Consider the following 72089-nt stretch of genomic DNA (forward strand, 5'->3'; position numbering starts at 1 on the left):
ATGACATTTGAAACTACATCAAAATAATGAATTTAAATTCAGATATATTTCAGAGAACCATTAGAATTTTTAATTTCATAACATATCATGTCAACTCAGCAGCTATCTGAGTTATTTTACATAGAGTCCATTACCACACTAGTTGAAATTTTGCAGATATGATCACATTCTGAGTTGAATACATTTCAGCTTTTAGCTATTCGGCCTGTTTAATCCAGGTGATATTTACTACCTTATAGAAGGGAAGAGCTCTCAGGTTCTCATATAATTGCTGCTCAAAAATTTCTTTAATGTAATTACATTTTGCTATTGACAGATAAAAACAGTTGTTTGGTATTTGGAAAATATATTTTTCCCCATTTAACACAAACTGATGCCTTTTTAGCTTTGCAAAATAAACCTAGCAGTAATTACTATATTCCAATTAAAAAGGGTAACTGCCAACTACAGAATGCTAGCTCATAAAAAAGTTTTCTGATGCAGTAGCATATTGCAAGTTAAGCTGGGCTCAATATATTTTATTACAGAAATGTTAATTCTAGTAGGAAGTTAAATATGATTCTAGCTAATTTGTAGTTTTACACCTTACAGTTCTTAACAACTATTATATTTTTACATAAGCAAATGTTAATCAGAATTCCATATTGAGATATTTAATTTTAAAATACGGGCTAAAATAAGGCAGAAATAGTGCTATTACAGGTACCAGGATGGCTGCCTGCACTCTTCATAGTGGTGTGATATATTTGTTGTGGTCAAAGAATCCACTGGGGTTTGTATCTGGTGGTTTATTTGGTTTAAAGGTCCATATTTCATCTGCTTCTAGGACAGCTAAGTGGTACTTACGTGACTTTCAGGTGTGTAAGTCATTAAGCATGACCCTATTGCATCCTTTTTAGCAACCACAAACACACTAACGCACCTAGATTCCTGATTTGTGTTCATTTTGACCTATGAATACTCAAAGGCATTCCAGAATAAATGCACTTAACTTCTGTTGTGAATCAGTTTCATTGCAATTCAGTTTCATCTAAGAAGGCTCAGAAACTTAGCACAAGTTCTGAAATGTTTAGTTGTGGACAAAAATCAGCACAGTAGGGGTGGCATTATTTTTTCCTGAGATTAACTAAGCAGTAGTTTTGTATGGAGTTTGTTTATGGTACTCATGTGCACATAGCAATTCTGTTTCCCAAGAGTGTGGATGTATATGCAGACAGATGAACTGTGCATGTTCAATAAGCATGAGCCATATATAGGGATGAATCAAGGGGGTGTGGTAACAATGTCCCCTTTTGAGTGTGTAGCTCAGTGAGTTCTCACACCCAGGCCAGGAGAGGTCACCAAGAGGGGCTGGGGGGACCGGAGGACAGAAAGAGAAACTGCCTGCTGCCCTGGCCATCCCTGGAACCCTGCACAGCTGCTCCCTACTGCTAAAACCCTTGGACCACTAGGGAAAACCTGCGGGGTCCCTGGGCAGGAATCAGGCACCCACCTACCACTACCATCCTCATCCAAGCCTAGCATCCCATGCAGTTGTTCCCCAGAGCTGGAAGCAGGTGCAGAAAGTGTGTGTGTGGGGAGGGGGGGGGACTCATCTGCCATCACTGTTGTCTCCAGTTGAACTGGGAGCGGGCGAAGTTCCAGAGCCACTCTTGCCCTGCTCCAGCCTGGGGCTGTGGGAAGTAGCCACATGGGGTATTGTATTTAGGAAGAAGAATAATAGCAGTAGGAAATCCCAGTTTTCCTGCACTTGCTCCCTCCCTGCTCCCCCCAGTGCCTGACAACTCCAGCTGCACAGAATGGCTGTGTGGTACATTGGATTCACTCGGGGATGGCAGCAGCAGCTGGCAGGCAGATTCCCCTCTTCCTGTGTTTGCTCCCTGCTTACCTCTTGCCTTAGGTGTCCTTGCATACCTGGGGGCTCCAACCATCTTTCACCCCCATCCACCTCCATATAGTCAAGATGCAGTATGAGTTGCATTTGCAGCACTTCTCCCTTTTAAGATCCTGGATCAGCCTATGGTAACACAGGTATGTGGCCATTTGTGCTCATCTCTTGTGGCCAGGTACTGTTATCTAAGATCTAGAAATATAGGCAGCCCCAAAAATCATCACTGCATCATCTACACCTTCCCATTTTTAGCCTAGTAGCTGAGAGGTTAGGGAACTTGCCTGGGAAACTAGAGATAAGCATTAAGACATCCATCCTTCAGAGGATTTGAATCTGTATCTCTCTGGCTTCTTAGTACAGCAGGCTAACCACCACTGCACAGGCTACTCAGTAGACAATGTTTTCTTTAAAACTGGCCCCTGAAGAGAAGGAGCAATGTGGTGTCAGGAGGAACAGCACAAACTGAAGGGTGTGTGGCTTAGTGAGATAGCTATTAGCCTGAAAGGATGGGCAGGGTTTTAACTTGGAGCTTTGCTTTAGCGAGGCAGAAACATCTCCACTTCCCTCCACCCTATATTTCCAATGACTCTTAAATGCAAGGGATGGTAGCCAAACTTCAAAAGGAGTGCCAGAGAGGAGCCTGGGTAATGCCACATCTGTAGTTAGAATGCTGTGCCAAAAATGCCACTCAGACTGTCATATAGATGACCAAAGGGAAGAAAATTCCCACCCCAACTGTTTGGCATGGTGATGGGGTTAACCTTTTGCTCAGTAGTCTCATGATTATGGCACTTAGCTAAGAAGTAGAAAATATGGATTGTAAGGAAAGCCTAGAATCTTGAAAAGTGCCCTAATCTCTATGCCATGTAATGGGCAAAAAAGAAAGCATCCTACACCTTTCCTATTGAAGCTTTCCCACTAGTCACGTAAGAGGAAAAGATGTTTTGGATTAACAGGAGACCAACCAAGAAATAGCTTGTCCCTGTGGTCCAATGAATTGCATAGTGTGCTGGGACAGGAGGAGCCTCTGGCTCTGTTTCCAGGTTGCTAATTCACTAACTAATGTATAAACAGTATTGAGGTCAGAGTCTGTCTCCCAAGATAGTGTCCATTCTTTTTTCATAGTGTTAAAGGAAAATCATATCCACTATATTGGTTTTGGTAATGTCTAATTATAGATTTGTACTCTATTTTATATGCCCATGATTTTTCCTTAGGATTTATTACACCTTACACTGTAAGCTGCACAAATGATTAGTCTACTGCACAGTAAAGCATCTCATGTAGACACTCCCACTGAGTGCTTAAAATCACTTTAAGGTAGTCATGCGCAGACAGTTCAGTGGTTAAGAGCTCCAAGGGTTATCCAAAATTACCAGTGAGAAGATCTTCCATGGATACCTCAAAGTCCAGGAATGTCAGGAAGGAAACCACGGCATGTCTTCTGTTTCAGATATCTGCTAGAAATAGTTTTAGCAGACAGAAACCATGAGTAGAAAAACCCTCACAATATAATTATTGTATGTAAATGTAAGTTTGTTGTGGACTGAGAACAACCTCAGGCCAAATGCAGATATTTTGACTGCAGACACACACAGCATTGAAGTTGAAACCAAAAATGCTTGCTTAAGTCTCTTAATTAAAGACCTCCTGTGTATCTAAAATTTCATTTTAATATATTCAAACTTCATTTGAAAGCTCAACAAGTGGGTAAAAATGGATAGTCCCTTTCTTAGCAAAGCATAATTTAATTAAAAAATACCCATCTTCTTGGTATTCAAATATTTATAAAATTCCCAACTGTAAATAATGAAAAAAATTAGTAACAGTTATTTTTCAGGTTTAAAAAGCCCTCTCCACTGGCAAATGAATCCAAAACAATAAGCACAGAATCAGGTCCTCTGCTACAGTCAGTGTGCCACTTGAGTGAGAGTAATGGGGGAGGAAATTTTGATCAAAAGCATCTAGACAAACTTCTAGGGTTCCAAAAGTTTTTCTGGACTAAATACTTCAAAAATATAGATTTTAAATATCACTAACATAACTCATATTACAGGTAGGCACAAACAGAATTTGTGTCCCTTTCTCTAAATGCATATGAATATATGACGGCTGATCCTTCCTTTCATGGGAAAACTCCTTAGCTCTCTGAAAGTATTGAAAGACGAACTACATCATGTTCAGCCTCTTCATTTTTAAATCATTTTACTGTTTTGTACAGATTTATATTTGAAGTTATCTGTCTATCTGCCTACCTGTCTATCTGTTTTACTATTGCTTAGAAATTATCTTTCAATATAAAAACTATAATCTGTGTTTTAATTCATCTGTGCAAAGTTTCTCTAGCTATTCAGTGGGATCAACTTCACTGTCCTAAAATGTTCAGCACTCCCATTGTGGGTGTAAAATTTTGAGTTCAGTGGGAGCTTACAATTTTTCCTTCAATCTTTAATTTATAGGCTTTTTTGAGGATTATTTATGATTTTCAGTCTAATGTTCTTGCTAAATAATATACATATACACATTATGGATCAGATTCTATTCCAGCTAATACAACCTAAGTGGATTTTGACTTTTCTGGGATTCAAAAGGTAGGAATAGAATCTTATTCCGGAGTTTAAGTCCACTAAGTATACAGCATTCTAAGTAGACACTCAATATGTAGAACATGATCTAGTATACATACTCCTATACTGGGGCAGATTCTAGTCCATCCTGCTCCAGACCCTGAAAACAACTAACACAAGGGTGGGTGGATCCTCCCCCTCTTCCTTGCTGCTTTTCAGTGACTCAGTATTAAGGGTAAGATGATTGTCTGTTAAAGAAATAGATGCGTTAATAGATTTTCAGGGACTTCAAGAGGATGGAATAGACTTGTGGTAGGTGTTTTCTTTGGTATGTTTAAAGTTTCATAGTTTCATAGTTTCATAGTAGCTAGAGTCGGAAGGGACCTAGGTAGATCATCTAGTCCGACCCCCTGCCTTAGCAGGAAAGAGCACCGGGGTCAGATGACCCCGGCAAGGTGCTCATCTAACTTCCTTTTAAAAATCCCCAGGCTCGGAGCCTGCACCACTTCCCCTGGAAGCTGGTTCCAGGCCCTAGCCACCCTGACTGTGAAGTAGCGCCTCCTAATATCTAATCTAAACTTACCCTCCGCCAGTTTGTGACCGTTATTCCTGGTCACTCCTGGCAGCGCACGGGGGAACAGGGACTCCCCCAATACCTGCTGATCCCCCCTGACCAGTTTGTAGCAGGCCACAAGGTCCCCCCTTAGCCTTCTCTTGTGGAGGCTAAACAGGTTCAGGTCCCGTAGCCTATCCTCATAAGGCCTGCCCTGCTGACCCCTGATCATACGAGTGGCCCTCCTCTGAACTCTTTCCATATTGTCCACGTCCCTCTTGAAGTGTGGCGCCCAGAACTGGACGCAGTACTCCAGCTGCGGCCTGACCAGTGCCGCATAGAGGGGGAGGATCACCTCCCTGGACCTGCTCGAGATGCATCTGTGGATGCATGATAGGGTACGATTGGCCTTCTTGACTGCCTCCCCACACTGCCGGCCCATGTTCATCGTGGAGTCAATGACGACTCCAAGATCCTTTTCCGTCTCCGTGCTGGCAAGAGGAGAGTTCCCCAACCTGTAAGTGTGGTGCCGGTTCTTCCTCCCCATGTGCAACACCTTGCACTTATCAGTGTTAAACCCCATCCTATTCTCATCCGCCCACCGTTGCAACCTGTCAAGGTCAGCTTGTAGCCTATTGCACCCTTCTAGTGCACCCACATCCCCCCACATCTTAGTGTCATCAGCAAACTTGAACAGGGTGCTTTCTACCCCCTCATCCAAGTCACTGATGAAGATGTTGAACAGTGCAGGCCCGAGGACCGAGCCCTGCGGAACCCCACTGCCCACATCCTTCCAGGTCGAGAAGAACCCATCCACTACCACCCTCTGGGTGCGGCCCTCCAACCAGTTGGCGACCCATTTGACCGTGTGGGCATCGACACCACAGTCTCTCAGCTTTTTGATGAGGACAGGGTGAGAGACAGTGTCGAAAGCCTTCCGGAAGTCCAAAAAGACTACATCCACAGCAACCCCTGCGTCTAATGATTTGGTGACCTGATCGTAAAAGGCCACCAGGTTGGTCTGACAAGACCTGCCACTGATAAACCCATGTTGGTTGCCCCTGAGCATGCATTCCCCCGCAAGGCCCTCCTGGATGTGTGCCAGGATAATTTTTTCAAAGAGCTTACCCGGGATTGAGGTCAGACTAACTGGCCTGTAATTTCCCGGGTCCTCTTTTTTTCCCTTTTTGAAGATAGGGACCACATTGGCCCTCTTCCAGTCCTCCGGCACCTCGCCAGAGCACCACGAGTGCTCATAGAGCCGTGCCAGGGGTCCCGCAATGACCTCAGCCAGTTCCTGTAGAACCCTAGGGTGAAGATCGTCCGGACCAGCGGACTTGAACACGTCCAGCTTCTCCAGAAGTACCCTAACTAACTCCTCGCTAACCCTTGGCCCAGGCGTGTCTCTCTCGGGGCCCGAGGGGGGCCCAGCAGGGAGGTGGCTGAACTGGTCCCTACTTAGGAAGACAGAGGCAAAGAAATCGTTAAATATGTTAGCTTTGTCATCTGGCGTGATGACTAAGTTGCCCATCGTGTCCTGCAGGGGCCCCACATTACCCGGGACCCTCTTTTTACCCCCTATGTATTTGAAGAAGGACTTCTTATTGTCCTTAATCCGGGAAGCTAGTCCTATCTCCAACTCTGCCTTGGCCCTCCTGACTGCCCCCCTACATCCTCGGGCGACTATAACATAGTCCTTCTTGGCGATGACCCCATCTCTCCATTGGGTATATGCCTCCCTTTTAGCAAGGAGACATTCCCGGATGCTCTTAGTGAGCCATGGGGGTTTATGTGCCCTCCTGCTCCCTTTGACCCTTGTTGGGATTACCTCCCTTTGGGCATGGAGGATCGTCTCCTTAAGGAGCAACCACTCACCTTCGACATCTGATTCCCTTCCCCTCTGGGTCCTCAGCGCTTCCCCAACTATCCTCCTTAGCTTGTTGAAGTTACAATTTTCTTAACCCCTAAGTGACATTTTTCAGACTAACACATAGGTTGCAATATTATTTTTCCTGCAGCATGGATGCATAAATATGTCCATGTGGAATGAATATGTATAATAGGCTTCACACTACCTAGGTGGGTACATGGCAGGGTATGCACATACCTGAGCCTAAGTCCTGGTAAAAAAGCACTGCTGGGGAGGATAGCAACACTTCTGTGGGTTAAGCATAGTAACTGAGCAGCTTAGGCACTCACCCAGGATACAAGGCACCAGAGTCTAGGCCCCCTTCACCCAGGGCATATGTGTAAAATGCCTTTCTGTGGAATGGTAGTTAGGGCAACATACTGGGAAATCAGACAACTGTGGATTCAAATTCCTTCTGGGCAAAGGGAACCTGGAAACTAGATCTCTGGATTCCTGAGCAAGTGTCCTCATGATTTAGTTTTTGGGGCTAAAATATAGGAAATTGTCCTGCTCTGTTATGGTAGCTAAAACATGTGAGGAGTCTTCTTCATTTCCACCAGAATTTAATAACTGCCAGTCATATTTTTTCTGGCCACCTTTACTTTTCAATTTTCATGGAAGTACAATGGGTGTCACAATGGGTATGTACCTGGCCATTACTACTAGGTAAGTACCTGGCCAACATATAACTTACTCAGTCGATGTGCATGTGCTTTTACATGCACACTGCAGAGGTAATAGAATTGCAATCTGGGCATAAGTGCCAAAGATGCCACAGATATGGCTATAAAGTCATTTGGGAACATAAATGGAAGCAATTTTGCCCATACTGTATACCTACATGCACATGCCATCTATATGCATGCACACACTCATACACATATGCTCTCTCTCTATACATATCTATATCTATATCTATATCTATATCTATATACATACACACTATATGAGATAAGAAAGTGAGTATTATATATATATATACATATATCTGCACTGTATGTATATGTGGGCATATGCATATATATGGTGTGCATGCACAACAGTATGTACGTTAATCAGTGAAGTCATTAGAATCAAAAGTATTGATAAAAATACATGTTTTGCTGGAAGCTGAAGTTGGAGAGGCTTAGTTGTCCAAATAACAGGCTTGTACAATTAACAACTCTCAAACCATATGGGTCAATTGCACTGACTTGAATGGAATAATTGCCTGTAATTTGGTAGCAGGATTGAAGTCTTAAATTCCAGAAAAGGTATGAAAATTCTTCCTTTCACCTTTTTGACCTCACTGATGGATGACATATGAAGCCTATGGTGCTTTTTTAAACACTAACATTATTAAATGAAAGTTGCTTTTCTCCTCATAATAACAGTAATAATAAATAATAATTCTTCAAGAAGAATAAATGAAAGAAGTCACAGGGCAGATTGTGACAACAAGTTATAATTGCCCTCTTCAGTTCTTTCAGGGACAACATATCAATGCAAAGAGCTTGAATATGGGCTGAATCTCAAACTGATAATTTCATCCTACAGAAGCCAGAAGCATAAGTGACCAGTTTTGTGCCCTGAGAGGTGACAGCACATAGGACAAGGCAGTTAGCAGAGGTTTGCTGTTGTGGGGAGCAGAAGGTGGGTGGTATATAATCACCTTTTTTGCTGCTGATGTGTCTGTCAAGTGGCCATTTCAACGCTGATTTTTGGACGCCAAAAAAAAAAGAAGAGGTGACAAGATCCCCTCTGCAGCAGCAAACCTTCAGCCACTGCTCCTATACCATATGACTCCACTGCTGCTCTGATTCCCTGCTGCTGAAGACAGAGCTGGAGCTGTTTCAGGGAAGGTGTGTGAGTGGGGTGGAGAGGGGGAACAGAAGAGTGTGGCTCATCTCCAGCTGCATTTGAACACCTCCTTGATAGGCAGCATGGAGGGCTTGTAACTCACTTGTTCACTTATTATGCTCCTGACAGGAGCTAATTCATATACCTATAAGAATGGCTAAGCTTGTTTTCAGCTTAAGACCACTTCTTTCTATACAAAAAAAAAATCTTTATTCTTCTTACATTGTCTCCTTTTTCAATCTGTCCCTCTATCACAACTTTTGCGCTGCTTTTTGATACAGGTTTATATCATGTTACTCATATCAATCATAAAGGAAAGAAATGGAAAAGATTAAGTCGCTTTTAAGAATGATAAATTTGCAGACAGAAGTATCAATTTTTGCCCAATCTGGCCACAAAAAGTAGTCTATAGCCATGACCAAACACAAATGCATGACTTCAGACAGCTTCAGAAATGGACAATCAGGTGAAAATCTGACACCTCACTGCATGAGGTATCAGATAAAGATGCTTCAAAATGTAGTGTCTTCTTTAACTTGTGTCTGTGGACCACCCAGCCTGTTGTTGTTTTCAGAATGGGAGGGGGAAAGGGAGTGGTGGGAGTTCAGTCTGAAGTTTTTTCACCCACCCCACCCTTCAGCTCCAGCTGGGAAGCCCCAAGAAGGAACAAGTTTAGTCTGGGGGGTTTTCAGACCCCCCTGGATGATGGGGCTGTTGTATTGGAGTCTCTACTTCAAGGTGGGGGAGCTCCAATTCACTCATGCCACCCCTCAGCACCAGCTGGGGAGTCCCAAGAACAAGCTCCCCAACTGTCTTTCCTCCCTCCCATTCTGAAAACAGCAAGCACTGGCAGAGAGCCCTGGCCATTGCTATGGGAAACTGGCTGCAGGCTCCCAGTCGCAGCTAGTCCCCCTTGCCACTGGAACCACCAGTGAACTTCTGTTTGGTCTGGGGTAACATAACTCAAAATGCTTTGCAAAAATTGTTCTTGGTTTCTGCTGGCAGCTGCACTTCTGTCTGCACCCTAATGCTCATGACTTATCTTCAATTACAGTGTATACCTTTAATTGCATTATCTTTTTCCATTACCTTACAAATTATGCATCGGATATATATGAGTTCACATTAACGCAAAACCATTATGCTTTATGGATTTTTTATCTGAGACACAGCGATATGTAAGTAATAAATTAGGGTGCCTATACAAAAGTGTTGAGGCTGCTGTCTTGCACTAGAATTCCAGAACATCGGGGAAGACTCTATTAATCAAACCTGCTGGAATGTGGCAATTATCATGCTGCAGCAGCCTCCTGCATCTCATGTATCAATGCTCCTGCACTTAAAAATGGTGGCGGAGACACTTGAACTAAAGTTCAGTGAACAAGCTTTAGTTCAAGCACCCCACGCTCCCCCCCCCCCCATTTTTAAGCATGGGAACATTGATACAAGAGACACAGTGGTGTTTTAATTAGAGTGGGTATTGGAATCACTTTAATTAAAGTACCACGCCTCATACCTCTGAAGCATGTGTAAAAGTGCCCTTAGGGTAGGGACTAACTTTAGCTGCAAATACTTATAAACTATGGCATGAAATTGTATCCAAAATTCACAGCTCCAGTCCACCTTTAATGAAGACATATATATCAGCCAAAATAAATATGTGATATATCATAATTCTCCTATAACTTTTTATTATTAAATAGCATACGCTTATTATCATTTTCATATGTGGGTGACTGGACTCTGTATTTAATATAAGCATATGGATCACTAATGTGTGTATGAGGTAATAGTTCAAAAGATTCCCTTAGCCAACTGTAACAGCTGTTTTTCTGCGTGCACCATGTATACATTTACATGTACAGGTCCCTTCCAGCTGCTAACATCTATGAATCTATGAATCAGTGTTAATAAAGAGAGTGTGGATGAGCCATTTAGAAAAGCTAGGATGAGGATGTAGTAAAAGACAAAATCAATTGTTATATCCTGTCTTTAATTTAGAATTATTTAGCACATCAGTGAAGCTAACCCGAAATTAAATCAAAAGAATTCAAGCAGTGGCAGTTAAATTGTATATTTATATCATTCGATTAACTCAATGAAAAGTTAATTTTCTTAATTTTCTTTTTTCATTTTTCTGCAAATATAAAAAAGAAATATATTTATTTTTCTAAAGGATTCTGGGAGCTTAGTTCTTGATTTTATGCTAAGTATTCAAGCAATGTTTTGTGTTCTGAAGGATTTGATGATGAATAACATGAATGCCACATGCCCCCGGTGGTGGTGGTGGGGACATGGCGAGCTCCATCAGGTGGTGGTGGTGCAGTCAGCAGCAGGAGCATGGCAGCAGTAAGCGTGGAGCTGCCACAGGCACTGTCACTGGTGGGAGGCAGGGGTTGGGGAGAACACTGACCACCCACAGATGTCACCAGCAGTGATGGCGGTGGCCAGCGGTGATAAAAGCAGCCAGCTGTGGTGGCGGCAGGTGGGTTGGCAAGTGGCAGTGTTGGCAGTGCCCACAGGCACCACTAGTAATGTTGGGAGCGCCTTTTCATAGGGGGTGCACTACCATGCTCAGGGGGTGCACGTGCACCCATTACCAGTGATGAATAACAAATCTCAAAAAAACATTAGTTCAGGGAAAATGTGAGAAAAAAACATATTGTGTTAACAGCACAATAGACAACAGCAGTTGGGTTTGGGGTGTTTTTTTATTCCCCATCTGGAATATGTCATCTTTATGCAATTATCCAAATTAATAAATCCTTTTTATAATGCCATATAAGTTACATCCAACATGAATGGGCTTTTATAATCAGAACTTCTAAGTTTCCCCCATTAAATCCATGAATTTTCAAAATGGATTTTTTGATAATAATAATCATTAGATGTTCATTTAAATATGTATTGTACATACAGTTATTTAATTGAATGCATAAATGATTTCGTCACAGCTTATACACTCAGATCTGTTGTAAAGTTGCCTGTACCATTGTATGAGCCTGCTGACAATCTGGCCATGGTAGTGTATCCTAACAATCTGATGTTTCAAATGCTAAGTGTCATTACAATTATATTGTTTGTTCATGTACCCCTTTTTGAGCCCTGAGGTAAAAATCTGTCAAGCCCCTCATTTGGGAAAGTGAGCATTCCTGTAGTACTGCTGTCCCCTTAGAAAGAGAGCAACCTTGGGAAGGTCAGGAATACATAAAATTTAGCTGAGCTGTGACTCTATTAACTGCCTAAACTTCAGTGGTGGTGTCTTTAGCCATAAGAGAGAGTTTTTCTTCTCTGAAAGTGGTGTTTCAGCAATAGCTCCCCAAGTATCCAGCCTTCCAATTTCTGCTGAAACTTTTTGGCACAAATTGCACATGACATGGCATATATTTTGTGGATCAATGTACAATGCTGTGAGGCTGATGACTTTAACATTTCACTTTGTGACTCCAATTGAGTGAGTAATAAGAATGACAGTGTCTGAAAGTGAAAATAAGTGAGACTGGATATTTCTGTGCATTTTTTGTGGTCAGCTAGCAGTGAACGACACTATTTTCCCCAGGTTTTCAGTTGGGTGCTGTGACGGGTGGGTTCCCATTGACTCTAGGCAAAACAATACTCATTGTGGCTGTTCTCCTCTTAGATGCTTCTCTTACCTTTTCACTGTTGCTTCCTTCAGAATAACTCTTCCCCTTATTCTTTTCCCACATTTGTTTTTTCTCACTCACACTTTTTTAGTTCCCTCTCTTTCAAAACCTGTCCCTTCCCCTATTTTTCTTCCCCCCCAAATCCCTCCGCCTTCAGATGTTCCAATTCTGTTTCTGATATGGACGTTCTTCCTTTTTGAGCATTTTAAGCAAAGGTGATTCATGAATTTCATACATATTGGTCAGGGGTGGTTTTGTTCAGGAACAGTATTAGTATTATATTTGTATTTCTTTGTAATGCTTAGGAGAAACTCTCACTAGTCAAGGGTGCAGACAGCTTTCGTTATGAAGCCCTTTTTATCACTTGTCTCTGGGCATGAAAAATTCATTTGACCAGGAAATTGTCATGTTTTGTTTAAGAGCACCAATATCAAAATGAATTATGCCACTCACAGTATGTGTGAATGGCTTTCAGTATGCTTCACACTGTCATGGTGCCCATTACATTTTGGAAAACTCCAAATTCATTGTGCAAACTTAAATTCTCTTCCCTGTCTGCATTTAATCATGTGCTGCAGCCTAGTTTGTATTAATTCCTCAGCATTTTATTGTTCCAAACAATGTATGTCTCCAGGTGATTACTTTGTAGAGGATTGTAGGATTGTACTTAATATACCTTTTAACAATTTTGGTTGTTGCCTGGCTAAGTGAAGATTCCATCCTAAAACAGTCCAATTTCATGCTTTTAAGATTATTTTCCATTTCAGGTTATGACTGAAAGCTGCATAGGAGAGGTGCACATGTTAACAATGGAGCTGAAAAAAGAAATGTTCCTGTCACGTGGTGCAACATAAAGGAAAGCATGAATTGTTCTTATCCTGTATTTTCAGGCACAGGGCTTTTTGTCCTTTTTAAGGATTCCCAAGGTAGAGAAAGAAAGACTATCTTTCTTCTAATGCAGTTTTCAGTTGAAAAAATGTTTGAAAGTTTATGCTACTTGACATGTAAGATAACTACCTAAACAGAGTCCCTGAGGACTGACAGGAAGCTTTTTAATAGCTTCACCATTCAGTAAAGCTGACTACTACAGAAGGAACGATGGTCAAAATGGAAATAATTTGTATGCTTGGTTTCACAACATGCTACGACAGCAATGGGAGACAAGGTGCTTTATCTAACAGTCACTAGATACGGGTCTCTGCATCTAGTGCTAAAGCATTCTTATTGGACAACTACAAATCTGGAACTTGTTTTCCCTGCTACTCTGACAAACCCTGGATTTGTTGCCTAGCAGAGCCTGGGACCCCACTTTTTCCAGGTACTTGCTGTAGAACAGGTAACTGGATAGATAGCTTGCACAACTTTTTAGCAATATCTCATGTAGTAATAATAATGCTATTGTGTGTTATCTATTATTTGGTGTGTTTGAACAGTACACAGAATTATTTAAGTTTGCAGTATTTTGAGCTATTGGGCCCTAAATATATCATTGGACCTCTGAGCTGGAATGTCTTTTTTAGTACTAATCCAGTTCTTAGTATATCATTTTAAAGACCCTCAAATTAGTGTAATTTTCTATTCTAGACTGTAATAGTAATACCTGACATATCATTATCACCATAAATCTTCAAAGCATTTTACAAAAATAATTCCTCCAGAATATTGTGATGAGAGTGTTAGCATTATATTCATTTCACATATAGTTACTTTTTAAAGCATTTTTCTGCTTCTACCTTATACAGCAAACTGTAGAGATGATTTTCTATAGATAATACTACGGTGACTTCTCTTTCATTGTCTCCAAGCCCTAATGCCAATGAATAGCAGCTCAATCTTTCACCCTAGAGAAAACAGGTTAAATTCCCTGAAGCATATTAATAATGATTCAAGCTATATATGCTTGGCACATCGGTTGTATTACATATGTTGTAAATTTTGTCTAGAAGACAGGACATTTTAAAATCATCGGTAATATAATACATAGCAAATGAATCATTCATCTTTCTTGGAGGTCTAAAATATTGGTGAAGCATTGATATGTCATTCTGAAATGCAGTCATTTTCAAAGGAACAAGAAGATATTTTAATTTTATTTTAGTGGCCAATGTCTGATAGACTGAAAGTGCATTGTATGCTATTATGCTTTCTTGAAAATTGACCTGCCACTTTATTTGGCATAGCAACTTTGTCTAGTTCATTAACACATTTGGGGAGTGGGTGGGAACATTCTTACAGCAGATCTCTTCATTTCTTCCACCTTTTGTTCAGATATTTACTACCATTTTGAACTGTCTTTTGTATAACTTGGTTTCACTAATATTGCCTAGTGATGGTTTGAAATCAATGTTACTGAGAAAAATGGATTTGTTGAAGTCAAGAGAGTCTGTTCTTAGAATACCAAATTGCTTCCTAACTAGAGTCTGTGGAAGCCTGACTCAAGTCCTGCTCCTGAAGAGGAGCAGGAGTACAGACTTTTTACCCTAGTGAATGCACCAACAACCAGAATGTTTGCTGTTTTGTTTTGCTGACAATGTTTATAGAAAATTGCTTTCAAATTAGAACTCACTTAGCCCAAGAAAAATTAAACTGCTCATATCTGCCACTGTCAGAAACAAAAAAAATCAGACATTTGGGGTTTCAAGCTGAGCATCTGAACTTAATGGAAACTTCTGACTTTTCTCTCCCCACAGAATGGTGAATATACCACTAGCTAACCCCACAGTAATGCTGCAAACTTTAATTAATTTCAGTTTGGTAAATATTCAGATACTTTCATGACAGGTGCTATCCAAAAGCCCTTGGGGAAAATTTAGTGGAGAGCAAGGTCTCCTGTAGTTAAGGCTGAGAATTAGTTTGTATCTCGAGACTGTTTCTTTCTAAGTGCCTTAGAATTGCTGTCTTTCTTTCTTTGTCTTGAAATTCACCATGTCTCATTGGGGCACTAAACAATTCAAGTAGTACACAGTTGTGACTTTATAAGGAATAGGTTTTCTTAAGAAAGCATTTTATAACATGTAAGTTGTTCTACGTTTTTCCCCACATCATGTGCTCAAATCCTGAGTGGACATGCTGGGGACATGGGAACAGAGGAACTCTCATAGGCACTAGGCCTGTGGAAGTTGGCAGCTATTCGATCCAGCTTCGGATCAGGCTGCTTCGGATGCCAGCAATCTGATCTAGAGCTCCAAATCGGCTTCCCGCTCCAATCTGGCCAAAGCAGCTCTGAAGCTTTGGAGCCACCTCGGACATCCAGCCATAGGGTATAATGGGGAATCAATGAAATATCTATAACTTTGTTTTTTATCTGATTTGGGTGAAACTTGTAGGAGTGGTATCCTCTGCTGGGAGCATTAAGCCTGACAAGTTTCAAGGAGATAGGTGCAGGGGTTTGGGGGAAACTAGTTAATTAGCTAACGAGTTAATTAGGAAGGATTAACACCTACAAAACCACAAAGAAGAGGAAATAGTCAATACAGACAATCAAATGCCCCAAGACAGAGACAGTCAGTTGCAAAAGCACCCATGTCACAAGTTTTGCCCCAGAATCCCGCTGCAACAATCTCCTCAACTGCTGGCAGGCTTTGTGGCCACAGCAGGGGCCATCATCAATGCAGGGTTTTCACCCTGCTGTGCCTTAACACACACAGTGTCACCCATGTCACAAGTTTTGCTTGTCCGCAGCTTGAGGTGCAGTTCCCTCCAAACCCCTACACCTATCTCCTTGAAACTTGGCGGGCTTTGTGGCCTCACCAGGGGCTACCACCCCTGTGGTTTTCACCCCCATGTGGTAAAACACATACATGTGACATGAGTTTCGCTTTTAAGAATATGGTGTATAATTCCTCCCAAACCCCGACACCTATCTTCTTGAATCTTGGCAGGCTTCATTCTCTCAGCAGAGGCTACCACCCCTGAAAGGTTCATCCAAACCAGACAAAAACCAACAAAGTAATAGATATTTCATTAATTCCCCATGATACCCTATGGCCAGATCTCTGAGGCGTCTCTGAAGCATTTCCAAAGTGATTTAGAAGCTCTGAACCACTTCAGAAAGCTGGAAGAAGCCAGAACTTTGATCCAGACATGCTGCTTCGGATGCTGAAGTGTCCAAAGCTTCTCTGTATCTGAAACATGGTCTGAAGCCTCGCACAACCCTAATAGGCAACCCCCCAGGTCACAGGCTATGGCAGGCTGAGGCTCAGATGCAGTGATTTGTACTGACAGGTGGCCCATGGCCTGCTATGCCAGTGTCAGAATATGGTAGTAGGGTGGATTTCCCACAGTGTACCCTGCTATCTCTCCAGTGCGAACAGGGGCTGACTTGTAGGTGTCCATGCAGCTATAACCCCTCAACCAAAGCAACTGTCATAGAACATGAGTACTGTTGGGCTATGTGACTGTGCCACACCATTGGGTGGGCAGAGCACAGGGACCGTGGTGATAATAGCTGTGGATTCATTTAATTCATGTGCATTCACTGGGTGTTCCTCCTAAGATTGTTCAAGTATAAGTGGTTTGCCTTGCCTGTGAACTTTTGCTCCATAAGATTCTCCTCATCCAGCCCACACAAATGAAGCAGAATGGTTTACTTGTTTAAAAAAACTAAACAAAACCCTGTTGCCCTTGTTCTGGACACTGAGGCTCTGGCCAAAAATCTCAGCAGGCAAGGTGCCAGGGATCTAGGGCATGCGGGCATGTACAGCAGGTTCTCTCAGAGGACCAGAGGGAGGCTGTGTCTGTAGATGTGGAACTGGACTGTTCACCCCCATACAACCCTCACACAGGGACATGGACATATGGATAACCCACTTGTCCTCCACCTACAGGCAGAAATGCCTAGTATTTATGGAGGAGTTAGAGGGTCAAGGCATGAGACATTTCTCTTCCTCTACCCTGCCCTTGCTTCCCAGAGGCCACTGCCCCACTGACACGCTCTTGGTTAATCACCCACCCTGGCCTCTTCTGACCTCCTCTATACAACCCTCTTATTACCACACCCACCCATTCTTATGTTCAGCTGGTACTTTAAGAAAAGGGAAAGATGTATTGTTTAAAGAAAGATCAAAGTTTTATTTAATATAAAAACTATTTTTTGTAAATAGAAAAAAGAAATGGAGTTGTGAATTGTCCTTTCCCCCTAATCCTGTCTGGATAGCTACTGCCCCATATCCCAGCCCACCAGGAGGTGTTCTGCCAAGGCCTCTCTCCCCATGGTTCCCTAACAATTGGCCCATCCTTGGGGCTGATGCTGTAGCAGAGCCATGCTGTGGCCAGGATCCACGTGCTGTGTTTCTTCTGCCTTGGTGTCATGGAATCTTTTCCTCCTGGCCTTGCAGATGTTGTGGAGGATACAGCCAGCAGTAATGAAGTACCCCTCAGTCATATCCAGGCATACACGCAGGCCTTCAAACATGTCCTGATGTACCCAATGTGTGCTCAGTGGTCATACAGCATCTGTTGAGTTGTGGGGGAAGGGGTGCTTTAATTAGAATGGCTGTCAGGACCTGCTCTCAGGATGTACTTTAATTAAAGTACCCGCAGCATCTCATATATTTATAGATTTCATAGATTTCATACACATTAGGGCTGGAAGGGACCTCGGAAGATCATCGAGTCCAGCCCCCCCGCCCAAAGGGCAGGAAATCAGCTGCGGTCATAGGATCCCAGCAAGATAAGCATCCAATTTACTCCTGAAGGTGTTCAATGTAAGTGCTTAAACCACCTCCGATGGCAGGCTGTTCCAGACTTTGGGGGCTTGGACAGTAAAGAAATTCTTCCTTATGTCCATCCTGAAATGGTCTTGCAGTAGTTTATAACCATTTGACCTCGTCATCCCTTGGGGTGCTCTGGTGAACAAACGTTCCCCCAGATACTGGTGGTCACCCCTGATAAATGTATAGGTGGCCATCAGATCACCCCTGAGCTTGTCCTTTTCCAGGCTAAAGATCCCCATTGCTCTCAGCCCGTTGTTGTAAGGTCTGTTTTCCTGACCTCTGATCATGTGCGTGGCTCTTCTCAGGACTCTCTCAAGCATCTCCGCATCCTTTTTGAATTGTGGAACCCAAAACTGGACACAGTACTCCAGCTGTGGCCTCACCAAGGCCAAGTACAAGGGGAGAATGACATCCCAGGACTTGCTCGAGAAGCATCTATGGATGCAAGCCAGCATTTTGCTCATTTTATTAGCCTCAGTATCACATTTCAGGCTCATGTTCAACTTGGGGTCAATGATGACCCCCAAGTCTCTTTCTTCCATAGTGCTAGCCAGCGTAGCACTGCCAAGCCCATAAGGATGCTGCAGATTTTTCCTCCCAAGGTGGAGAACCTTGCATTTTTCAGTGTTAAACACCATAAGGTTCTTGTCCTCCCATTTGCTGAGCCTGTCCAGGTCAGCCTGGATCGCTGGCCTGTCTTCAGGTGTGGATGCTTTGCCCCAGAATTTGATGTCATCAGTGAACTCACCCAGTCCACTTCTGACTCCAATGTCCACATCATTAATGAAGTTGTTGAACAATATGGGTCCAAGGACAGAGCCTTGGAGAACCCCACTGGTCACAGGGCACCATGATGATTGACTACCATCAATTACTACCTTCTGAGTCTGACCATGGAGCCAATTTCCCAGCCAGCGGATCGTGGTGGACCCAAGGCCACAATTGGCCAGTTTCACCAAGAGGTGATCATAGGATACCAGATCAAAGGCTTTTTTGTAGTCAAGATATATGACATTAATTTTTTCTCCCTTGTCCAGGTGATAGGTCACCTGGTTGCAGAAGGATATGAGATTGGCCAAGCAAGACCTACCCACAACAAACCCATGCTAGCTATCCCTCAGGATATTGGCATCAGCCAGTCCATTAAGGATGGCCTCTTTAATAAACTTTTCTAAGGCCTTCCCCGGGATAGAAGTCAGGCTGATGGGCCTATAATTAGCATCCCTGCACTTCAAAATGATGGCAGGGGTTCTTTAACTAAAACACGTTCAAATTTTAGTTAAAACATCTGCTGCCATTTTGAAGTGTGGGGACACTAAACACATGTGATGCCAAGGCTGCTGGAGCATGGTAATTAATTGAGTGTGCTCCAACATGTGCTAATTAGCATGCATCAGAACAGATGTCCGCACGTGTGTAGGTGCCCTATGCTTTCTGCTGAGCACAGTGATTTTTCTGTGGTAGTCATGCTTACAGAATGCCTACTGGTTGGTTTGCTAGGGAACTAAGGCAGTCCTACTTAGATTTCATTGGCAAAAATTGGATTTGCCCACCTGTATCCCTGTCATTTGGCTGGCAGGGACAGTAGGGCTCCTATATATGCCCACTTGGAACAACAGTCTATAAGCTGCTCGACTGACTTGATTCAGAGTACTAGTTGCCGTACTCTAAAAATTCTGTTCCTGGTTCCCAGTTCTCTGACCTTTGGCTTGTCCCCTGCTTGTACTACACCAATCCCAAACTGCATCTTTAAATATTGGGCCTGACTTCTGGTAGCACAATATTTTGTGAATTTTTAAGCATGATATAGGTACAATAATTCTCAGCTTAGCCAGCTTAGCATGCTCATTAAGAAGAACTTTTTGCCCTTAAGTCAGTTTTCTGGTGAAACTTGCATTCAAATGTGCTATGAAAAAAATCCCATTATTTGTGCATGAGAAAAAAAATTACTGGGAGGCATGAGCAGGTATTCAAGTGGTCAGCCCCTGCCTACCCCAGACCACATGTATACAGGCCATAGTGTCCATGGCCTGTTTTTTGGAACTTTTGACCATGAGGAAGTTCAAACCCCTATGTCAGACTGTCTTTACCATAATGCTATGAAGAATTGCTGCCCTCCCCCTCTCCCCCTTCTCCACCTCTGGGAAACAGCTGGGACCCAGCCAGGTAACATCTTGGCTACCCTCATAAATAATGACTTTGCCAACCTACAGGCCCTACAAAACTGGTAGGCCTCCCTGGGCAAGGGATCTTCCCTGGGGATAATATACAGCAGTTAGGGGAGGTTTCTTGCATCTAGAATTGATACAAAGGTATTTGGGGGGAAGTTTGAGATAGGATTTTCTTGTGTGGGGCTTTAGGTAGGGGGGCTGTGGTTGGGAAAGGTCGGGGAATTGGAGTTCTTGGTATTTACAGTGTTGGGGAAATCATTTCCGTTGGTTGTTGGTTTACTTTAAGCTGCTCTGAGCCTTTCAGATAGGGAAGGATATAAATCCATAATAAATTAATCAGAGTTGTGGGGGAGGGGGAGGGGTGAAACAGCAGGGCTGGGAAAGTACTCTCTAACCCTCCTGATAAAGTTGGGCCTCTGTGTAGAAAAGAAAGCAAAATTAAAAGAGAAAAAACAAAATGCATTGGTTCATTAGCTAACTTTGTAGTATCTCGCCATATGGGTTGTGAATACCAGTTTCATATAGCCATGAAGGTAGGTGCCTAAATCTAGAAGAGGCAAAAATGCAGATATTTCTTTGGCACTGACTATTGGTTACTTTAGCTGTTCCCTTCTTACCTCTTAAATATTCTGGTTATTTTAGGTTCCTGGATCTAGCAATGAAATTCACACACCCAGATTAAAAGTCTACATTCCTTATACAGTGAACAGGGAAAATCTGGAGTCTAGAAATGTGCAAGATGCATACTGAATGAAGAGATACTAAAGATACTAAAGATAGTTATTTGGAAATGGCAAAAAGAGGCTTGTTCATTAGTTCAGCACCATCTAAGTTGTGCCCATCTTGTGTACTAAATAACAATGGGAGTCTTGTTGAAAAAAAAATATCTAATGTCATTAAAATCTAAAGTTGTACAATAAAGCATACCTAGAAGTGAGGGTGCAGAGGTACTTGGTTGATGAAGTATATCTGATAGGGATGTAAGGCTTCAGCTGTGACCTTGGAAAAAAAAAAGGAACAAGTCTCAAGAGCTTCATTGTGAAGCTGTTGCCTGTCAGCTGTCAGATGAGCTGGAAGAGGATACAAACCATATTGAGCCAGGCCTTGACTTCTAACTTGAGGAGAAGAGGAGGGATAGCAGCCATGATTGTTCAGGGTGAGGAAGTGGTAAGCATCCATTCTGGGCTATCCAAAGTCAAAGTGCCACTTCTGTAAATGGCAAGCCCTCCAAAAACTTAACTGACAAGGCCTGCAGTAACAGCAAGCACGCAGCATAATCTGTACTCTGTCCTCTGCTCTACAAGGACATGCCAGACACTCAGGGCCAAAAGGCATGCTGGAATTTCTGCTCTCCAAAATACTAACTGCAGAGCACCATCATAGCTTGGCCTCTGGTTCATTTTGAAGCATTTCAGCAGGGAGGGACCTATACAGCTGCACAATACTGAAAAACTTCCAAGTGGAAGTGCTTCGTACTGGAGTGGGAGTTAAAGTGCTTCAAAGAGCAGCTGTGCTATTGCTGTTTTAACATACTGTTTTCTGTATAACATCTACAAGATGGCCGGGATATATCATAGAAGTAAGTAAGACTTCTGTTCTGTACTTTAACATAATTTTTTTGTAAAATAAATCAGGATGCTAAATTTGTTTTACTTCTGTATGTTGTATATTTGTGGGAACGGGCTTTTGGATAACTATTTTTATTTATTTTGTACGTATAAAACTAGTTTTGGGCTTTCTTTTTTCCTTCCATCTGAACAATGGATAAAGGTGTCTTTCTTATCAAAACAAAACAAAACAAAACAAAACTGCTTGTTTGAGAAATCCTTTTTTGTTTCCAGATGACACAAAAATTGAGGACCCTACAGGAAACCTTTCTGATAAGTCAGGATTTGGGTTTCTTTGGACTGATATTTGGGAGCTTTGGAGGGTGTCAGATAGGAGCTTGGGCCTTTGGAGGGGATCTTAGCTTGGAGTGTCTTGGGGCCCTAGTTTGGGGGTGGGCACCTTTCCACTCTATAAACTGGGATTACCAGCAAGGCTGATGGATGCTGATTTATTGATGACTCATAACTCAGGGCTTTGCAGAGCCCAGCTAAGTCTGTGGCTAGCTGGGGCTGAAGGTGCAAGAAGGGAGCTGAAAATTTGCAAACAGCCCAAGCAATGTAAAAGTGCTGGCTACACTCTCTAGTCAGCTCCATTCCCTTGCTTTCCTGCCTCCCCCGCTCTCTTATGAGATGCTTCCCCTCCCACAGAAGAATAATATAAAAGTGCTACTCCTGTGTTTAATATAAGGAAAGCAACACAGTTATAGAATTGTGCCTTTAGATAAGTGCCAAGAGGGCACTTATCATGCTGGAGTTGCACTTTCATTTTGCTGGTCCTATGAAAGTGTCCAGGCACAGCAAGCAAGCAAAATTTACCCCTCATACTATCCTAAAACTTGTAGCATTTTGAAGTTTGGATGTGAATGCAGTACTGTTGAGGCACCTGTCAGCATTTGTGTGGGACTGACTGAATGGCTTAATGCCCATAGGGCCAACATACGGGGTTGAGCCAGACCACTGGAAACAGTCTCAAGAGCATTTCTTCTTTCTGCTTCTTGTCCCAGTCCCCATGAAATCCCATGGTGAGAAGAGTGACCTCTGCATCTAGCTGTGAAGATGATGCCACATGCCCTCAAGCAGGTAATCCGAGTCAGAGTGTCCTGTGGCGGAAAGCGAAAAAGGGAGCACTGTGATCAACTCCTTGATGACACCACAGACTTGTCTGAGTGCTGAGCAGAAACTGCTGATGGCTGGCTTTCTGTCTATGGGGTCAGGCAGGAAGAGACAGCATGTATTCTAAAGGTTCTTCAGCAGTCTTTTGAGTCTCAGAAGGAGAAGATGACATGCTGGATGTCTGATGGTGTATATGTGTGTGTAACAGCTGTGCCTCTTTGGGGCTGTCTAGTAGTGGTCCCGCAGCATCGATCAAGGGCCAACCGCCTGCCTTCTCGCCTGCCATGTCTTGTTGTTATTTGCTTGATTGGTAGATCCTAATCAAGCTGGAGGCTGCCTATTTTCTGTCTTGGTGCCTGAGGCACTATCTGCGACTCCTTTCCTCCCTTTACACCGCAACCCAAGCCTCACAGATGTATCTGGTGTTGTACAGGTCTGTCCTAGTCTCTGCGCCATGTGGATGCTCTCTGGCTTGTCCATCAGCCTGCACCCTTGTTGGCACCCTCTAGCTCATCTCACACTGCCCATTCTGGGACTTCTCACCAGTGCCAGGTCTGGGGCTCCTTGCTGCCCCTTTCAGTCAGGGCTCCTCGCTGCTCCCCCCCCCCCCCTTGGCTCTGGGTCTCCTCCCTGCCACCTAACTCTGGGCTTCTCACTGACCCCTGGCTCTGGGGCTGGGGCCAATGCACCCCAAACAATGCTGTGCCCTCTCCAGTGCCAAGAACCCCCATGCTACTGTGGAGTCCCTATGAGGCCTCCTCCAACCCCTAATAGCCCCACCCGGTCCTCCAGTCAAAACAATAAACACAAGAACACAAAGCCCCCGGGCTACAACATAAAAGCTAGACCGTTCTGGTCAAAATAAGAATCCATCCCTACCAGAGAGAGAGAGCGCACCAACCCCCAGCAGGAACCTAGGGATGTTCCCACCGTCAGAGTTCTCCCTTTTGTGCTGGCCAAGCTCCTCCTCCCTCAGCTGCCAGAGGGAAACTGCCCTCCTAGCCTCCTGCCTGGGCTTAAGAAGCTCCGCCCCTTCCTGTCTCTAGGTTTCCCTGGTTCCCCTAGCAACCAGCACCTGTGCAGACCTGGTGACTGGCCGCTGAGCTTCCCTCTTCCCGCCACTAGGGGTCTCTCCCTAGCCATTTATGTTCCAGTCGCAGGGCACCTGAGAGCTTTGCAACAGTGTGGAAGGTCTTTCTGCCACCAATAAGATAGCCACAGCTGTAGAGACAGCAACTACTGCCACAGCAACAGCTATCTGTTGCTTGCAGGCATACCAAAAAAAAAAAACAATGGTCCTTTAAACTTGGTGCATTCCTGCACTGAGTCTTGTGCATGCCCAGAAGAGGCAACACTTTAGTTGGACCGGATTCACCTGCCATCTGTATAGATAGGGCACTTTAGTGGAGATTTTTTGGTGCTTTTATCTAACAGACAATTGAATCAACATTAGCTAAAATTGCCAAAAAGCCCTGCTGAAAGGCCTGAACTATACAGATGTTGCAGAGCCAGGTTGCAATAATTTGCTGCTTCTTCTAGTATCATAGAATCATAGAAGTAGGTTGGAAGGGACCTTGTAGATCTTCAAGTCCAACCCCACTCCTGGGTGGGAGAAAAACTGGGCTCAAAAGACTCCAGCCAGATAGGCATCAAGCCTCTTCTTAAAGATCCCCAGGGTAGGAGCCAGCACCACTTCCCTTGGAAGTTCATTCCAGATCATAGCCGCCCTGACTGTGAAGTAGTTCTTCTGGATGTCTAATCTAAACCTGCTCTTGAACAACTTCTGGCTGTTATTCCTTGTTATGCCAGGGGGCGCTTGGGGAAACAAGATCTCTCCCAAACACTTCTGGTCCCCCCTAGTGAGTTTATAGATGGTCACCAGGTCCCCCCTCAGCCTTCTTTTGTGAAGGCTGAACAGGTTTAGGTCCTGCAGTCTTTCATTGTAGGGTCTGCCCTGTTGTCCCCGGATCATGCGGGTGGCCCTCCTCTGGACCCTCTCAATGTTGTCCACATCCCTCCTGAAGTGGGGCGCACAGAACTGGACACAGTACTCCAGCTGTGGCCTGACCAGTGTTGCATAGAGGGGGAGGATCACCTCCTTGGCTCTACTTGAGATGCACCTGTGGATGCATGACAATGACCGGTTAGCCCTGGCAACTGTGACCTTGCATTGTCGGTCCATGTTCATATTGGAATCAATAATTACTCCAGATCCCTTTCTGCCTCCGTGCTCTCAAGAAGGGAGTTTCCCATCTTATAAGTGTGTTGCTGGTTACTACTGCCCAAGTGCAGCACCCTGCACTTGTCAGGATTGAAACGTATCTTGTTTCTGGTAGCCCACCCCTGTAACCTATCCAAGTCTTGCTGCAGTCTTTCCCTCTCTACCAGCGTGTTCACCCCAAATTTTGGTATCATCAGTGAATTTAAACAGGTTGCTTTTCACCCCTTCATCCAAATTGCTGATAAAGAAATTGAACAGCGTGGGCCCAAGGACTGAGCCCTGGGGGACTCCGCTGCCCACTTCTGCTCAGGTCGAATATGACCCATCCACCACCACCCTCTGAGTATGACCCTTCAGCCAATCTGCAATCCATATGACTGTGTCGGCATCAATGCCACAGTCACCTAGTTTTTTAATGAGGATGGGCTGGGAGATGGTGTCCAAGGCCTTGCTGAAGTCGAGAAAGACTACGTCCATGGCGACACCTGCATCCAATGCTTTTGTGACCTGATGATAAAAGGCAATCAGGTTGGTCTGACATGACCTGCCCCTAATGAAACCGTGCTGGTTACCCTTGAGCATCATCCCTGAAGCCAGCCCATCACAGATGTGCTCCTTGATGATCTTCTCAAAGAGTCTTACTAGGATTGAGGTAAGACTGACGGGCCTATAGTTGCCCAGGTCCTCCCTCCTCCCTTTTTTAAAGATGGGGACCATGTTGGCTATCTTCCAATCATCTGGCACTTGGCCTGAGCACCATGAGTACTCGTAAAGCCATGTCAAGGGCCCTGCAATAACCCCTGACAGCTCCCTCAACACCCTGGGGTGGAGAGCATCTGGACCTGCTGATTTGAACATGTCCAGCCCCTCCAGAAGCTCTCTAACCCAGTCCTCACCAACCTGAGGTCTGGAGGCATTCCCTTTGAGTCTGTCTTGCATCACGGTGGGGAAGTCCCAATCCCTGCACAAGAAAACAGAGGTGAAGAATTGGTTAAAGAGGTCTGCTTTCTCCCCTGGCGCAACCACCAGATTGCCCAGCGTATCTTGCAGGGGCCTCACGTTTCCCAGTGCCTTCTTCATCCTCCCTATATATTTGAAAAAGGACTTTTTATTATCTTTGATCTTGGATGCTAGCCCTAGCTCTATATCCACCTTAGCTTCCCTGAAATCCCCCCTTAAGACCTGAGCAGAGGAGGTATACTCCTTTTTGGAGATAGCACCCCCACTTCCACCGGGTATATGCTGCCTTTTGACAATCAGGCATTCCCAAAGCCGGGGGGGGGGGGGGAGTGTTGGGCACTCTTGCCCCCCTTGCTTCTTTTTGGGATGGTCACCCCTTCGGCCCTGAATATCATCTCCTTAAGGAATGACTACTCATCTTGGGCACTGAATTCCCCTGCCCTTGAGGACCCCAGTGCCTCTCCCACTAATCTCTTCAACTCACTGAAGTTGGCCCTCTTGAAGTCTAGAGCTACTGCCTTGCTGCAGGCCCTTGACACCCTGCATTGGATGGTGAATTCCAGCAAGCAATGATCACTATCACCCAGGTGGTCAAAGACCTGGAGGTCCCTTACCAGGTCATTGCCTGTGGCCAGGGGCGTTTCCTCTGGTGGGACTGTGCACCTCCTGAATTAAATGGATGTCCTGTATTTCAGCCAGGAACCTAATGGAACAGTCCCACCTGGCTGACGGTTCTTCCCAGCAGATGTCCGGGTAATTTAAATCACCCATGACAACTACATCTCGAGCAGGTCCAAGGAGGTGATCCTCCCCCTCTATGCGGCACTGGTCAGGCTGCAGCTGGAGTATTGCGTCCAATTCTGGGCACCGCACTTCAAGAGGGATGTCAACAGTATGGAGAGGATCCAGAGGAGGGCCACTCGTATGATCAGGGGACAACAGGGCAGGCCCTATGAGGACAGGCTGCGGGACCTGAACCTGTTCAGCCTCCAAAAGAGAAGGCTAAGGGGGGATCTTGTGGCCTGTTATAAACTAGTCAGGGGGGATCAGCAGGCATTGGGGAAGTCACTGTTTCCCCGAGCATCACCAGGAGTGACCAGGAATAACGGTCACAAGCTGGCAGAGGGTAGGTTTAGGTTAGATATCAGGAGGCGCTACTTCACAGTCAGGGCGGCTAGGGTCTGGAACCAACTTCCAGGAGAAGTGGTGCAGGCTCCTATCCTAGGGGTGTTTAAGAGGCAGTTAGATGATCATCTTGCTGGGGTCATTTGACCCCAGTATTCTTTCCTGCCATGGCAGGGGGTCAGACTAGATGATCTGCTCAGGTCCCTTCCAACCCTACACACTATGAAACTATGAAACTATGAAACATCTCTTGCCTTAAGTGCCTCTGAAATCTGGCCCGAAAATTCCTGGACCATCTCCTCCCCTTGGTTCGGGGGGTATGTAGTAGACCCCCGCCGTTAAATCCCTCTCCCCACAGCCCCCTTGTATCTTGACCCAGAGCACTTCAGCTTGCCCCTCCTCTGACCCCATTCTGCTGGCAGAGGATGTGTATTGCTCCTTGACATAGAGTGCCACACCCCACTGCTTCTGGTCATGCACAGGACTTGGTGCAGGAATGCACCAAGTAAAGCTCTTTCTTTTTTTAAACATCTGCAAGCAGCCATTAAAATGGCAACTACTGTCATGGTAATAGCTATAGAAAAGGTGGCTAATGGTGTGGCCACTGCAGATACTGCAGATACCATAAATTCATAGATTGTAAGGCTGGACAAGGCCATAGAAGATCATTGGGTCCAGCTCCATGCACCAAACAGGAAAGATAACTGGGGGTCAGGTGACCCCAGGAAGGTGACTAATTTCCTCTTGAAGATTTCCAGGGTAGGTGATTGCAGCCCCTCTGGAGGCAGGGCCATCCCTAGGGGCGGGCTTAATTGGGGCAACTGCCCTGGGCCCTGCACTTTGGGGGCCCCCATGGAGCTGGGTGGAGCAGCACGATGACTCCGCACAGCTTCATGTCCAGCCACTTGGCAACCTCCCCCTTCCCCCCCACTGACTCCACTGCTGGCTTCCTTGCATCCAGGGATGATGCCTCCACACAGGCTGATTTGCCCTGACCCCGTACCCTGCTCAGGTTGTCTATCTCTGGAGGGAACTTATTGCACAGTCTGGACACCCTGACTGTGAAGAAGTTTTTCTTAATGTTGAGCCTGAATCGATCTTCCAAGAATTTGGGGCCATTACTCTTGGTTTTCCCTTCAGGTGCCCTTGTAGCAAAACCCCCAGTTTTTCTTTTTCTTTTCCTTTTAAAATGCATTCCCTCCCCTTCCCCAACTTTTCTGACTTTGCTTTCCCTCTCTATTCCCTATAGATAAGTATAAATGAGCTAAGGCATAGGTTAATCTTCAGCATCTTAGTGTGGTAGCAAGTTGTATTTGTTTTGTTTTTTATCCTTCTTTATATTGTATAATTATTATGTTTATATTGATTTTTACTGTTCTGTATTACTGTTTTACTGGTACTTTATGATTTAGGCCTACGTATATGTTAGTATAAGTCAAGTCAAGTTTCCATTTTGTTTGTCAAGTCTCCAACTTATCTCCATGCCCAGTTTTGTAACCTATGACTCATACTACACCACCTATGTAACTTGCTTCCTGAATGAATGGGGATGAATATGGATGCTTGAGAGACAATGGCAGTAGGTCTAAAAATAAGTCCCTCTGAATGACGGAACCATCAACACCAATACCTGGACCAATGACCCAGCCCTTGGAACAACCTCAGAATTCAAGAAACAAAAGATGAGGGAACTCACCATTGTGTCCAGGCTGCACATGCTCAGTAAGAACACCTGGAGCCCTCTGGAACAGGACTGACCTTGCCTGGACTGGCCCTCCCCATAGGAGATCAGAGGTAGTGTGCCCCATAAAAAGGATAGTGAAGACTGACTCTTTGGGTTGCCCTCTCCATCTGAACCAGCACCATGCCACACCACCAATCCACCCAGAGGCCCTGCTGGTGACCCCCTTTCTAGAGAACACCTACTAGAAAAGGACCCCTTTCCAGCCTGGATAGGTAGCTATCATCCCCCTCTCCCTCTTCAGCCAAGGACTTGGACTCTGCTTCTGTTCCTTCCACTGAGTCTCTTTCTCCTGCTGCCATTGTGAGTGAGTGCGTGTGTGTGTATGTGTGAACCAATAACTTCACGGGGCTGTGTAGTGTGTTGCCCGTTTAATAAACCTGTTATTTTGGAACCCCGAGTTGGGTTTCTGCCTGTTTCCTGACTGTCTCCTCCTTGCCACCACTTATCTGTCCCCCTCTCCCAATATCTAATCTGTCTGCCTCAGTTTCCAGCCCCAATTTACCTTAAGACAAGCTTCAGTTCTTCAGCCAGCTTCTCTCTAGTCCACCAGTTCTAATCTCAGTTCTGGCAATTTTCACTCCCTACACTTTAACTCTCTCTCACCTTAACCTTCCCCCAAGTATTTCAGGTATCCCAAGCACACACATATATACCATGCCATCCAAGTTAGGAACTTACCTATGTGTAGGTGGGTTGTATGTGTGTGAACTGGTGAGTGTGTGTGTGGGTGTATATATGTCATTGTGTGTATGATATATGAATTAGTGATCTCTGTATGTGTACTGAGTGTGCAGGTATGGACAATTGATTTTTTGTCTAACTTTTGGGGTGTGTAGTGCATGGCTTGAATTGGCGATAGGTATGCATGTGCCTAGGCTGGTTTGGATATCTATGTGCCTGAGTTGGTAGTTTGTGTGTGTATGCACCTAATTGATTTGTGTGTTTGTATATGTTCAATTGTGTCACACCCTCCTGTCTAACAGTGCAATATTGAGATCCTGAGAGTTCCATGACCCCACAGGGCAACATCCTGGTGAACAGTTGCTCACAGAGCCCTTGATGTGCTCCCCTAGTGTAGCAGTAAACTGCTACCAGGTCACCTCTCAGCCTTCTTTTCCTCATGCCGAAGAGTCCTAGATCCCTCAGCTTCTCCTTGTATGGCTTGCCAGGCAAGTCTATGGTCATATGGGTGGCCCTTCTCTAAACAGTTTCAAGCTTGTCCATATCCTTGTTGAAGTGTGGTGCCCAGAACTGGACTCAGTACTGCAGCTGCGGTCTCACTAGTGCTGAGTAAAGAAGAAAAATCACCTCCTTGGTTCTGCTGGAGATGCATCGATTGATGCATGCCAGAGTATTATCTGTCCTACTGGCTACAGCACTGCACTGCCGGCTCATATTTATACTACAGTCTATTATTACTGCCAGGTCCCTTTTATTCATGGTGCTAGTCAGTCTGGTGATGCCAAGCCTGTAGGTGTGTTGGGGGTCCCCAGGGTAAGCACTTTACATTTCAATCAATGTTGAACTTCATCAGATTCTGATCCATCCAACTTGCTAGCCTAGCCTATCTAGGTCTGTCTATATCTGGAGCCTATCTTCAAACATAACCACGATCCCCCATAACTTGGTGTCATCCACAAACTTGGCCAGTGAGCTTTTAACCCCCACATCCAAATCATTACTAGAGATGTTGAAAAGTACTGGACCAAGCACTGACACCTGCGGGACACTGCTGCTCACTTCTCAACAGGATGGCACAGATTTGTTCACTATGACTCTCTAGGTTCTGTCCTGCAGCCAGTTTCTTACCTACTGTCTTGGAGTTAAGCCCACAATCCTCCAAATTTCTTGTGAGGACATTGTGATATACTAGATCAGAGGCCTTTTGGAGGTCAAGGTATACAATCTCAACCTGCTGTCTTGTGTCCAGGTGTTGAGTTACCTGGTCATAGAAGGAGATGAGGTTGGTAAGGCAAGTTCTGCCCATGACGAAGCCATGCTGGCTGATAGTCAGAATCTTACCTTCTGCAAGCTTATCACAAATAGACTCCTTGATCAACTTTTCTAGGATTTTCCCTAGAAGGGAAGTTAGACTTATTTAGTTACCCAGGTTGTCCAACCTGCACTTCTTGTGGATGGGCACAACATTGACCTTCTTCGAGCCCTCAGGGATTTCTCCAGAATGCCGTGAATTGTAAAAGAGTTTCACCAGGGGTTTTGCAGTGACCTCAGCCAGCTCATTCAGCACTCTTGGATGAAGATCATTTGGTCCTGCTGACTTTTATATGTCTAAATGTATTAATTGGCCATATACCAATTCTATGGCAACAGTAGGAAGGTGATTATTCCTACTGTGCTCATCCTCTGCTCTACTTGTCATGGTTTTCTCCTTAGTCAAGTGAAAGACTGAGGCAAAGTAGTCATTTAGGAGTTCAGTTTTCTCCTGGGTGCTGCTAACCAGCTCTCCTAAGCTGCTGAGCAATGGATCCATACTCTCATTTGTTTTCCTCCTGTTCCCTATGTACCTAAAGAAGGACTTCTTGTTGTCCTTGATTCCCACTGCTAATCTAAGTTGGTTGCTGCTTTAGCCTGTCTTATCTGTTCCCTGCAAATATGGGCCATCATGGAATAGTCCTCCTTGGGGCCTTCCTTGAGCTTCCATTGTTTTTAAGCCTCTCTTTTCTTTCTTCATAGAGAGAGCAGCTTCTGCTGTAGAGTAGTACTACTGCACCCAGGTAACTAGGTTGGCCCATCACACTCTGCCTGACTGCAGCAACTGGCCGCAGTCTCCAGCTGACTTAAACTACCATGGAGACTGGGAACATACCCCCTGGTCTTCTGCTTCCATCCCTGGTTAGCAATTGCCACCAGCTGGTCACTGGGACTATAGCAATGCTCCACAGGTATGCCAAGTGCATGCCTTCCCCCATTACAGCCACCATGATACCTGTGATGCTGCCCCCCTACCCCAGGGTGATAGGATGTCAAGCATGGGTCTGAGTGGCACTTTCAAAAGGGGCAGTCTTTCCCTTCTCAGTGGGGTGGGCAACACCACCAGCATCCCAGATGTCGCACCCCAACAAGAAGGGAGTGCCATCAAAAAATGGCTGCTGAGCTTTGATGATGACATGCCTCTGCTTCCCAGCAATGCAGAATCAGAACATCCTGCCATGCAGATGCACCTTTTCAAATTCTGAGGAGCCCCCCCATGTCAGGATGGGATGAGGCACAGCCAGAGTGCCACAGTACTCTGAGGCACCAGGGGAAATGGTAGCCAACCCCCTGTATATGCCATGCTTTTGTTTTGCATTTTGTACCATGTTTTGCTGTTTGTACCACTTTTTTTCATGTATACTATAGTTTGCAGCTTGCACATGAGTGGGTTTGTTTGTTTATTGGGAAACAAATAAAGTTTGCCACTTTTGGTATATGTCTGCAGTTCCTGTCCACATGTTCTCTCCAGCTCCAGGTCCCAAATGTGCCTCACAGGTTCCCCAAACACTTCCCTCCAGCCTGCATGTGTAGCCAAGTAGGATATGGCACATGAGCTGACAATGATGCGCCTATGGTAGCTCCACTACCAGGCCTGCTTTTCTTCCAGAAGACACTTCCTGTATATGCCCCCTTCCTCCCCCTTCCCACAATATGGTGGTGGGAGGTTGATATGGGGAATGACCTACAAGCCAGCAATTCACAAATTTTCTACAATGTATCTGGAGTGACAACCCTCCCCCAAGCCTTTTTTTTCATAGAAGTCATTCGCATATCTGTTTGGCTTTTTATCTTGGTCAGGGAGATTATGATCAGGCCACACCTGTGCCTGACTAGAAGGTTTGAATTTCCAGCCATTGGCAGTTGACCAATCTTCCCACAAGTTCTCACACCAAGCTAGTCCAGCTGGGCAAAAAATAGCCCACATAAAGAGCCCAGTGTACATTCCCCTCCTTGAGCTTTGAACTGGGCTTGGCAAGGGAGACACAGCACAGCAAAGCAAGGCTTTGAAGGCATCTTTTGATCTTTATCCCAGAGGACCCCAGAAGACTGTACTGTATATTGAACTCTATTAAAATCCACAGCACAATTTTCTAACTGTGTTCATCTCCTTACAGTAAAGAGTGAGAGTGGCCTTTACATTCACATTTCCACCCCCTGGCCGATCCCCGCAAGCAGTCCGTGCCTGCCCACCAGCCCGTGCTGCCTCTCTCCACCCGCCCCTCAGCCTCTGGAACCAAGGAAAACCACTTACCAACAGTAGACAGTCAGCCTTCTAGTTTCAAAAGAACTGGGGTTACAAGTGAATCTTCAAGTGAAACTTTCCCACATCCGCTCAGGTAGTTGCTAACCTACTCCCAGGGTACCAACAGGTTAGTGAATGCTGGTTAAGGGGCTGGGGAAACAGAGTAGGAGAGGGGAAACAGAGTAGGGGACTGGATAAAGCTTTCTCTTCCTGGGCTAGTCAGAGGAATCCAGCCTTGGCTTTCCCTGTCTACTGCCGCCCACCCCCCCCCCCCCCCCGTGCCAGCTGCCCCAGGCCAAATCACTTTGTGGGCCATAGGATGAGAGTGGGGAGTACAGCCCTCACTCCATCCTGATGAGCAGTCACTGCCTGAATTCCTGAGCTGCCTGATCTGAGAAGGGCCAAGTCAGGCACCTTTCCCAGGCAGCACCAAGCCCATCCCATCTCCCTGATCAAGACTCAGGTTTCTGCTGGTGAATTGAACAGTTCCCACACTGCTTCAGGTGGTCTGAAGGCTAGTCAGCCAAATTGAAGGGAACAGAACAGTCCAGGAGTGGGGGCTGTAAGGCTTGTGGGAATAGCAGGGGCAAACAAGTCTAGGGACCTGATCAGGTGATCCTCCCCCTCTATGCGATGCTGGTCAGGCCAAAGCTGGAGTACTGTGTCCAGTTCTGTGCACCCCACTTCAGGAGGGATGTGGACAACATTGAGAGGGTCCAGAGGAGGGCCACCCGCATGATCCGGGAACAACAGGGCAGACCCTACAATGAAAGACTGCAGGACCTAAACCTGTTCAGCCTTCACAAGAGAAGGCTGAGGGGGGACCTTGTGTCTGTCTATAAACTCATTAGGAGGGACCAGAAGGTTTTGGGGGAGACACTGTTTCCCCTAGCGCCCCCTGGCATGACAAGGAACAATGGACACAAATTATTGGAGAGTAGGTTTAGATTAGACATCCGTAAGAACTACTTCACAGTTTGGGCGGCTAGGATCTGGAACCAACTTCCAAGGGAAGTGGTGCTGGCTCCTACCCTGGGGATCTTTAAGAAAAGGCTTGATGCCTACCTGGCTAGACTTATTTGAGTCCAGTTTTTCTCCCACCCAGGTGGGGTGTTGGGCTTGAAGATCTATAAGGTCCCTTCCAACCCTACTTTTATGATTCTATGAGGCTCTCTCACACCCCGGCTACTTTGTGGAGCAGTTCAGGGACTGGAGCCACAGCTTTTCTATTTCCTGCAGCTTCTGGCCTCCCAGTCCACGAATGGCAGCCTGGGCACCTTTCTGCACAAGCTCAGAGCCTGGGATGCCAATTCTGGACCCTGCTCACTGCCCCCACCCAGACCTAGGGAGCAAAGGAAAGCAAAGCCAGGCCCAGAGAGCCTCAGACTTGACTGGGCTCTAGCAAGCCCATGCTCTAGGTGTGTGTGTGGGGGGATAAGGTTGCAGGCATTAATAGTTCCTCATGAGCTAGGGCTTCCTCCCCAGAGCAGGGGCAGTAGCTCCCCCAAAAGTGCCTTAACTAACTTTTCCCTGCCTCCCCTGGAAACAAGACCAGCACTTTGCACCCTCCAATCCCAATTCATCAAGACTTGAGACCTTTAATTTACTTCTGCTTTATTTATTTTTAATTCTTTTTTTCTTACTATTTTAATGTTATCCTTAAAAGTGGCTAACTTCCTTCATTTCACTCCCCTTCCCCCTCCCTCCTTTCCACCTCCCATTAAATTTCCACTCCCAATTACATGTCTCCCCCTCTCCCCCCAAAACATATCATGACACCCCTGCCCACAGAGCATAGATATAAGCCGTCTTGGATCACCATCCCTCTAGTTGTAACTCACAGCTACACCTCTCAGTCCTGCCCCTGCTCACCAAGACTCTAGTGGCAATTCACAGCTATGCAGGGGTGGTAACTCAGAGAAGTTTCCTAGACTGAGGGTGTGACTAAGGGTACTCCAAACTCCAAGCTAGCACTAAGCCAGTCAACATTTGTGTGTCTCACAGTATATGAGTGAGTATATTGTGTAGAAGGCCTTAACTGCTAAGATATATAGGTATGTTCAGACTTCCTCGCTATGGCCCAATGCATCTGGAATCATTTTCTGTACAATAGCACAGCTTCAAAAAGATGGATGAAAGTATTTCCCCACCTAAAGTAACTTATATCCTGTTGGTTATAGATGTTTCTAGGGAGGTAGAGACCCTGCTCCTAATGCTGTTCATGATTGTTATTTCATGCATCATGCATGTTGCATATTGCATAAACTACAACACTCATCTTCCTTTCACCTACACTAGTACCTTACTTCCTGGGGCACAGAGTTGCACCCCCTCTAACTTGCTATTCTTCTAGCCCAATCTCTCTTTTCTTCTTGATTTTCCAGTGGGCAAGCTTCAAAAAGAGGGTGACTTTGTCACAATATCCTCATAGCCTGTTGATTTGAGCACTTCGCTAAGAAATAAACTATCTTAGTTTAACTCCCACTTTAGCTAAGGAGAACATAGAACCTGAGTCACCCACTTCCTGTAAATGTGCCCTAAGTACTAAACTGTTGGGTTAAGAGGTTAGTAGGATCCAGCACAAGAGAACTGGATCCATAAATGAAGTATCCTTTTAACAGTTCCCCACTGAAAGAATAGGAGATATGAAATTTCCTAGGTAAATTAGGGTCAAGAAAAACTGACTTTTTCAGAATAAGCTGTACATCTATGGAAGATGGATTAGGATTGGTTCTGGGGGGATGGGTTGTCCTAGGCTCCTATTGAGAGAATAAGAAAGCTATGGATTACAAACCTGAGGTGAGACAATAATTTTTGTGCCAGCTGTGTGAAAGATTTAGAGGTGGAATCAGATTTAGGCTAACTGCTTATCTTTGCCTGTCTCTGAAGGGTCTGAGACTCATAAATTTCTGTCCCATTTGGCCCAGCTTAAATTAATGTATTCTCTCTATTATGGAAGAAAGGTACTATTGAGTCTCAAGATTTATTTTTTTAGTCAATATGAAAAATACATTATGTTCCATAATGCCTGAGTTGGGGATTTACTCAAATTGCTCTGTTCTAATTCTTAATCAAGCAACCTGAAAAAAACCTAAAGGTAATTTGAACTGTGTTAATTAATTTTAGATGTAGTTTCTCAAAGTACATAAGAGCACACATGGAAAATCAATTATCTTAGCGTGAATCTCCATTGTTATCATATTTGAAATATAGAGAGTGAAACACTGGGGACTGTACAGAAACAAAATTTATCACATTCTCTCTCCAAACTGCATCCCTCTTTTTAACTTAAGTAACACCATGGGAATTAATAGTTTTCTTAATATTCTGATGGATGGAATACATGATTAACCTGTCTGTTGGTTAATATTTCTGTCTTGCTGAAGCTGCTTCTTATTTCCCTGTTTAAAATGTCAGCGATAATTTCAGTGCCACCCTGGAATCTTATTTGAATTATGGTATTGGCAAACTAGCAACGGAATGAAAGTACTTGAGAAACAAAAATTCCCAGCATGATTGGTGTAAGAATACTGAGACACAGATGGCTACTATGACACCAGTTTTGTTCTTGCCTAAGTTATTTGACATGAACTTAGTTATAATTATTCAAGTAGGGATGATGTCACATGTTTAACTTCACACCTGCTAAATGCAGTTAAAATGCAAACAGATTCATGTTCATACAGTTTAATGCACATTCAGTGTCTTCATGGATTTGCAAAGTTTTTGCCTTTCAGGAAATTTCCTAACCATAATACATCACAACTTCTGATGATTTCCAACCATTGCAAGTGAACCTGTAACAAGACCCTAACATCACAGGAATTTGTACCCAATGTATCCAGTGGCTATTCTTACACCTTTTTCCTTTTCCTTCTTTGGAATCATAAATGCGTATACTAATGGGTCTAGTGTATAAAACACAAGTAGAGGCTCCTAGGATGTATGTCAGGATATATAACCTGAGCACCTTGACAGATAAGTTTATTTTGCATTTTATTAACCAGTATTTGGATTTTGATGGCTTTAAAATTACACTGTAACATCGTTTAAACAGTTTTTTATAAGGACAAATTTGGCTTCAAAGCTTGATCCACTACTTGAAACCTATTGTCACAAGGTGGTCCATCCCTTTCAAGAGGAATAGTTAGCCCTGTTAAGAAAACCCAGATGTGATGTATTTGGGTAAGCAAGGAGTATCTCACTGGGAGCTTTAAAAGTGCCCTGAAGAGTAGGCAAAAAGGAGAAGAAAGCAAGCTGAAAAGCAGTGGTTTTCAAACACTGATCTGCAGATCCCTGGGGTTTGGGTATCTTAAGCATAGGCGACACAGGGCAGGGGGGCATGTGCCACCCCCCCATCCTGAGATTGGCAGACACCAAAGCTGCAGCTGGCTTCTGCGGGCAGTCACCACTTGCACACATCTCCCCCCCACCCACCATCAATATGGTCAGCAACATCTATGAGTGGTCCCTGCTCGCCACCTCTCCCCCTGCCACTGACACTGCCAGCAGCAACTGCAAGCGATCCCTGGTCACTGCTGCAAACACTGCTGGTGGTGGCTGCAGGCAGTCTCCACTCTCTGCTTGCTAACAATGATACTGATTGCTGCCAATAACACTGACAGCTGCCAATGACACTGACAGCTGTGGGCAGTCCCGTTCACCACCATGGTGCCCCTCCAGTCTCGGGAAACACTGGTCATTCATGATCTTAAGGGTAAGATCATGACTGCTACAAAATAAGATAATGTGATGGAGTAGACTGGCTAGCCCCTGGTGAGGAAAGGATTAAGGTACAGCTGCCAACCTGAATTGACTGCACCCTGGTATATGTGCACCTCCTTTCCAGAATGCCAGCTTATCGAATCCAAAGAACCCCATGATCCCTGTTGGTCCCTGTGCTGCTGGTGGATGTTCCCTTTGAACAGATTAGAATGGATATGGTGGGACCCTGGAACAGAGTGCACCAGCCACAAAAACATACTTGTAATTGTTGACTATGCCACGGCACTCACTATCCTGAGGCTATACCCCTTGGCTTGACAACAGCCAGGGTCATAGCCACTGAGCTCATGGAGGTACTCTTATGGGTGAGTGATATCTGAGAAATTATTACCAACCACAGAATCAATTTTATATCACAGACCATAAAATAGTTATATAAGCTGTTAAAAATTAAATCAATAAGAACCTTGGTCTACCATCCCCCAAACATGGGCTGGTAGAGAGGTTTAATATAACCCTTAAGGTGAAGGTAAGGAAATTTCTGGCCACAAATGCCTGCCACAGGAACCAGTTGCTCCTAGTCATGCTATTTGCAGTCTAGGAGGTGCCCCAGGCATCAATGAAAATTTGAAGCTGTGTGAATTTAATCCTGTGGATCAGGTATTCCTACTTTTACCATCCCCAGAGTCAAAATTGATTGGTTGTTATCAGTGACCATATGAAAAGATCTGGTACATCAGCTAGTTGACTATGAAATGAAACAATTGGACCAATAGAGGTACCAGAAAAGCTATCATGTCAACATCCTAAAATCATGGAAGTCTCAGGAGTGCCTTGTTATAACTCCCTAGACTCCAAAAATGGAGCTAGGGCTGCAGACAGGTTTGACCCCACCTAGGTGGGAACAGTGCATTTTGGACCCAAACTCATTCCAGAACAACAGGAGCAAGCCCATAGGTGAGTCTACTTATTCCCTGGAGTGTTGTCATCACATCTGGGATGAATGAACCTGGTGACCCACATCCAACCATAACCAGGAAATAGGAAAAATGCCATCCTCTGCCCAATAGGATGAGGGAGATGGTGAAGCAGATGCTACAAGCCATGTGAACTTTTGGGTGTTTGAGAAAACTTGCAGTGATTTGAGAAGTCTGGTTGTGCTAGTCCCAAAGTAGGATGGCACTACATGGCTTTATTGATTTCTGAATGGTCAATGCAATTTCAAAATGTAATGCATACCTGATGCCAGGGGTCAACAAGTTATTGGACCATCTGGGAGCTGCCCAGTATATGATGACACTTTATCTGACAAAAGGGTATTGGAAGATCCTATTAACACTGAAATCTAAGGAAAAGAGTGCCTTTTTGGCCCCCTGTGGCTTATATCAATTCTGGGCAATGCCCTTTAGGTTGCATGGGACCCTGGCCACATTTCAGAGTCTGAGGAACTGGATCCTGCAGCCCTATTGGAAGCACATTGCATATCTAGATGATAGTCTACAGCCAGACATGGGCAAAACACCTGGACCATGTGGCTGCAGTGTTGAGGTAACCCCAGGAAGTGAATCTAACACTAAGGTGGATGAAAAAACACTTATTTGGGGTACACCCTTGGGAAGGTCAAATGCAGCCACTGGTCCAGGCCTCATAGAGGTTTCCAACCTCAAACACCAAAACCCATGTAAGACAGTTTTTAGGACTGGCCAGGTGCTACTGACACTTTATACTGGCATCCTCTTCAATTGTGAGCCCTTCACTGACTTTCTGAAGGCAGATCATCACCAGAAGGTACAGTGGACCAAAGAAGAGGCTTGGAGGCTGCAGGCACCACCTGGGGGAGCACTGCTAGCAATTGAGGGCTGTAGCATGTGGCAAAAGAGACAGGGACAAAGCAGATGAGAGTCTGAAAGAGTGAGACAGGGGCCAAGGGGCCCAGAGCCCATAAAGACAAGGACAGAGCTGGGTCCCAGCAACACAGGGTCCTGTGACAAGTGGACCTCAGGTGGAGTGGCTCAGCCAGAGCAAATTAAGCCAAGGCTAGGGGGGGCCAAACTCAGAGAAGCATCTAGGGCCTGAAGCAACCCCCTCTTGACAAAGAGGACCTGCTCTGCTGGATTGGCCCCACCCTGGAATGCTTGCAGCCTATGGTAGGCCTCCAGGAGAGGTATAGTAAGGAGAAGTATAGTAGGGAGTATAGTAAGAAGCAGTACAGTAAGGAGAAGCTCAGGGATGGAGGGCTTTCAGTACTGATTGAGCCTGGTTCTTGGTCAAATGCCCTCTGAGAAGCAAGTCCCCTGGATCCCCAGGTCAGTGTCAGTGCTTAGATAAATTGTATCACAGGTACTGGGGGAGTCACCTCTCAGTGCCTATTACAGATACATTTTTAGAAATTCAAGCACAGTGTAATAGAAGCACACTAGAAGCTAGTCCTCGTGTTCTTGCCACAATATTTTCTCTGCTGTCATGTTTATATGACTTACTGTAGCAATTTAATCTCTCTTCCCAAGGTCTTCCCCCTTTTCTTTTCTTTGATTTTGCTTCATTTTGTGATTTCTTTTGAAAGTTGTAGACTATACATGTGACATGACATTAATAATATGACACTGTTTTATAGTGCTACTATAAAAGTGGTGGTGCTGCACTTAGGCAGCAGAAACCAGCAGCACACTTATAGAATGGGAAACTTCCTTCTTGAGAGCACAGAGGCAGAAAGGGATCTTGGAGTCATTATTGACTCCAAGATGAACATGGGCCGATAATGCGAGGTCACGGTTGGCAGGGCTAACCGGGCCTTGTCGTGCATTCACAGGTGCATCTCAAGTAGAGCCAGGGAGGTGATCCTCCCCCTCTATGCGATGCTTGTCAGGCCACAGCTGGAATACTGCATCCAGTTCTGTGCACACCATTTCAGGAGGGATGTGGACAACATTGAGAGGGTCCAGAGGAGGGCCTGATCCAGGGACAACAGGGCAGACCCTACATTGAAAGATTGCGGGACCTAAACCTGTTCAGCCTTCACAAGAGAAGGCTGAGGGGGGACCTTGTGTCTGTCTATAAACTCACTAGGGGGGACCAGAAGGTTTTGGGAGAGACACTGTTTCCCCTAGTGCCCCCTGGCATGACAAGGAACAATGGACACAAATTATTGGAGAGTAGGTTTAGATTAGACATCCGTAAGAACTACTTCACAGTTTGGGCGGCTAGGATCTGGAACCAACTTCCAAGGGAAGTGGTGCTGGCTCCTACCCTGGGGATCTTTAAGAAAAGGCTTGATGCCTACCTGGCTAGACTCATTTGAGTCCAGTTTTTTTCTCCTGCCCAATCAGGGGGTTGGACTTGAAGATCTACAAGGACCCTTCTGACCCTAATTCTATGATTCTATGATTCTATGATAATGTAGCACAACAAAATTTTGCTTAATCTTTGCTTAAGGCCTTAATCTTTGGTCTTGTGATAATTTTGATAAATATTTTGTGATAATCTTTGGTCTTGTGATAATTTCAGTGATAATTTCAGTGGTGCCTTGGAATTTTATTTGAATTATGGTATTGGCAAAGTAACAATGGAATGAAAGTACTAGAGAAAAAAAAAATTCCCAGCATGATTGGCCTTAATCTTTGGTCTTTCTATCCACAAAACTAGAATTAATTGAGCGAGATTTGTCTGTTTAGAAAACTACAGTCAGAGATATTATGTCCTCACTTTCAGGATAAGTGTATCTAATTACATTACAAGTAAAACACTCATGATTCTTTAAATGCCTTTATATAACTAAAACAAAAATCTAGTAACCTGATTCATTGGGGGACACAGATCTAAGTCCTGAGATAAGTGGCAAAATGGATGTCCAGGAAGAAGTACAAACATGGGGTTAGGGGCCGGGGGCAACAGAGCAGGCCTTCTCATTCTTCTTGTAAAGTATGGCAATTGGCTTATTACCTTAGATGTCTGTACATGGATGCACAGATCCTGGAAAATAGATCTTTGAAAACAAGTAGGAAGATTTGGAAGTCCTCACACAGTCACAGAACTATGATGTGACTGGAATTATAGAGACTTGGTGTAATAGCTTTCATGACTGGAGTACTGGAGGGATGGGTAGAAACTGTTTAGAAAGAACAGCTATGAAAGAAGAGAAGGAGGAGTTGTGCGTTATGTAAAAAAAATACAAATGCAATATGACTGTTCAGAGGTACAATATAAAACTGGAGATAGACCTGTTCAAAGTTTCAGGGTTAGAGTTAGAGGGAAGAAGAACAAAGATGATGTGGTGAATATCTGCAACACGAGACAGGAGGATGAGGTGGAAAAGGCTTTCTTCAAACAACTAGAGGAAGTTTCCCAATCATGGGCCCTGGTTCTCACAAGAGACTTCAATCAACCTGACCTTTGCTGGGAGGGCAATACAGCTGTGCACAGGCAATCCAAGACATTTTGGGAGAGTGCTGGGGACAACTTCCTAGTGCAAATGTTGGAGAGGCCCATTAGGGGCCACACTTTTCTTGACCTGCTACTCACAAATAGGAAAGAATTGGTGGAGGATGTAGAAGTGGATAGGCGGCAGTGACCACAAGAAGATTGAGTTCAGGATCCTGAGAAAAGGAAGGAAGGAGAGCAGCAGAGAAAGGACTCTGGACTTCAAAAAAGCAGACTTCAACTTACTCAAACTGATGGGCAGGATCCCCTAGAAGGGCAGTCTGATGGGGAAGAAGTCCATGAAAGTTGGTTTTCTTTGAAAAAAAACCTTACTAAAGGTGCAGGAAAAAAACATCCCAATGTACAGGAGGACTAACAAGTACAGAAAAACACTAACTTGGCTTAGCAGGGAACTGTTCAATGAACTAACACATAAAAAGAAAGCTTACAAGAATTGGAAACATGGACAAACTAGTAGGGAGGAGCATAAGAGTATTGCTCGGGCATGCAAGGATGAAAACAGGAAGGCCAAAGCACAACTGGAGTTGCAACAAGGAAGGAATGTGAAGGGAGACAAGAAGGTTTTTTACAAGTATGTCAGCAACGAAGAAGGTCATGGAAAGTGTTCCTCCCTTACTGAATGGGGGAGGGATGGATGATGCAGAAAGGCTGAAACTCAAAGTCTTTTTTAGTTCAGTCTTCATAGGCAAGGTCATCTCCTCGACTACTGCACCTGGTAGCACAATTTGTAGAGAAGGTGAGCAGCCAACCATGGTGAAAGAACAGATTAAGGACTATTTAGAAAAGCTGGGTCTTTGCAAGTCCATGGGGACAGACGGAATGCATCCAAGGGTGCTGAGAGAGTTGGCTAATGTGACTACAGAGCTACTGGTTCATTGACTTTGAAAACTCATGGTGATCAGGAGAGTTCCTAAACAACTGGAAAAAGGCAAATACAGTACCCATCTTTAAGAAAGGGGGAAAGGAGCATCCAGGGAACTACAGACCAATCACCTTACCTCAGTCTCTGGGGGAAAAAAGCAGGGAACAGGTCCTCAAGGAATCCATTTCTAAGAACTTGGAGGAGAAGAAAATGATTAGGAACAGTCATCATGGATTCACCAGGGACAAGTCATGCTTAACTAACCTGATTGCCTTCTATGATGAGGTAACTGGCTCTGTGGATGCACTGAGAACAACAGATGTGATCTATCTTAATTCTGGCAAGCCTTTTGATATAGTCTCCCACAGCATTCTCACAGGCAATCTATGGAAGTATAGGTTGGATAAAGGTCTGTTAGGTGAACAGGAAAGTGGCTGGATCATCAGGCTCAAAAAGTTAGCAATCAGTGGCTCAACATCCAGCTGGCAGCTAGTATCAACTGAAGTGCTGTAGGAGTTGGCCCTTGGGCTGGTTTTGTTCAATATCTTCATTAACACCCTGGATGATAGGATAGAGTTATACTAAGGAAATTTGTGGATGATACAAGGATGGGGATATGCTGGAGGATAGGACTAGGATTCAGAGAGACCTGGATGAATTGGAGAGTTGGACAAAAAAGGAATCTTATGATGTTCACTAAGGACACATGCCTTAATTTAGAAAGGAACAGTCCCATGCATCAGTACAGGTTGGGAATTGACCAGCTAAGAAGTAGCTCTTCAGAAAAGGATGTGGGGTTACAGTGGACAATAAGCTGACAGTGTGTCCTTGCTGGCAGAAGGATAACAGCATACTGGCTTGCATTAGTAGGAGCATTGCCAGCAAACTGAGGGAAGTGAGTCTTTCCCTTCGCTCAGCACTGGTGAGGCCACATCTGGAGTACTATGTCCAGTTTTGGCTGCTTACACATATGGAGTATTATGTCTGGAATGCTATGTCCAGTTTTGGGACCCCACTACAGAAAGGATGAGGAAAAGTTAGAGAGAGTCCAGCACAGGGCAACAAAAATGGTTAGAGGGCTAGGGAACATGGTTTATAATGTAGTGAAACCCACAGTTTGTTTGTTTTAATTCTTTAAAAATACATTCCCTCCTTTCCTCAACCATTTGTGACTTTCTCTCTGGTCTCTCTATCCCTTATAAATGATTACAAGTAGTACTAGGTAAGCTCTTATACTCCCTTATTGTAACAAGCCCCTTTTATATTGTAAATAGTGTTCTATTATGTTTGCATTGATTTTTACTGTTTTATATTGAATTCATATTTTTTAGGCCTATGTCTATAAAGTAATGTCAAATAATGTTCAGTTTCCATTTTGTATGTCAAGCCTCCATCTTGTGTCCTCTGCAGGAGTATAATCTATGTTGTGACACATGGCTAGCCAGTCTCATGTAAATTGGCTCCTGAATGAATGGGAATGAATAGGGGTGCTTGATGTACAATGGTAACAGGCCTGTACTGAATGATAAACTCAATGACTGGACTATCCACTTAACAACCCTACCATTGCCTTGCATTGACTCACCCAGGTACCATAGGCCTCACCCAGGAAAAGAGACAAAACCCAGCATTTGAAAGATAAAGATTTGAGTGGAATGTTCAGTGGAGTCTCTAAGCTTCTGTATCCAAGATCAAAATTCAGTCTGAAATGTCATCAAAATTAGATTCACAACAAAATAGCTTAGTGTCTGCGGTAATGCTATCTGTGACAACAAAACCCAAACCTGTTACTTTGAGATAAGGATTATGCTGCCATATCTGGAAATGGCATCCTGAAAATAAAGGGAGCGGGGAGCAAATTAAATACATTCTTCTACAAATTAACAAGGTTTATATTTTTATTTGGCTTGTCCATGTTAAACAACATATGAAAATATGACACTAGCAGTAGAAAAACTAATTGTCGGTTGCTTTTAAAGCCACCAAAAATATACATATCATTTATACGGGATGCTTATTATCATTATTACAGCTGTCCAATTTGACAAACAGTTTTGATATTTTGAAGTGATTCATTAGAATCTGATAATTATGTTATGGGTAACTTTGTTTACCTCCAAACATGACTTCTCTATAATCAGAGAAGATTAGTATTTTGACTCAATAGGAACTCCTGTGGATCAACTGAGCACAGAAATGCAAAGTGTCATGACAGTTTAGGCTAACCAAACTTAAGATTCAGAAGATAGCACAAAACATCTGTATTCAACATGCCGATGCTGAAATAGTTGCATCCTACTGGTGAACACCAAAACAATACACATCCATTACAGGTACTGAAATAGTTTTCAATTCCAGTTTTAAATTCCTTCTATTATATGTGTATCTCTCTTGACCCTTAGCATTGACACTTAAGCCATTCCATTTTTCATAAAAATAAAAGTTCTCAGATTCTTCCTAATAAAGAATGGGAATTAAAAAAAAAATCTTAAACATTTTTCCAGGATGCAGAAATCCTTTCCTAATCAATTCTTAGCTTATACAAAGTGATATTAGGGAGGAGTTTTACCCAATTGCTGTGAAATTCTTTCAAGGGTGCTATAGAGTGCCTCACAATTTTAGCACTGTTGGAAGTAAATGCCTGTACATGATTCAAATGTAAACCCATACATTTCAAATAGAAGTACATAGTGTCAAAAACATTCTTACCATTGTGATTGTGCTGTGGGCTTTTCCAACAGAAGAATTCCTGTATTTTTTCCATGAATATGATGCCCCTTTTGCAGTGAAGTGCCTATTAAAGTTTATAAGTTGTGCAGATGCTATGAGAGGCCTATATAAATACTCAAGGTTATTAGTGTAACCCTTCTGCTGGGTACCGGCTGGAAGCAACAAGGGCCATGTTTGACTTTGGGGTACTAAATATATTTTTCCTTGACTTGAGCCCAAACCCAGAAATCTGAGAACACTAAATTAACTTCTAGGGTGTCCCACATAAACAAGAAAACCTTCCTCACAAACAGTGTAACCAAAAACAGATTTGATACAGAAGACAGAAGAAAAGACCAAATGCAATGTGAAACACTACTAACTACATGAGTCTATAAGTTGCACCAGGGGAAGCTGCTAGAGAGGATGGGTCCTTCGGCAGTGCAATGGGCCCCTTGGTGCTTTTGGAGGGATAGCAGGTAGCAATCTTTGATCCCATAGAGAGGCTGTACATGTGCATGGGGAGTGACTACAGCTTCACACAGCATGCACACACCCCACACTTCTGGGCTGGATTATTTGGCATGCTGAAATGAAAACTGCAGGAAAACTCCAAAGGAACCAGGTTGATTAATGACTACAGCCAGCCCAACCACACAGCTGATTAAAACGAAAGACTATCAGAAGAAACAAGGTAAAAGATCAAGCCTACCCTCTAGACCTGGGCTGCAAGGGATTTGGGTCACAGCTCTACTGGGAGCAGAAAGTTGCAAACCTCAATCTTGGCCTAAAACTGGCAGGATTAGAAACTCCCAGGTTCCAAATCTGTTTAAGTTGCCAGGCCTAAATCCTGGCCAGTAAATCCAAGGAACCAAAACTCTTTCCCCTAGCATTAATTGCTTAAAACCTCAAAAAAGAAAGAGGGGAAGAAAAGGAGTAGAGAGAAGTTACCAGACACAGGGACAATTCTCTCTCTCTCCCCTCTATCTGAGCTTCTCTTTTCACTATCAGCAGCTCCTCCTCTCTTGGAGAAGGCTTTACTCTTCCAACTGCTTGCAGCTTCTGCTCTCCCAACACAGCCTAGCTCACCTTATATCCCTTTGCATGATATCACCCTGGCCTCGTCCAGTTACAGAGTGCCACACTCCAGTTCCTCTCCCAACCAATCAGACTGAAGAATTCTGTGCTTCCCCTGGACCATAATTCTGGAGGGTTGTACATATTTTCCCCAGATACAAGCCCCAGCTTTCCATGTGCTGAGCACATAGCCAAAACACAGGGGCCATGTTGCCTACAAAAAAGAAAGAACATACACACACACAAAAAAATGCAACCCAACTGTGCATGGGTGTTACATTAGTATTACTTTTTGCTACATTACTGTTATTAAAATCATTAGTGTAAGTAATACATGATCTAGGGCTAAGTACAGACAGTCAAAAAACTGGAGGCTGAATCAATTCAGTCTTTGCAGATTGAACCAATAAGCAAATGAACAGACATTCACTTTTGATTCAGGAAATGCAGCCACATTCTTACAGTGGCACAAGGCAGAAGCCAGGAGGTGCTAGAGCATGTCTGCCAGCCACTGCCAAAGGGAAGGGAAGAAAAAAGCTCCAGAGGAGGGGGCATGGCCAAGCGCCAGCCCAGGCAAGCCCACTGGATGGTGGGGACCCCAACCCAGGCCTTCCTTTGGGGTGGAGGCAGTGCCTTCCAGGCTTCTGCCCATCCCCACTCCCCACTCTCCACTCCACTCAGCCACTGCCAGACTGAGGAGAAGGGGGTGGGGAAAAAGGTAATGGCATTGAATTCATAAAAGCTTGAAGAATAGTCCTTTCTCTGAAGCAAGCATATATTGAACACAGCACTTTGCAATCTCAAACAGATGACACAACAACTGAAAACCTTCACCTAAATGAAGATACAGCCCAATAAAACACAGTGAGAGTACACACAGCTTAGTCTAACTTAAAATAGCATGTAATAAACCAAAGAGACAAGAGAAAGCCTTGCATGTGTCTTATGCAATCCTGAGGGCAGTGGTCTCCTTACAGCCACATATTCAGGAAGTCTTTGCTTAGCTATTCCAGTCTCCCACCTTTTACATACTCTGCTTCATAATGTAAATGTAGTTCTCTGCTTTCTTTGGTCACACCAGCCCAAGCAGTCTGGGGCCATCTCCTGTTCCCTTAGGTCTGTCTCCAGCACATGCATGCGATGATTGTACCAGGTCTTTGCCAACACCTCCCACCTCTCAGTCTGGTCCTTCAGGGCTTGGTGTCAGCAAACTGAGCTGGGGAAGGGGGGATTAAATCCCCTCCCAGACCCCAGCAGAGGTTTGCATGCGAGGCAGCCCCTCTGAGGCTGTTGTCCGCCTGAGCCATTTGCCCTGATTTAGCAGAGAGCAGGGGGTGCAGGCAGCACACTGAGCTTGGGAAGGGGGAATTAAAGCCCCTCTGAGACTCCAGACTCCAGCAGGAATTTGCATGTGGGGGAGCAGTCCCTCTTTAACTGTTGCCCCACCTGGCCCCAAGGCCATTGCCCCCTCTCCTCTAGGGGGGGAAGGTCTGACAAGGGCTGCCCCCCCAAGATGTGGTCCCCAGCCAGGTTTCCCACCCTTACCCCCTTGTTAGCCAGCCATCACTTCTCCAGCTAGAGAGCAGAGGGACAGGGCCAACCCTGCTTTCTGGAGCAGACAGCACAGCCCAGGGATGCTGGGGGACTGATACAATTTAAACCAGGAAGGGGGCCTGGGGCAAAAGTTTCATTAATGGATTTGACCTCAATCAGTTAAGTTTGATACTACATTCTCAACCAAGTTTATCTTAAATCTGTTTCAGACATTTTCAAATTGGTTTATATGAACTGAACTTCTGTTCTGTTACTGGTTTAAACCAGTTTATGATCACTTAAACCAGTTTGTGTAACTTTTGTCCCTAGCCAACAAATGCATCAAAAATTCAAATGCATTAGTGGAGATTTCAGTATTTAATTTTGAATGTTAGACAGCAAGATGGTTTCAAACCAGAGGCCTCATCTTTCTAGGATGAAGCCTACAAGAATTTTGTCTTTCCAGTTCTCTCTTTAGCCATTTAATCTTGATTTTTTTTCTGCACAGTATAAGATCTTCAACAAGGGAGATGAAAAGGGTTGCCTGTGGGAATTCCTGTAATGCTAAGCTATGGTAAACATAATAGAGATCTTGGGCAGAACAGGCCCCAATGACTAATGAGTAGCGAACCAACATTGCTGGTTGCTGAATGACTCAATAAGAGATATAAACAATAAAAACACACTAATGAGCAGAAAAGTTAATTTAAAAAAGAGAGTGTTAGGGATAAAGAAAAAAATTGAGGACAGGTGATGACATAAAAGACGAATCAAAGATACCAGATGTGCATTCTTGGGAAAGAAACCAGTAAAAATGAGTACCTTGACAAAGGATAGATACATGTTGGCATGAAACTTGAGTATTTGGGATATAAATATTGGTACTGGAAGAGTTGTTTCTTCATAGCAGCCTAGGGCAGTGTAATTAATGAACAGTTTTTCTACCATTGTTCTGGTCAGTTTTGCTGAGTTGGATTTATTACTTAAGAGAGCAAGTAGTCTCTGAGCCTTTGCTACCAAACACAGATTTAAGTGGCTTTTTTGTGTCACACCTGGGCTCCAGGGAGCTGCTTGAGGGCAGTAGCCTCTCAGAGTGCATAGACCCCAACAGCCTGAACTCCAAGAATGAGCGAGCAAGAGGTTAGACAAACATGTGCCTCACAACAATACTGCTAAGGACAGACATTCAAAAAGCCTGAGCCTGAATTGATTCAATTTTTGCAGGTTAGTCTAACCTGACTAGGCTGAACTGCCTTGAAATTGGACAGACACTCTGGACTGTGGAAATTCAGCCACATACCAGCAGTGACTCAGGCTAGAAGGTTGGGGGGCACTAGAGCATCCCTCCCTTCCTTTCTGCAGGGAGATGAGCTGAGGAGAGCATGGCCAGGCCCCAGCACGACTCTGTCATTAGGAAGGTCTGCCTGCACAATCCCAGGCTTTTCCCTGCTGGCTCCTCAAGGGGTGGGAGTTTTTCCAGGCCCCATCCTCAAGCTGAGTCAAGGTGGCAGGGGGTACAGTATATGCATCTGTTGATGATATGAAGCTTTTCAATCTCCCTACCTGCTTCATCATACTGTCTGCAGCAAACTGACAGGTGACCAAGCCAGCTGGGGGTGGCAGGGTGGGGATAACAGTCTTTGTCACCTGATTAGCAAAACAATAGCTTCTCTCCACATTACTTCATACTTCTTAAGCAGCTTACCACTTGACCTGTTGATTGGCTTCAAAAGCCCTAAGCAGTCACTATTCTGTCTGCCTATCTAAGTGAAATTGGAGAGAGATACATATACAAATACCTCTTGGCATTAGCTAGCATACCACATGCTGGCTCTGGTCCCTGCTGTGACAGAGAGGAGGAAGGGATCTCCGCTTAAGCAGCAAGTAGAGTGGGAAAGGGGAAGAGGGGGGCATGGGGAAACCAACAGACCATGCTGTGTCTGGAAGTCTGTGCTGAGCTCCAGCCAGGGAGCAGAGGGGAGGGAACAGCTCTGCTGCTGAGCAGAGAGCTCCACCCAGCCCAGAGAGCATGCTGGGATGCTAGGAGACTCTGATTTAATTTAAATCAGCATGAGGTCTGGGACAGATATTGCATAAACTGGTTTGAGCCAAATCTGTTTAGTCTGATACTACATTCAAACACTTTTATCTCAAACCGGTTTCAGCCATTTTCAAACTGATTTACATGCACTGAACATCTGTTCTGTTACAGGTTTAAACCAGTTTCTGATGACTTAAATTGTTTTATGTGTAATATTTGTCCCTAGCCCATAAGGCTGTAACTGGGCAGGAGGTGGGACATGTGGTTTTGAATCTTTTCAGATAGAGGAAGGAATTAACTGAGTCTTTTATATCCTGGCTAAGTATGCTAACTCCATGCCACTATACAGAAGTGAGGTGTAGATAGCCTCAGATTGTCCTTCTCTTTCAGTATTGTTTCAAGAGCAACTGATGACCACCTTGCATGTTGTATAATACTTGATTTTCTACATGTGTGTTTATTATGTTCTGTTTAAGCAAGTTAGGGGATATAGTCAGTGGAATGCCTAATTTCTGGATACGCAAAACTTAAGTAGGCTTAGGTGTGAACTATGATGTCGGTTGCTTAGCTCTGTCAAAACTAAGGCAAATCACCCACATGAAAAAAACAGGCCCCAAACAAAATTTGGGGGTAAAGAAGATGATAGTGTAGTTTAGGTTCCTTCGCAGTTATGTGGTAGATTAGTGTTTGGGGAGTTTTTTGTTATGTACTGATATGCCCAAGCACCGCCAAGTCCCACTTTGGTTGCCTAAACACCTTTATTTAAAAAGTAATTTGAAACACCTTTTTTAAACAAGTGGCTTTGTAATGCGATGCCACCTGATCATGGCAGTTTTTGATAACTTCTTATGTTCATAGATCCATTTCTGTTTTTGTTCTGTGTTTGTACAGTGCAGAATACAATGGAGGTCTGATTCAAGACTGGTTTCTTAGGTGTTATGAAAACATTACAAATTATAATGTGGAGTCCCGTTGTTTTGGCAGAAGCAAGAATTTTAATATAAAACATAATGTAGGTCTTGTATACTAGTGGAATATTTCCATTTGAGGGGTCTGTCTTTTCTGAAATCTATTTCTTAACTTCAGTATAGCATTGACATCATTTCCTTACATTTCATTTCAATGGGCTATCACATCATTATTTGATCATTTTATGTGCTCATGATTTAATATGTCATGCACATGGCTGAAATCACATTTACTTCTGAAATGAAAAATTGGGTTTATGAGTTTATTGGGGATTTTTAATCAAAACAAATCTCAACTTACAGAGTCTTCTAGTCAAGAAAAGTATTTTACAAAGACAACTGAGTGACTTTGATTTTGAATAGAGTGGATTTCACTCTCATTTAGCTTGGAAATTAGCAGTTCTATTTTTTTTCCATTGAGGATCTCCGTGAAAGGGTAATGGTGCACCAAAAAAGCTACAGAAGGCGATGCAACTTATCTATGCAGTATGCTGACCTATTCAGCAGAAAGGGTAGGAAGACTGTTTGAAGCCTGCATAATTTAAGCAGGTCAGGTCTATTAAGGGGTTTTAACAATGACATTACTACTAATGAGCTCATTGTACATATATTTTTCTTTGTGGAATGTTGTTCATGATTCTTGCAATTCTCTAACGTGTCCCTCTATCCTCAGCATTTGTTTTCTTTATAGAGGGAACTGTGCCATTGAAACATACTGGCATAATCTACTTTTGCATTTATTGTTCCCAATTGATTTTATAATCTTCCCAGGTTAAGAGTCTATTATTGTTTTAAAATTTCTTGATATAGAAGCCACTTTTAAAAAGGAAAAAAAATCCCCTTTTTTATGTAAACAGACACAGAATGAAATCTATGATCATTATCCATCCTGATCAAATGGAACTGCAGGTACATACAGGGAGGGTACCTCCAAAAGGTATGTATTCTGGGGCAATGTTTTGTTGGTATATTTACAATTCTAAAGCAATTTGAAGCCTAACAGTGTCTCTATCATCAAAATAAAATAAATTCTAAATATCTAAATTTTTTGATATTTCCTTTTGGTTTCCTTATCATAGAACAATTAGAGCTCCCCCTGACCACTTCACTAACTAGGAAGTGGGAACAGCTGCTAGGAAGTGGGAACAGCAGCCACAGGTCCTGACAGCAGGTCTTATTCTGTCTGGCATCTGGGCATGCTGGGTGTGTCATGGGGGGATGTGAGGTTTACAGGAGGGGGTGGGAAGGGATGTGTGAGGATGTGGGCGGGTGTTTGGGTATGTGTGGAGGGGTGTGGCGGGTTGCAGGGTATGGGGGACTCTGGGGGTTGGCTTCTTAGGAGGGGTGGATTCTGTGCCCCCCACAGGGTGCAGCCCCCCATACAGCACATGGACTGCCTCCCCTCAGGGCCTCAGCCCCCCTGCAAGGCCCACAGCTCACTCCTGCAATAGAAGCAGCAGCAGCCATAGGGTGCTCAGAGAACACTGTGGCCTAAGCCTCCAGTGGCAAAGTATGGCCCAGATGCCTCAGACCCAGTGTTACCTGTGCACTTGTTGCAGGTCTAGTGTGGTGTGGTACAGTGCAGCATGGAGCCATGTGTCTTTGGGCAGTCCTGGGCCACTAGGTCTGTCACCCAGGACCCTGTGCTGCAGGCAGGGATTAGGTGTTATATTGGGCTAGGTCCTGTCTCTGGCAGCAGTACTGCTGGACCTGTGGTGTGTGTGGGGAGAAAGCATGCAGTGAGACCTGACCCAGTGTGGCCCACTAATGTGCCTTTGCACAGGACTGAGAGTTATGGCTCTGGGGCAGGTGGCTCCTGCATAAAGGCACACTAGTTGTGCAGCCTGGGCCAGGATGGGTCAGGTCAAGCTGGCTGGATGCGTTTTCCATGAGGCTCAGGTCCTGATGCACCAGGGCCCATTGTAGGCACAGTTCCATGGCCGTACATTGCCACCTAAATTTCATGGGAAATGCACCCACCTGACCCAACCCAGCCCAGGTCACACAGCTAGCATGCCTTTGCAGAGGAGCCATGCATCCCTGAGCCATGCCCCTCAGTCCTGTGCAAAGGTGTTCTAGTGGGCTGGGACATGCTGTGCTGTGTCAGGTCGGGTCCTTCCATGCACTTTGTAGAAGGGCACAAGTGCAGGCCGCTGCATGCCTGTCCCCCACTCACCCCATGAGGCTCTATACATGCTGAATGGACCCATGCTAGGGGTTGTGCCCTGTGTGCTGGGGCAGCAGGAACACCATAGAGAAACCAGAGCTTCTTTCTGGAGGACTGGCTCCTGTACTACCTCAGGCCATGCCCTGCCCCACTTTTTCCCCCCATGTTTTATTGTGATACCTAGATATCCAGGTATCAAATTTTGAGCCTGCACTCTAAATATGCAGCACAGGGATTTTTTTTTTGTTCCCAGAATGCCTTTTGCCACATCTCAAACTGCTTTGAGATGCAGCAAGAGGCACATATGGGCTAGTCTGGATGCATCCTGGGGATATATAGCCATTCCTTATGGAAACTGTCAAGGAAATTTTTTTTTATTTGTGCTGCCAATACAGGGGATAGAAGCTGCCATACGCAAGAGAGCCCTGAATGGAAAGTTCCACAGTGTACCCAGCATGTGCCCCCTGGACAACCTCAGGAGCTGTCAATCAGCCCTGACCTACTTTCCAGTCTTGTGCAGGCTCTGTTGCTTTACAGGGCTTGTCCTGACACATGCCTAGTGAGTGACTGAATGAGGTAATCGCTCTGGAACATTCGGATAACTAAACGCCATCTCCCGGGGCTACTTTATATGCACACCCCCTCCCGGGGCTCTATATGTGTGCCCCCTCCTGGGGCCTCCTTCCTATGCTCACCCTTTCCTGGAGCCTTGCTCACTATCCACGCCCTGTCCCGGGGCTTGCTCCAATATGCTCTTGCCCCCACCGGGGCCCTGCTTGCGCTCCCCGCCCGCTCTGGGGCCTTCTATGCCCAACCCGGACTTCCTGCCCACACTGGAGCCTTCTATGCCTGACTCGGGCTTCCCAAAATTGGGGCTCAGGCAGCCTCAGCCTTATCTGGCCCCCAGGCCCCTCCTTGGGTCCTGTGCCTGACTCGGGCCTTTCACAATTGGGGCTCAGGTGGCCTTAGCCTTACCTGGCCCCCAGACCCGCCTTCCTGGGCCTATGCCCCACCGGGCCTGTCCTGCTAGTCGCCCACACTGGGGTCGGGGTTGGGACACCCCAAAACACAGAGCCCCTATGGCACTAGGAACCCCACTTCTACTGGGAAGCTCCCCTTGAAGTCTCCTCCACCCCTACAGCCTCGCCTGGTCCTCTGGTTCTAATATCACAACCAAAATCTCTCCCTCCTGGGTTACAACACAACTTCCAACCACAACAGAAAACTCCCCCTTCTGGGTTCCAACACAACTTCCACGCACCACAGAAACCCCCCTCCCTTCGGGGTTCCAACATCAGTTCCAGGCAAAACCTGGCTCACACTCTCACGTTTCTCCTTATCAGGGTTTCCTCCACCCAGTACTGCCAAGCAGCCTCTCTCCAGCCACCAGGCTTCTCTAATGTTCTGCTCAGCTTGCTCACACAGAGCTCCCTCCTTCTCTCAGGCTGCCAGCAGGGAAAATGACTCTGGCCTCAGCCTTCTCTGTTTATAAAGGCCAGGCCCTGCCTCCTGGAGGTCAGCTGACCCAATCAGTTGCCATAGCAACTCCCACCTGCTGCCCTGGTGAGTGGCAGCTGGGCCCATTTACTACTATTCAGTAGCAGGCACCCTAGTGCCCTGCTACACCTCTGGTTACTGGACTGGTTACGAGTTCTCAACTTGACTATGGTTTTGGATCATCCTTGCTACATCGACTTCACTTACCTGGTTCCTGACCTTGGTTTCCTGTTTTGACAATCCCGTTGTCCATTGGACTGGCGTCACGACTCTGACATTGTTTTCAACGAGTTACAGTTCCTGTTTGTTGTTTGTGGTTCCTTACATGAGCTGTTGACCAGCCCTGGGACTTAAGGAGTGGGTAGCCGCCCCTATCTCTCATGGGGTAGATAGCAAGGGCTCCCTCTAGACCCGTGGGCCAATGGACCCCTCTGTGGTTCGTTATTTTACTGTAACTGAAGAACATCATCACCTACGCATCCAAAGCATAAGTTAATAAATCATCTTTGTTTAAGAAACCATACACTTCTGCACCATTCAGACTCCATTGCCACAAATCCCGCCTGTTCCGATCCGATACAACCCTCAGCCCACCGTGACCTTGGGCCACTGTTCCCCGACAGAAACCTTCTATAATTGTTAATAAAAAAACTCCTTACCTTTTGCATAAATTTATATTCTCACTATGCTATTTTATTTTTTTAAAAACCCTAAAAATTAAAAACTCTGTTAATGCTATTACTGCTTGTAATGCCCCACCCCCCTCCAGGTGATGCTAAAGAGGCAGTTGTCTCATCTTCCTCTTCCTGGCTGCTTTTAATTGTTCCAGTAAAGGAGGAAGGTTGTCCAAATATGGAGAACAGCAACAGCTGTAATTTGAGAACCATCAGGCTCATCATAGAAAAATAAATTAGAAAAATGAAAAATATGGAATTGTTGCACTACAATTAAGATGCTTGGAACTGGCCTGGAGTTACTGTATTAATGAGATCAGGTTTGACAGAGGTGGAGGATGGAGAATTTTTAAATGCATATTGAAAAAATACCTATTCATGTCATGATGTTTTTGTACATAGAGTAATGTAAGAAGAAGATCTAGAAAGCTAAGGAAGCATGATCTAGATAAATTACTAAAAAGTGGCTGGAAAATCATGGAAAAATGGGAAGAAGTGATAAATAGGCTTCCCTGGGCATCTGTTTTAGATCCAGTAGAGTTCATACACTTCATAGCAGATACTTTGGAGGACAGAATTAAAATTCAAAATGATCTTGATAAATTGGGAAGATGGACTGAAATAAATAGAATGAAATTTGTTAAGGATAAGTGCAAAGGACAGCAATTAGGAAACAACAAGCAAGTCTACAAAGTGGGAAATATTTTTCTAGGTTGCAGTAAAAGACAGAAGGGTCATATATAATAAAAATGATTATGAGAACTGTAATATTGCTGCAAAAGAAAGATAATGACACGTGAAACAGCAGAATTGATTCTTCCATTCCAGTCAGTATTGTGTCCAATTTGGGCACAACACTTCAGTAAGTTGTGGAAAAATTGGAAAGAACTCAGAGGAGGTCAACATAATGACTTTAGGTCTAGAAAATACCAAAGCTTGGAAAAGGTTGGGAAAATTAGCATTATTTCGTTATTCTAAATGCTTTTCTCCAGAAGTAGAGAAGACCAAGAAGAGAAGATCGAGAAGAAATTTGATAGCAATCTTCAAATAAAAAAGGGCTGTTATACAGATGTTGTTAATTAGATGCTGTCTGTGTCCACAGTAGATTCCTTTGATTCCAACAAAAAGTAATTTATCTAATTGATTTAGGTAAGATACTAGAAGGAATGTTTAACTATGGAGGTGGTTAAACACTGTAACAGACTTCTAGAGAAGTCATGGAATCTCCCTGATTGAAAAGTTTTAATTGTTGATTAGCAAACATTTATTTGGGACAAATCCATGGAAGTTTATGTTTATGGTCATTTATACGTGTGCTTCAGAAGTGGGGGGAACTCCAAAGGCTGCTTAAAGTGCCCGGAGTGTCACATGAAAAATGTTGGTGGCTTAACTAATCATTGAATGAGCTTTAGTTAAAGCATTCCTGCCACCATTTTTCAGCATGGGGATGCTGATACACATGACACTGGGATCTGCTGAAGTGTGGTAATTACCACACTACAGAAGACTCAATCAATTACAGCACATTGGAGCAGCCTCCCTGCACATGTATAGGTGCCCTATGAACCCAGAGACTTAAATTATACTAAATTAATCTGGAGTAATTTTCTTTAAATCAAGGAGTTGCTCTTCATTTATGCCTGTGTAACTTAAATCCTCATAGGTTTAACTGATTTGTTTTGCATAAAGAAATTTAGCTATTTCAGTCTGTGCAATACATTACTTTAATATTCCTTATTTATAAGCAACATTTATATATATATATATATATATATATATAAAACCAGACTTTGTGGGGGGGGTTCAATTTTTTATTTTTGATGTTTATGAATTGAGTAAAAATTGATACTGTGATTTCCCTGTTTAGCCAAGAAGGCTTCCCAGCCCTTCTGTTACCTTTTCTCTACATGAAAATGGATTTCCTTTGTGCTTCAAGGATTGTGCCCTTAAGAAACAACCACTCTTTGTGCACACCTTTCACCTTCGGTCCCTGGTCCCACAGCACTTCCCCTACTAGTGACCTAAGCTTGTTGAAATTTACATTTTTGAAGTCCAAGTCTTCAGTCCTGCTCTAAGATTTGTCTGCCTTATGTTGGACAGTGAACACGATGGTCTCATGGTCGCTGTTGTCCAGACTTCCCTCTATATTTAAGTCAGTCACCAGGTCGTCACCTTTGACCAGGACCAAGTCTAGCAGAGTGTCACCTCTGGTTGGCCCAAGCACTTCCTGAGTCAGGAAGAGCTCCTTGAAGCAGGTCCGGAAGGATCATGACCAATCCAACTTGGCCAAGTGTTCCTCCCAGGAGATGTCTAGATAATTAAAATTGCCCATGTTGACTTTGCTATGTACACATGCAGCCTCAGTCAACTCTCAGGTGAACTCGAGATTGAGTTTCTCCCCCTGATTTGGTGATCTGTAGTAGAAACCTACAGTTATGTCTCTCTCGCTGTGGCCACTCCCCTGCCCCCACAACTTAACCTAGAGGGTTTCAAACTGTTCAGTTTTGGAGCTGATGTTGGCCTCCAAGAAGGCATAGCTCTTTCACGAAGAGACCAACTCCACCACTTCTCTTCCCCACCCAGTTCCTTCTATGCAGTGTGCAGTCCTCTATAGCAATGCTTCAGTCATGTGAGGAGTCCCGCTAGGTGTCTGTAATTCCTACTAAATCATAATGCCCACTGAAGAGTAGTAAGGATAGCTCCTCCTGCTTCTTTCCCATTGTCCTGGGATTAGTATATAGGCACCCGAGTCTTCCTACTGAGGCATCTTCTTGTCCCACTGATTGAGAACTATTCCCAAAGCTCCCTCATGACTGGCTGTCCCAGTGTCCCTATCTACAGGGCTTACGTGTATGTTGATCCCTGGACATGCTTGAATTTGTGTATTCCCATCCCGCAGCAATCTTAGTTTAAAGCTCTGTCCAAAAGATCAGCCACCCTGGCCATGAACAGGGACTTATATTTCCTCATGAGGTGGATGCTGTCCCTTCACAGGAGTGCTCCCTCCCTGAATTATATGCTGTGGTCAAGGAATCTGAAGCCTTCTCAGAGGCACCAGCGTTGGAGTCGCCAGTTCACTTCTATGATATATCTTTCCCTTCTAGGATTGTGGCCTGCAACAAGGTGCACAGAAGAAAAGAGTACCTGGGCACCCAACCCCTTCAGCCCAGCCTCCAGAGCCCTGTAGTTGCTCATGACCCAGTCTGGATTACTCTTGGCTGTGTCATTAGTTCCTACATGGATTGGAAGCATGAGGTAGTAGTCAGAGGGCTGGATGAGCATGAAAATCCTCTCTGCTACATCTTGGATGTGAGCCCCTTGGAGGAAGCAGACCTAATGGGCTAAGAGGTCCAGATGGTAGATGGGTCCCTTAGAACCCCACAAGAGGGAGCCCCCCCACCACCTTGTGCCTCGTCTTAGGTGGGGCAGCAAGCTGCTTACCTTCCTCCTCTTCTGGTGTCATCATCAGAACCTCCTCATGTGTGGGGAGAGGAGTGTACCTGTTGTGCAGGGCCAGGGGAGGAGCAGCCCTGGTCTTGCATTTCTTGGAGTGTGAGATGACTGTCTTCCAGGTCGCTCCAGGTAGGTTTTCTATCACATTGGCCTCCATCTCTATATTTCATGCATCTATATTGTTTTCATTCTTCTGAGGGCTGAATGAAATGACCCTTGAGATCACTCCCAGCTCTTTGTTTCAGTGTATAATGATTTAGTGTATAATAACATGTAGCCTGCTTCTAGCAGACAGCTTGGTGCTGCTGCTACTTCAAGGGAAAACAGGCTACAGGTGTGTCAGAGGCCAATCAAGAGAGCCACATAACTCAAAAGGGTCTGGGCTTGCAGGATATAACTCCAGGGATGAGCTGGGAAGGCAGTATAGTCCTGGGAGCCATGCAGGGAAGACCTTCTAAGCAGAAGGACTGCAGCAAAACTCCTGACTAACACCTGAACTGGGATAGCCAAGACCACTGGTTTACGGATTGAGACTGTAGGGCCAGTAGAGGTGTCAACTGGCCTGGGAGCAGGGCCACAGTCTGAAAGATAGGGGTCAAGGCCAAGCTGTAGTGTGATGAGAGCAGGCAGGGCCAGAATCTCATATCCCATGGGGGGGGGGCGAGAACCAGGGTCAGGGACCAGTAGGCCACAAGGGGTGAGAACCAGCAGGGCCAGGTGGCTTGTAGTCCAGGAGGGGTGGAATCTGTTGTAGGTAGAGAGGCCTGAGTCCAGGAGGGGCAGGGAATGCAGGCCTGAGTTTAGGAGGGCTTAAGATTGTTCAGGGTATAGAGATTGGAGACCAAGAGGGGCTGGGGCTGTTAGGCTAAGTACAGACAAGGACTCTTCAATGAGCATAATTACATAAAGGCATGGCAGGAGAGTTGAAGGGAGATTGTTCAAAGAAAGTAAAGGTGAAAAGGTCTGAAGGACGGCTCCAGAGGTGTCTTGGCCACCCCTGGGGTGGGACCCTGTTACACTGGTATTATATAAATAAGTGGGTAGATCATTAGTGGCAGGTAGAGGCCTTGTTGATTTGTCTTCTCTCCATGTCCTGTTACTATATTCAAAGGAGTGTAAAATGGGCATATATTATTGCATTTAGCCTTAATGAGGTCCTTGTTATTGAAATAGCTTAAGATATTTAAAGAACATTCAAAGAGTTTGAAAAGATGACACAGTAAGTTGTTTGAAGTTCTTTAGATCTGAGGGATCTTCCTTTATTTTTAGGAGTGCTTCAACATGTGCTTGCTACTCTATCTTAGGTACGTTTTATGTGGTTACACAAATATTGTAGAATTGGAGTAGCTAGACCCTTGCCATAGGTCCAAAATGTTATTTAATTCTGTGTGACTATCATCAGGGCCACTGGCTTGGCCAGCTTTAAAAGAATTAATTTAAGTTTTTAATTCAGCCATTGTAAAAAAAAGTGTCTGTAGTGGGTTGGAGATCACTTAGCTCAAACAGTCTTTAACAATTCATCTCACTCCTTTGAACTACATACAACTCTTTATTTTCCTAGGAACAGTTGCCTCTAAGAAGTCATCACTAACATAAATCAGAGCTGAAGACCCCAACCCTTACATAGTCCATTCAGACTGCACCCACAGTCCTGAGTCTTCTCAAGCCATAAGAAGGTTCTTCTGGCTCACTGCAGCTCCCTCCATACTTCTGTCTTCCTTCTCAGTCTGGCTGTGACTCCAGTCCTGTCATGGTGCAACTGCTTCTAGCTTCACAGCCCTGGGTCTCTTTCCAGACTCTCAGAAGTATCCTGGATGAGTTCTGCTGCTGTTAGCCTGGTAACACACACACACTTTTTCTCTCTATATATTCTTTGGCTTCTCTTCCTCACTGGCTCCTTTTCCTGGGAGACTTCTAGCTTCCTGTTGCCAGCCAATTATCTGTATCAGCTGGTCCAGTCCTTCAGGAAGACCTCTAATCAGGTTTCCCTGCCCATAGTTGGGACGTAATCCCTGCAAACATGCAGACTCTAACACCCTGGTGTGTGTCAGCTGGTGCAAGTCTCTGCCAGCCATCCTGCTACAGTATCTCAAAGCAATGATTTTTTCTGATTTTCTTTTCTTTTGATTTGAACTTTGGGTTGTTTATTGGTGCCCTGCCACTTGCAATGAGTAGATGTGCAACATGATATTGTAGTGTTGTTCTTTCTTTTTGGGGGCACTGGTAAGTTTCAGAATGGTTGTTCATGGTTTTTTTCCCCCTTTGCTGTTATGTATTATCTACAGTCTCAATGAGGTGCTACCATGACCACTTTCTTTCCTTCACTAGCGTGTTTTCTCCTTCAGTGATAGTTTTATCAGCAAATGGAAGAAAACTGTTGTATGATTAAACTACCATATTTTTTGTGGGGTCTCCTGATGGCAAATTTCATCCCTGATATCTGGTGGCAGTTGTCATTTCTCCTTCAGTTAAGACATAGTTCTGGGCTAGATGTGATATCTTTTATTAGATAAACTAAAGAGTTGGAAAAATTGTTGTTTGCAAGCTTTTAGGCACAAACACCCTGCTTCAGGCATAGGGAAATTCTGTGCTATGAACACATAGTACTTGACAATTTCTTTCTGTACACAGTTTCATAGTAATTGCTTGCTTATGGCTGAGGACCCTTCAACCTGCACAGACATTATCATCAGTACCAGCTCTGACAAGGACCTTACAATGCTTATAATGACTTGGTATAGCTTAGATTATGGCTTTGGGTATCATTTTGATCAAGGTGATAGGTGTGTATCAGGATTCAAAGATTCAAGGAATCTTACACAGGCCATGACATCAATGGCCTTATTATGGTCCCCAATTATATGCTGAAAAATGAATTAAAGCATTAACTAATGTTTCTTTCTTTAAGTAGTTATTGCTACATATTTTTTTTGTGAAATTAAACATTACAAAGAGAGGTTCTCTTTTCAGACCAAAAAAATGTTAGGAGATATTTGCAGAATCAAGGATGAGAAAGGAGAGATCACAGATACTCTTCAGCTAAGACATGATTCAAAGTGGGTATAAGTCTTACCACATCTTCACCTTTATAGCTGGAGATAATATCTTATAGTCAATATTGTCTAGTATTTCTTGTTATAACTCCTAGTTTCAGTTGATTAAAACTTTGACAGCCCTAACCATTTTGCTTGAAATGCTTTGTCTCTTTCTTTCACAATTTTTTTTAATGACAGTTTCAATAAAACAAATCTGACAAAACCAGAATGGTGCTGGAGATAAATAATTTTGCTAACGTTTTATATATTTTTCCTTGACATTGCCTTGAACAGCATTAGAGATTCTATGGTTTGGAGCAGGAACAATAATTTTAAGAGGACTGTGAGCCATGGTCACACTGAAAGCAAGTGTATCCTGGGTTATCTCAGTAATATCCCAGATCTTTAAATGTTTGATAGATACTAGTAACATTTAGCATTCAGTTGGACTAAAGCTCAGAAACACTGTGTACCAGTCTAGAAAAATACACTGTCAGTCAAAACCAGGTTTGTACTGGTGAGAGTTATCCATCTCCTAGGTAAGAGTCACTTTGCCCAAGATTTTCCAGTCACAGTCAGAATCCAAGCTTTCAAGAAGTATCCCTATCAAAAGCAGGCCAACTGGTTGAGGAAAGAACTTACCTGTTCATCAAAGTTTTAGCATATGATCAGTTCCAAAAATACAAGTTTTTCTTCCTGTTGAGTACATAAGACTGCACCTTTCAGAGTCTATGACTGTGAAACAAGAGCCAGTAAAACCAATATTTGTTGGGGCAATGTTATGCAACCATCTGGAGTCATAGCATCTGAGTTCTTGTTTGTGGAGCGCCATAACTTCATTTTTAAAAGATACATTGTTTCCTAATTATGGCCTTTAAAATTTCAAATTATTTTTCTAGGAATTCTTTATTTTTTACTTGCTAACCATACACACAGAGGCATAGCCAGGCAGAATCAGACCCTGGGCATCAGTGCAATGCCTGGGGCAGTGCTGGCTGCTGCCCCAGTTGCTATCACTTAGTTATACTACTTCATATGCAATTAGCCAAAGACAATGAAACTCTGGTATTGAAGTCCTGGCAAGAAATAATTATGCTTTCTTACTAACTGTGCATGTTCATTATTTAGCTATTCCCATCTGACTTGAAGTGACAATGGATATCCAAACTTTTATCATTCCTGAGCTCAGCAAAATTTGTACACCAGAGACTTCTGGAGTAAACCAAATGGACCATTTTTCATTGGATTTAAAGGTGGCTCACACTAATAACTTGTTCAAATGGCCAATAAAGTTTGCTCATTAGAGGAAAGTTATGTCAGGATAGTTTTATTACAGTTCCCTTTGTGAAAACTCTCATCTCTTCGGTAGACAGCTGGCTTTAGTGCTGAAATGATGACCTGATAACCTAAATTAATTGCCTGTTATAGACCTGGGCTTCAATGATTTTGAGGTCAACAGAAAGTTCCCATATTCATGCTGTTAACATCTAAAATCACTGAGAGATTTTTCACAGGAGACTGGAAAGAAAAGTAAGTCTTTCTTTACTGTTTGATGACTAGGACTCAAAGTACAGAATTATATAGGAGGAAAAGAACAATTATAGATAAGTAAAAGAAATCAATATATACTTTTTGTTTGCTTTTCACAGGATGTTAGTATCCAGAATAGGAGAATGGAAAGTAAAAATTGCTAGTGCAGTCTATAGATGGTTTTTCTTGATGTGGAAGAAGGTTATTCTGATGCCAGGTTAAAAGATTTAAAAGTTATTGTAGATGTACTTTAAAAAGCTCCTTTTTAAAGTGGGTCAGGAAAATCTGAACTAGATGGGTAGCAGTGATTGTGTCAAATATAGCCAAATGATAAAGTGTGACATCAGACTCATCTTGTTTCTACTTTGTTTAAATCAAAAGCTCACTTTTTCCTCTTTAGTATGCAGCAGCAAATAAGAACTGGTAACAAACTATTGACTGATAATGTTTGTGAAGTGACTGCAAATATTAGATGCAACAACACTGAAAGAAATCAAAACAGCAATAATTATGATGTGAAGCCAAATTCAGTCTGGAGATAGGCAGATGCAGAGGCATAAATATTTTGGCATCATGGGCTTGGAGAAGAAGTTGAAAAGCAGAGGAGCTTAGTGCTGGAAAACATGGTGGATGTCAGGATTTTGCTTTCTTATATAGGGGCTGCTGCTTCCATGGCATGAGATCCCTGAACACACTGCTGTAGTGTCATGGGCACTGGCAGCAGCATGGGGTCCCCAAGAGCTGACATTTTGCTGTCACTTCTAAATCAGTGGCTAGGTTTGGTCCCACACTTACATACTGCTAGTTATGCTGCTGGATGGATAAAATTCCAATAACTCCAAATAAATTTGCTTACTTAAATTTTTTCCAGAGGACATCTCCTAATCTGGACCAATACTTTGGAACAACTGTAGGAGAAACTATTGCCAGAGAAGGGATACCAAGTTTTGTGCAGAGCCCAGTATACACTAGAACACATTGCAAAATACGTGTCTTATGAATATTCAGTACAGAAATGAAGAAGAAAAATCAGTTTTGTATCTTACAACAAGGTTTCAGTGTTCTAATGTAAAGTACTGGGGGTTATAGTAAAACTGATTTGTCCAGCTATATGAAGAATTTTTTTTTGGAAATCTAGGCATATTTTTTTTATTAGGATGGAGGGATGAAAAAACGTCAATAACACTTTAACTGAAGAAGAAGTCAGCAGATCGGCCATACAGAAATATTCTGCTTCTAATCTGCATGCCTCCTTCCAATGAATCTGAATGTGATTAGTCACTGATTTATGTGAGAAAAAAGAGAAAAATAATGATCTTTCCTTGCTTCCTGTCTTCCAGATGGTGAATCTGTCTCCCTATTCTTATTAGCAAATTATAACTGACCTTTTTCTTTCCACCTACATTTTCCGACCATAACAAATTTTGGCCACACTTAAAATACTTGAAAACATCTCAAGCCAAATTCTATTCCATTTCTTAGACACAAGTGAACTCAGATAGGTTCAATTCTGTTTGACCCTACTTGAGTCCCTCTACAAGGTGGGTAGGTCCTCCTGATTAACGCCTGTTTATGATTTAGTCTTAAAAGTAAGTATTTTACAGGATGTACATACATTAATTGATTTTCATAGACTTGAACAGTATGGAATAGAATCAGACTCAGGCATCCAAGTCCACTTAGATACCCAATAGCTGGGATAGAATCTGGCATACTGTAGTTAGATGTTGTGGATATAGACACTATAGCGACATTAAGCCCATTTGGTTCAATGATGTCCTATATGCATGCACATTGTAGCATTGGGCCTTATGGGTTCTTTTTTCATTCTCATTCACAAACTGTGGCCAAAGTTGCTATAGTCAAAGAATGGGAGACATGGATTATCCACAAGTAACTTTACTCAATTAAGTGGCTTCTTTAAATTCCGTGATATGACTATATTCTTGTTTGAGCATTTATAGAATAAATCCATGGTTTGAATCCCATGGAAACAAAGACCACTACATTTGGGGGTTCATTTTTTTTTACTGCAAGTGATTTATGCAAACCAGATGAAGCAAACATACTAGAGCTTATAGAGTCTTAAATATTTAACAAAGAGAGAGAGAATCCCATTCCATTCTGCAGGTCATGGTGACCTTAGTGGCTAAATACAGACATTCAAAAAGCCCCAGCCTGAATTGATTCAATCTTTGCAGGTTAGTCTAACCTGTGTAGACTGAACCAGCAAGCAACTGAATAGACGTTTACTTTTGATTCCAGAAATAAAACCACATGCCAGACTAGAAGCTGGTGGGGGGGGGAGGCACTAGAGCAAGCCCTCCCTTCCCTTCCCTTCCACAGTGGTCAAAAGGCAGGAGGGAAGCTGAGCTGCATAGGGGGTAGGCGTGACCAGGCCCTGGCAGACTATGATGTGGGTGGGGTTTAAATCCCCACCCTGGCCTACAGGGACCCCAGCTGGATTGTGCCTGGAGAGAGAGGGGGAAAGCAGCCCTTGCCAGGATTTTGGGGGGTGGGACCCAAACCAAACCCTGGCCCCTGGCTGGCATGGAAGTGTCAAGCAGTAAGAGTGAGGAATGGCTAGATCCCAGTCCAGGCATGAGGCAAAGGTGGGGAGGGAGGGGGGAAATCATGGAAAAGTGCAGCTGGCAAGGACTCCAGAGCTCCTGTTGTAGCAAACCCCCCAGTTTTTCTTTTTATTTTAAAATGCATTCCCTCCCCTTCCCCAACCTTTTATGACTTCTTCTCTCCCTCTCTGTTCTCTATAGATAAGTATAAGAAAGCTAAGATGTCGGATAAGCTTTAACATTTTATTTTAGGTAGTAAGTTTTATTTTTCTCTCCCCTCTGCAAATAAGTTCCCTGCTATTTTAATATCGATACCCACTGTTTTATAAATTATAATTATTATGTTTGTACTGCTTTTATATTGTGTGATTACTGTTTTAGGCCTATATATGTAAGTTAGCATAAGTCATATCAAGTTTATGTCAAGCCTCCATCTTGTACCCTCTGCCTGGGCATCCCCTGTGTTGCAACTTGTATAATTCATGTACCTCTCCCATAAAAAATGGTTCCCGTATGAATAAAAGTGATTGGGAATGATTGAAATACAATGGTAGCAGACCTCTACTGAATGATCTGTAATGACCAGGCCATCACCTCGCATTGGTTCATCCAGGAACCAAGGACCTCACCCAGAACAGAAACAAGAACCCAGCATTTGAAAGACAAAAGACCCTGCAGAACCAGCAACTCTACCATTGTACACCACCATTACAGACACCCAAAACTGCACATCCCTGCATGGAGCCTACATACATGCTCAGTATGCCAGAGGCTGACCCTTGCCTGGGCATGCCCCCTGTCACTAGGATCATGCAAGACCTGCCCTTATAGGAAGGGGCAGTGTAGACAGACCCAGTAGGACACCCTCTCCATCTGGACCAGCACCATGCCAAACCACTTATCCACCAGAGGTTCTGCCGACAACCCCCCTCTGGACAACACCTACTGGGCAACAACCCCTTTCCAGCCTGGATAGGTAGCTATCACCGCCCCCCCCCCTTTCAACCAAGGACTTGGACTCTGCTTCTCTTCCCTACCTGGACTCCAACCCTTCCCCTGAGTCTCTTTCTCCTGCTGCCATTTTGAGTGCTTGTGTGTGTGTGTGTGTGTATGTGTGTGAACCAATGACTTCATGGGGTTGTGTAGTGTGCTGTCTGTTTAATAAAACTGTTATTTGGACCCCTAAGTTGGGTTTTGCTTTACTACAGTTCCAGCCCTGCTCTAATATCTGTTCCTTGCCCTCCTAACTTCTGTCTCATTTGTCCATCTCCTGCTTCTGGTTCATCCACCACCTCCAACACTAGTCCTGAGCTCCTCTCTGCCTCCAACCCCGCTGTTTCTATGCCACTGTCTTATCCCCACTACCTTTTCCTTTTCCCCTGAACAACCAGGTTTCTGCCTCAGTTTCTTTCCTGGCTGTTTCCTCCTTGCCACCAGTTATCCTACTCCCCCCCACCTCCCAGTATCTCAGCTATCTGCCTCAGCTTCCAGCCCCAGTCTACCTTAAATAAACCCAAGCCTCAATTCCTCAGCCAGCTTCTCTGTAGTCCACCAATTCTAATCCTGGTTCTGGCAACTTTCACTCCTTACACTTTAACTCTCTCTCTTTCTCACCTTAACTTTCTCCCAGGTACCCCAAGTACACACATACACACTGTACCATCCAAGTTAGGAATTTACCTGTGTATATGTGTAGGTGGGTTATATGAGTGAGTGTGTGTGTATATATATATGTCATTGTGTGCATGATCTATGAATTAGTGATCTGGGTCTAACTTATGGGGTGTATAGTGTATGTACTTAAATTGGTGATAGGTAATCATGTTCCTAGGCTGGTTTGGATGTGTATGTGCCTAAGCTGGTAGTGTGTGTGTGTATGCACCTAATGGATTTGTGTGTTTGTATACATGCAATTGTAGCACATCCTCCTATCTAACAGCACAATATTAAGATCCTGAGAGTTGGCCTGATCCCACAGGGCAACACTTTAGTGTCTAGTTCAGCCCATGTCTTAGCTCTTTCCAGATCCTCCAGTGTAAGGTTTGCTCGCAGCACCTACAACTGAGAACACCCATGGGGGGACGGGGCTTTTTACTGCTGTGGAAAAAAGCCATCAACGACTTCCTATGGCTGGTTCCTCCCACCCCCCCCACATCACAGTGGGGCCCAGAAGTGCACCTCTCCATCCCTGAGTCCTGAGACAGTGCCATGCAAATCCCACCCTATACCCTGCAGTTGGGGAGGTGGAGGAGAGCCCTGCCCATTGCACTGGCTCTGTAACAGCCCATCCCAGACTGAGCATGGAAAGCTGGGAGCAATCTGAGTGCACAGCTTCTGCGGCCCCATCCTGAGTTGCAGTTGGCTGGGAAGGTTCTGTCCCCATGGCCTGGCCTGTGCTGGACCCAGCTCTGGGACACAAAGGACAAGGGGAAAGCAGTCAGATGAAGCTCTTGATGGCTTTTTCCCCCAGCAGTAAAGAGTCCCCCACAGTGGGTGTTCTCACTTGTGAGTAAGCAAACCTTGTACAAAAGGGTCTGGCCAGGGCTCAGGCAGGGGATGGACTAGACACTAGAGGACCTCCAGAGGTCCCTGCCAGCCCTCTCCCACTTTGCCTTATGCTTGGGGGTGGGGTCTGATCATGTCCCCACTCTTGCTGCTTGAGTGATGAGTGGAGGGAAAGACAGACAGACTTAGCTGGGGTCTGGGAAGGAGGGAAGAATAAACCTCTCCCTCCCATCAGTTTACTGGTGTCTGGCCATGCCCCCTACTCCTGCTGCTCAAGCAGTGAGGGGGACACTCTGGAGCAGGGTTACATACCTCCACTCCCATCCCCACCCCCTTCTCAGCCAGCCAGAGCAGTGATAGTACTTCAGCTAGGGAGGAGAGGGGTGGGACCAAACCTGCTCCACTGGAGCGGACAACCACACCTAACCCAGGTCTGCAAAGCATCATGGAAGAGGTCTGGGACAGAAGTTCTGTAAACTGGTTTGACCTAAATGAGTTAAGTTTGATACAACATTCAGCCAAGTTTATCTCTTAAACCAGTTTTAGACAGTTTGAAAGCAATTTATGTGCACTGAATTTCTGTTCTGTATTAGGGTTAAACTAGCTTCTGATCACTTAAACTGGTTTATGTGGAACATACGACTGTAGCCAGCATGTAAAAATAGTACTATGATCCTCTATTTGGAATAGTGTCATCCTTAGAATATCCCAGACAGGAAAAAAAGAGGGCATCAGAGGCTCCAGTGTCTATCCCACCAGCCCAGGATCAAGCAAAATGATTAAAGAAGGCCTTGAAAGAGATTCCAACTCCTTAAAAGCTTACAACATAAACTTGAATAATTTATCTTTATTCTGGGGTGTTTAAGTATTAAATAAATATGAGACAGCACAATTTCTTTCTGGTGAGTCCAAAGAAATATAATTAAAGTATTTGGGTAGAGAGAAGAGGGTCAAAAGAGATAGAAGAAGTTTCATTAAAGTATGTAATTACATACAGAATTTATGGTTGAGGAATATTTTCTTCCTTTCTTAAATATATATATATATATATATACACACACACACACACAATTAAATGGTAAGGAACCAATTTTGTTTTCAGCCATGAGAAGCAAACTGATAAATTAATTTGTTTTTTTCATGGTGCAAGCAATCCTGAAAATTAAAATATGTATTATGTTTGTTGCCTTTATTTTTTTGTGTGCATTGGGTCTTTTTCTTCAAAATTTCTGGTGAGTGCAATTTCATAGACATTAGGGCTGGAAGGGACCTCGGGAGATCATAGGGAATTGTTTTTAATAAGCTTAATTACATCGCTGAACCATTTTTTTTCCCAGGTAATTTTCTGGCAGTCTTTAAAATCCTTTTGCGAAGTCCTATAAAGTAAAACTTCCAAAAAGAAATGTAGAAGGAAACTTTACTTATAAAAAATTCTTCATATGGTGAAGATCATTTAACCAAGAAGGTTAATGCTACATTACTTTATCTACATGGCATAAGACAGTGTGGTGAAGAGGTATACAGTCTAAGGCCATCTACATGTGTTCCTGGGATCCAAACATGTCATGTATAGATTGAGTATACATAGATTGACTGGTGTTGGGGGCCTGATCTAAGTAAGTAGGGGTGAGGAGGTGAGGCAGGTTTAGCTGGGCTAGTGGGTCCATGGTGGGGATGGTCCATGGTGGGATTTGAGAAGCTATTAGGTCTGTAGAGGGGAGGGTGTTGGAAGGATTGGGAAGCCTAGTGGGTTTCTGGGGGCTGTTAGTGGGTCACAGGGGGGGTTGGCAGGCTCAGGGGGATAAAGGTTCACAGGGGCAGGTGTCCATTGGGAGACTTGGGGGGTCAGAGAGCTAAAGACAGCCCAATAAAGGAGTAGGAAAAGCACAGACCAGGGTTGGAGTGAATGGCTGGGCTTTTCCAGCCCCAGGGCTGTGCTGGAAACGTGTACACATTCCTGAGACCCAATCTACAATCATACTGTAATGGGCAGAAGAGACAGACAAGTGGAGCTGAGTGAAATATGGAAGATATGATAAAGAAAGCAAATAAGACAGTAGGATTCACATACTTCTGAAAGAGTCACTAGCGCTGATCCTACTCTCCACAAGCCTAACCAGTTTTTAGCAGTTTTAAACAAATAGAAAAACTCAGATACTGGGTGTGTCTACACAAGATGCTTACTGCACATTAGTTTAATAACACTGCAGGAGCATGATGGTTAAAAACTATGCTAATAGCCTACTGTGTAGTGTTATTAGGCTAATGCACTGTAAGCATCACCAAATAACCATTTGCCCGTGCTACTCCACAGTAAATCTAGTTACTGCACATTTAGTTAGTACTTAATTAAGAAAATACTGAACTAAATAGACAGTATCTTAGGCGCATTTATGAATGTGTAGATGAACCCACTGTCTATTAATTACTATTTGTATTAGGATAACTTCTATGTTGTCCATTAAATGCCAGATTTTTGGATACTAAGATGGGTCCTTTCTTTTTCTTAATCACTCTGTGATCGTGCCATACTCAATCTCCACCTGAAATATACCAGAGAAAATGGAGTCCAGGAAGAAAGGTAATGTGTGTGTTCTGTCTGAAAATACTTGTTGCTTTTCAATATGAAGCACAATATACATAAGATATTGGTAGTGCTCAGAGTCCCATCATCTCTTTCCCCACATCCTATACTTGTTAATATTTTATTTAAAAAATAAAGATAATTTGAATAAATAAACTTCATTTCATAGAACTCTAGTCTGATCATGGACATTGGACAAGAGACTGACTGTATTGACTTGTTCAATTAATAAATGTACTTTTTTTTGCTTAGCTTCATTCAATACATGACTTTATCATATAAAATAGGCATAAACTGTAAATGCTACGTATTTACCCATGTAATTTTTATTGCATGTATGTATTCACAGGCACGCATCTATGCATGATGAACTTACATAATGGATATATAGACTGTTTTCAATTTATTCTTATTTTCAACAAATTCT

This window comes from Crocodylus siamensis, chromosome 1 (assembly GCF_052110815.1).
Source record: "Crocodylus siamensis isolate JL-2025a chromosome 1, ASM5211081v1, whole genome shotgun sequence".
Taxonomy (NCBI): Eukaryota; Metazoa; Chordata; order Crocodylia; family Crocodylidae; genus Crocodylus; species Crocodylus siamensis.